This window comes from Ostrea edulis, chromosome 7 (genome assembly GCF_947568905.1).
Source record: "Ostrea edulis chromosome 7, xbOstEdul1.1, whole genome shotgun sequence".
Taxonomy (NCBI): domain Eukaryota; kingdom Metazoa; phylum Mollusca; class Bivalvia; order Ostreida; family Ostreidae; genus Ostrea; species Ostrea edulis.
The window spans coordinates 44,702,686-44,756,622 of NC_079170.1; the positions used below are offsets into that span (position 1 = coordinate 44,702,686).

At 34.2% G+C, this 53,937-nt stretch overlaps 2 protein-coding genes across 2 annotated transcripts; both read right to left on the reverse strand.

The window, feature by feature from the left end:
- Positions 1–6,176: 6,176 nt before the first annotated feature.
- On the reverse strand, positions 6,177–19,521 carry LOC125655582 (ficolin-1-like). The gene is made up of 4 exons (XM_056144535.1): positions 19,288–19,521; positions 18,768–18,864; positions 16,646–16,807; positions 6,177–6,620 (listed from the first exon to the last, which is right to left on the reverse strand). The coding sequence occupies exons 1-4, from the start codon at positions 19,330–19,332 to the stop codon at positions 6,337–6,339; spliced, it is 588 nt and encodes a 195-aa protein (XP_056000510.1). The 5' UTR covers positions 19,333–19,521; the 3' UTR covers positions 6,177–6,336.
- Positions 19,522–24,394: 4,873 nt separating this feature from the next.
- LOC125656493 (uncharacterized) lies at positions 24,395–29,492 on the reverse strand. Its single transcript, XM_048887096.2, has 4 exons — positions 29,136–29,492; positions 26,720–26,810; positions 26,340–26,510; positions 24,395–24,405 (listed from the first exon to the last, which is right to left on the reverse strand). The coding sequence occupies exons 1-4, from the start codon at positions 29,439–29,441 to the stop codon at positions 24,395–24,397; spliced, it is 579 nt and encodes a 192-aa protein (XP_048743053.2). The 5' UTR covers positions 29,442–29,492.
- Positions 29,493–53,937: the final 24,445 nt, after the last annotated feature.

The following is a 53,937-nucleotide window of genomic DNA, read 5'->3' on the forward strand; positions in this document are numbered from 1 at the left end:
GGAGCGAGCTCGTCGCGTCGCTTCGCAAAGCGAGCTTCGCTCGCTATAATTTACAAAATACCAATTTTAACTGATCCACTGGAAAGCCATGTAACAACAACTTTGTCAGTAGCCTGCCTTGATTTAAAAACTGATCATAAGCAGAAGTTCATGCGTATCGAATCGGTTGAGAGATATAAACACTACTTGCATTTGATAATGAAATATTGCTACATGAATCTTCGAAGTTGACGATGAAGAACCTGAGATCATCCCTTTTGTCATGTAGTTGAGTTGTTAATTCTTTGGATGACTGATCACTATGTGTGAATATTTTCTTTTTCCATTTCTGTTGAAAAAGCAACGTTTGCCGTTAATATCTATTTTCAATAAAACATCTAAGTAGGAAGCAGATGTAGAGGACTATGTGGTGTCTTTTACTTCCAGTTCAGAGGGGTATGGCGAATCGACATATGAATGAAAATGATTATTGTTAATAGATAGTCTATATGTGATATATCATCGATATATCTAAATGTCGAGCTGAAGGCCAGACTTTTTCTTCTCATATAGAAAGCTTTTGAATAAACTCTGTTTTATAAGAATATAAAAATAGGTCACCTAACAAAGGAGCACGATTCGTGTCCATTGAAATTCCAACATACTGTTGATATTCCAGGGAATACTACAAAGATATTGTCAATGAGGAACTCTAGCACATTTTTCAAAGTATTTGCGCGCGGAATCAGAGTACAAAGTAATTTTCTGGATGACTGATGTCTAGATACGAATATTTCATTATTTATGTACATTATAAAAAGTAGATGAGCCAACTATAGGTTTACATGACCAAGGGTTAAACTGGACATAGTGATATATTGTCTCCTTTATTTTAAGAATAATTTGCTTGATTGACACCAAACTTGTGCACTGATTCATCCCAAAGAGTAGATGATTGATGTTTAGGTGACGTCTGTCATTCCATTCTGTCCACAGGGAGATATTTTCCGTTGAATGCAAGGTGAAGATAAGGAACAATGATCAATCTCATAACTCCTACAAGCAATACAAAATAGATAGTTGGGCAAACACGGACCCCTGGGCACACCAGAGGTGGGATCAGGTGCCTAAGAGGAGTAAGCATCCTCTGTTGACCGGTCACACCCGCCGTGAGCCCTATATCCTGATCAGGTAAACGGAGTTATCCGCAGTCAAAATCAGTAACAATTGGTATGAAATACATCGGACTGAATTGCTTTTGCAATACTATCAATTAATAATGCAAGTGAATAACCTTTTTCAATTTTGTCCCACTGGAGGGGGATATTTATTTTCAAATATTGTTTGTTCATTATACACCTGAAATTTCGCCAGGTCTAAATACAGAATATATACAAGACTATTCCCTGGAATATCAAATATCAAATGCTCATTTCATAATGAGATAACAAGGGTAGTTTTATTATTACGGATAATATTTCATATTCATTTTTGCAGGCGATCGAAATATCAAGAGATATGTTTATCGCATTCTTTGCAGTGGCTATTACCGCTGTTAGTAAGTGCTTAGTAAGTGCTCAGTAAAACAATTCCAAGCTTATCCAATGACTGCATTATTGCAGATCCAACTTGGGAATACAGCACTGTTTTCAGCCTTCAATGCAATTTAAAGTCAACGTGTACCATAAGATACTTCCGTTTGATACACATACTGTTTTCTCGTTGTCAATTAGCATCTTCTTGTACGCAAATCACTGTTAAAACATATTTCTCTGTATGATGGTCGAATAATAGATTACAACAAAGATATTATATTCGAATTAATAATTTACCAAGTAAGCATTGCCCTGTTCATTTTGAAATACATTTGTCACTGGGGAAAAAGGAAGGGGTTGTTTAATTGCTTGATCCGCCTATCACCAAAGAAAACAAAAAATCACACGTCACATTTTATCACATGACGTTAGTCACAGTGACATATGGATCATGATTTGTCACTTCCTAAGGCCTATACATATTTTCTAGGGATGAAACGATACAGTACCTTCTCGATTCCATTCGATTTTCGATACTTTAGTCTCGATTCGATGATTTTCGATTCGATACAATAACATGTACCAAATTCTTTATAATGCTAAGATTTTCTTATGTTTCGTTGTATCTATTGCTCTCTGCAAATAAATTCTACATATAATGTTAAAACGTTTAACATAGAGCAACACTCTTATCCCTTGTCCTAAAGCCAAAATGTCGCCATACCCAGGATTTATACATTGGGGGTGCATTTTTTCAACTCGACTGCGTCCATTTTGATACAGCAAAGTTTACTTGTATGTTGATTGGGCAATTTTCAATTCCATTGGTTAATCAGAAACCGTGTTATCAAGAGCAATATGTGCTATGATTTTAGAACCGTATCGAACCGAAACAGACCCCGAATAAATCGAACATCGAATCGAGACCACTACATCGCGATTCGGCCGCATCGCTATGCATCGTTTCACCCCTAATATTTTCTTGTGTTGGATTTCCTATTAGCGACAACGTTGCATGCAAGGATAAGTTTTCATGTTGTAGAATTTTTTCCCAGAGTTAAAAGCCGCAAATTATTGCATTTTTTGATATTTGAAGACTTACTTTGGGTAGGCCTAAACAATGCAATTTCCCGTATTTTCTCAATCTGTCGGAGATAAGCGACTTCAAAGTCGATCTCTAACGGACAGCGTATTACACATTGCATGCATAGTCTACACACATTTTCTGTTATGACAAACTTCCCCTTCGATACAATATTTTAATAAATAGGCTAGGCTACGTAGAACTAAGATTAAAGATGGCAACCTTTACAGCTAGACGCTTCGTCGTTGTTGCTAATTGAATCATTGCGCGACTCAGTTGACTTGTATTTTTCAAAGTTTATGTACATTTTGATAAACGAAGGTTAGTATCTTTGTCTCCTGCATCAAATTATAAGGTATGAATTTATTTCTGGGGAAATTATACGAGTATAACCTGGTTCGGGTCAGTTTACGCCTTTTTACAATCCGCTTCCTTCGCGCATTATAAAGCGTAAACTGACCCAGACCAGGTTATACTCGTACAATTTGCCCAAGAACTAAAATCATTCCTTAAATAGATCGATAGAATTGTTAAGATTTTCTTTTCAGGATTCCCTATTTATAGATAGATCTACAAATACGAAACATTCAGAGGAATCCCCAAGATTCCAATAGAAAGTAGTTCCGGCGATTTTTGTTTTCGTTGAACGAGATATTCCAATAATTTTTCAACCAAAGAAAAAGCGTGTAACATGTAAAATTAAATGATTTAATTCCTAATAATAATGCTGAAAATTAATCATGTAATGGTTTACTCGATTTGTACAGAAAACTTATAAATGCAATATCATGTATGATAACATCATACATATACATGTACATATATAGAACAATACCTTAACTTTACTTGGTGAAAACAATCGAACACTCAGTCTTTTCTGTTGGGGGCCAGGTACTTTCACTATTTTAGGTATATTTCTTTTCAGTACAATAGTTCGTTCGTCCTTTGCTTTCTTTTTTGTAAATAACACTGGTTTCTTGCATTTTTGTGGTGCCGAGGAGTGTAAACTCGTACGCTTCTCCGACCAATCTGATTAAAACCAGATCCTGAGATCCGCTCACTTAGATCGCTACACTAGGATCTGACGTAACCCCATATAGGGTCACGTCCGCATGACCTTTCGTTAAGCCAATCAAATTGACCCTGTCGATTTATACCAACGATAATTTTTCTCCCATGAACCTTTGCGTCATTATTTACGTTAGAGATGCAATTAAAATGGCTGCGCGTTTGACAGACGACTGCACATCTGTCAAAACATGCGATTTAAACAACGTCTGCTTTCTCTGCGGGTTTTCTTTCTTTCAAACGCTAAAAAATCCCGATGGAGTTCATAATTCAAGGAAAATAGCAGCGATTGTTTGGTTTGAAAGATGCGACGTCACAATGCACCGTTTACGTCAACTGGCGTTATATTCCTCGCGTTATTTAAGTAAACCATCTTGAAAACTATTCAAATCGTACCCATCCCTATTCATACATAAATCGGAATTCACAATTAATTTAATTTGGGTGTATTTCATATCGTACGTTTGTTGTTTGTATGAACGGAATAGATTAGGCATTATTGCGAAAGTTTAAAATTCGTTATGCGAGAATATACAATTTTACAGTGTGGAATAAACTTCGTGAGAGAGATTACAGCAATTTGTTTACGAATTACCAGGAACCGCCTAAATAGCCATCATTGTCTGTATGGCGCAATATGACTGGCTGATAGTTCTCATGAATATTCCAAGCGAAAGGTCATGCGGACATAACCCCCTATGGGGTTATGTCAGATCCTATTGTAGCGATTGTGAGCGTATTCTAGGATCTGATTTTAATCAGATTGCTTCTCCGACTGGCCAGAACCTTGTTGTTGCAGAAGCCTAGGGGTTATTTCGATGCAACGAACTGTTCACGTTGTTGCACGGACTTATGTTCATAATATCAAGATAAATATTTATCTCGGAGGCTCTTAATCAGCGACATCTTTTCAACATTTAGTACGTGAATTTTGCGCACGATGTCATTTTCTATTAAATTGTTGAGTTTAGAAAACATAATCCATATACGTATTTGGACAGGTCATCACCATCTCGAGGAATATTTCCGTGAGCTGGGACAACACTCCAAAGGTTTCAATGAAAGGTGAAGATTACGAACAGTGATCAATCGCATAACTCCGATAAGCAATACAAATTAGATAGTTGGGCAAACACGGACCCCTGGACACACCAGAGGTGGGATCAGGTGCCTAGGAGGAGTAAGCATCCCCTGTCGATCGGTCACACCCGCCGTGAGCCCTATAACCTGTTCAGGTAAACGGAGTTATCCGCAGTCAAAATCAGTGTGCCAAGAACGGCTTAACAATTGGTATGAAACACGTCAGACAGCATTTGACCCAATGATAGGTTGACGAAGTAGATCATTATAACGACCATAGAATTTGCGAACTGCTGACTTCAATCGAGACTGTTGAAACCCCTGTACCATCAACTTGTTTGTCAGTGAAATTAATTCGTCGATTTTTCACAGGAAAACCCCATAACACAGTCCACACACAGCCATGATGTATGTAGTCTCAATCATCGACACTCTCTGAAAATCTTATCATAGAGAATTTTTGAAGACAACGACTAGTTGTTTACACATTCCATTGGCTTGCACGTGGTGTAACGTAACTTGCTATCTGATTAGATGCAGATGACGTGGTCTACATCCAATCATATGCAGGAACTAATTGACACGAAAGTCATGCTAACACAGCCAATGGTAGTAGAGAAGCGGAGCGGATCATAAACCCTTGTCTAGCGAAGATGGGAATTGATATACGTTTAACTTATCAAAATATTGATTTATAAATTATAGATGTATAATTCTATACTTGACTATCAAAGCAAACTAACTTTGAAGATGAGGAGTCTGAAAATGTTAGCATTTGTGACTGGTATCCTGAATATCGGGTTTACCCCTTATTTGTTTCCAAATAGATTCTATGTTATCCTAAACCTTAGTTATATGGCTATTTTAGCACAGCGTAACATTTTATAATCTGTTTAAGAAATAAAGACCTTGTGGCAGGGAATGCTTACTCCTCTTTCACACCTGGTCACGCTTTTGGTATGCCCAAAGATCCGTGTTTGTCGTTCTCTTAATTTTGTATCATTCATAGCATTTATGAGATACATCACTGTTCGTTATTCGCATTTGTTCATATAGATACATATCATACCCTATCAACCGGTACCGGTCGCGGTAAATAAGTCATAGAACGTTTGTTTCGTAAACGGTAGGTCCTCAGTTGCAGTTCAGCTCGGACAATGGCTGCGTCAAACCTAAAACGTCAATATACATGTACATATGTAGGTACTGATTGCTCCTTCTCAAAACGTTAAGCAGTCAGCAGTGAGAAGCATGGGTCTATGGGATATGTTGTCATGATATAAAAAATCTCACTCTTACGGCCCTGAACGGTAAGCATACATGTTGGTATAATTTTTATACTTCACCTACAGCTGGTGACGTTTCCTTATTGAGTGAAAAATATTCAACGAATGAAAAACCAAACAAACGAACAAACTACAGCAATCAAATGATTCAAATTTTCATTGCTACTTTTAATCATACAACGTGTATATTACATCTACAATGAAAACGTAAAATAATAATAAAAAATGTCAAATCGGTCTAAATAAATGTTTGTCCAATAAAGTGTTTCGGCACTGCCTCATGCTGTTGTACTATTTCAATAGATTAATTCTGATAGTCCGTGGAGACGATTTGAACACGGCGAAGTATCATCCGGGTAGCTGACAGAGAGGTTGACCATCTTTTGAAAGGATACCAGTTCACGCCTTGTCCGTGGTTGTTGTTACCATACTCTCCATTCAGGTTGGACATATGCCCTTCGTGATACCACCACGCTCCTCTCCATCGTCTAGCTTCGTTTGAAAAATAGTTGTTGTCGTTATCCTCATCAAAAGTGGTGAATTGCGCATTATTGTGGCAGAGTACACTTGAACATGAAATTCCATCACCTAGAAAGCATACAGCAAATTTATATCTTTACCCTAACTGAGGATATCTTCAACATGAGTGAAATAATTTGAAAGAATTTGATAGCGTATGATACCCCGATATACTTGGAATATATGATAAATTGATTTGAATGGCAAAACTAGGTCATAAAATGACATTGTCAACATGTTGATCCGATATTTGCGCAACGTATGCTCTGAATTCCCTACCCCTTTTGTTTTGATATACCGCATTACATACAGGGTTTGGAACGAAGATATACTCTGTGACGGCGAATTCTATTTCAGAAGAAAAATGCGAGAAACAGTGCAATGTTTTTCTCTATAAGTGCTTTCATATTTGCGATTTCTTTTCATAAAGCTAACAGAACATACCCTTCTGAAACCTGTATATAGTATTCCTTGATGATGATTACAATTATTACATCTAGTATTTATACTTCCATAGTACTTGCATTTGCTATATTAAGCATTATTATCTTTATTTTTAAGTTTTAGTATATAACAAGGTTAATCAACTTTTAAAAAAGGCGATGACTTTCTAATCAGTTATAACAAAACCGAAACTTAAGATGTAAGATTTATTATAGAATAGCATGAATGAACAACGTCAAAACTGACAAAAAAAAAAAAAGAAAAAAAAAAAGAAAAAAAAAAAAAGAAAAAAAAAAAAAGAGAAGAGATTAAAGGTTATTTTTACTGATTCGATTTTGATAAAAGTTATATTATTTTAAATGTATTGCATTTATCATATAGATTCAGCCGTGGTAATGTATATGGTAAATGTAACAATGGTAATTTTTGAACATCTAAATGTTGAATTCAATTTGACAAGGTCAACATTTGTGTCTTTCAGATTTCATGATAATTGACAAGTCTGCAGGGGGATACATGATTGCAATACGTTAAGTAACATTTGTAAAATGACTGAACTATACCATCTATTTAAAAGATAAACTACGTAGCAATAAACAAGAAACCTATGTGATACAACTCTCGCTTGAATAATAGTCCTAGTTTTCAATAATCCACAACATTACTTTGAAATTTCCTAAAGGAAATAACTAAGTATGACCTTCTCTCTCTCTCACTCTTTCTCTCTCTCTCGCTCTATCTCTAGAAATATAAATAGATATACATGTAGTTAGATAGCGCCAACGACCTTCCATTGAATAACATTGAACTATATAGTCTAAGGCTAGTGACCGCAATAGTTTTCAAGATATTGGAACATTTACATAAACGTACGAAATGGGGAGGATGAGTGCCCCTTTAGATGTTATATTGAATTTGCTTTGTCGCAAGGAACAATTTCCTCTTACTTACTCCTCCTATGCACGTGATCCCACCTCTGGTATATCCAGGTTTCCGTGTTTGCCCAACTCTCTATTGTATATTCCTTATAGGAATTATGAGATTGATAGTAAATTGCCATAAGGGTTGGTTGTACCCTGGGTTAAAAACACGATTGTATCATGCGTAGGAATGGTTGTATCCAAATGACGTTTGGCAATGAACTCTAATTTTGTTATTAAAGGGTAGTTTATCGAAAACGAAAGAAGGTTTTTTGATTAATTTTACGATATTTACTGATCAAGTAAGATTCTGTTATACCTTATGGACTTCACCTCACATATAACACAATATTAAAGATGCAAGCAGTAGTTCTGGAGCAAGTGTTTCGGAGTTTATTGGCAAAATATAATGATTTATAAGTATAGATTGAACACCAGCAACTTTTTGATTCTTTGCATTATTACAATGTATTTCATTGCCAAACCTTGGAAAGCTTGTTTTACATTGACACAATGTATCATTTTGGTTTATACATTATGAAGTTGTCAAAAATGAAATAATTGTGTGTTTTTCATGTGCACCACATGGGCACGCATCTTTGTAAACTTTTTTGCAATCATATTTTGATGATTTTGATTGCCAAACCTTGAAACCCATGTGTAATAAACATTGACACACTTAGCAATTTTCATTACATTATATATAGATGTGAAAGATGGCGATATCTAAATGCTGTTTGATGTATGTGCAGTATGGATTTTTTGTGTGTTAAACTTTCCTTAATTTTGATTACCAAACCTTGAAACCTTGTTTGACAAACATGACAAATTTGGCAGTTTTCTCAACATTACATTACGTAGTTGTGAAAGACGAAGATAATTAAATGCTGTTTTGTGTATATAGAGTGAATTTTACTTATGTGCTGAAGTTTAAAGCAATACAAGCTGTAACTGGCGGTAAATAAATTGAAAAATAAAAGAACAAATAGAATAAAATATTTGTGATTGAATATATACTTACAGATGCCTACTCCTCCTAGGCACCTGATCCCACTTCTGGTGTGTCCAGGGGTCCGTGTTTGTTCAACTATCTACATGTATTTGGTATTGTTTATAGGAGTTATGAGATTGATCACTGTTCGTTATATTCACCTTTCATATGATCTCATTGGATCTGAAGCAATAAACCTATCAAATCAGCAGAAAATATCGATTAACGAATTCTTGTCTTCCTGACAGCAATCCCTGTTTGTAATCTGCGATGTGTATTGACTTCGGAGTTCACCATTTCGATTAAATGCAGAAGTGAGGCACTGCGTAAGTGTCAGATTTGTAAATTATTTCACATTCCCATTTCTATAGCAAATCCATTGTAAACATTTCATTCGAGTGTCACTTTTACGTAATTATTACTTTCTTACACTTATAATACTTGAAGTCATTCATGACACGATGTAATATTTTTAAAACAAACGAAATGTATATTTACTTACGTCAGTTTCTATCTTTGTTTGACCTCGGTCTCATCAACCCGATTATGTTCGGCAATTATCGTTCTCATGTCCGAGTATATACTGATTGCGTTGGAGGCTAAGGCGGTTAATACAAAACGCTCATTGTAGGTATGCTCTCAAACAATATCCCCTTGTTTACTTTGCTGACTGTTTCATCAGATCTTGGTTTGTTATATTAGTTATACCGATTGGTGCATAGTTGGACAGCTGGCATTACCATCAGTTACAGCTTGCATTGCTTTAAATAATATTGATGAGTTTGGTGGCCAAACCTCGAAATCCTTGTGTAATAACCACTGACATATTGTATCGTTTTCTTTACAATATGTAGTTGTGAAAGATGATGTTTAGATGTTTATTTTATTTTATTTTCGCAAATTCTATGGTCATTATAACGATCTGGTTTGTCAATACAACCTATCATTGGGTCAAATGCTGTCTGACGTGTTTCATACCGATTGTTATGTCGTTCTTGGCACACTGATTTTGATTACGGATAACTCCATTTACATGATCAAGATAGAGGGCTCGAGGCGAGTGTGACCGATCGACAGGGGATGATTACTCGTCCTAGGCACCTGATCCCACCTCTGGTGTGTCAAGGGGTCCGTGTTTGTCCAACTATCTATTTTGTATTGCTTGTAGGAGCTATGAGATTGATCACTGTTCGTTATCTTCACCTTTCATGTATATACGGGAGTTGTCCAACATTTCGTGGACAAGCGACCTTTCTTTTTAGTTACCTAGCGCCACTGAGAAAATACACTTTTACAAAACGAAGAGCTAACCATTCTCAATAAAAAGATATAAAAGTTTCAATCTTAATTGACATTGAATAAATCAAAATTACGTTTTTCATCATAGAGAAGCATAAAGCGGCACAATGTAAAAATAAAATAAAATAGCGAATTAAAACAATTGAAACGGAATTACAATCGCTACGGAAAAAACATTGTTCATTTGATTTCTGAAAGTATATTTTTATAGAGGAGTTTTGTTTAGATACTGATGTATCTATCCGGATAATTTTACCATTATGGCGTAATATTTAAATGAATAATGAGTAAGTAAGTATCCCATACATGAAAACTTTACATTTTAATGCGTAAACACTTCCTAAAGAATTCTGTTCTACTTATTTCCCCTAGTTCATTATTTTATAATGTATATAAATTATGGGATAAAACTCCTGGATATCATATTGGATATATAAATACCGTATATCAGGTTTTTTCCGCGTGTATCCAATTTCCGCTTTGTTCGCGACGATTTCCGAATCGCAGAAAATAAACCCGCGTAAATTTGATACAAAGTTTGCTTTTATGATAAAGTTATACGGCCGATCTACCCTGCACATCTCAAAGTCTGTCGAAACTCACAGCTATGAAAACAACAGCCTTGATTCCCCGATTCTTGCTTTTATTAAATAAACAACAACTCAGGTTTTGTTAATTAACCTCATCCGACCCTGTGTTGATTATACGTTAACCAACTAATAGCTTGGGTATAATACCGAGCGAAGCTCGGACGGGCCGAAGGCCCGTCCGCGAAGCAAGGCTCTAAAGGTAACACGTATGTAAAAGAAAAAAGTCCAAATCAGCAGAAGAAAATGAGACAATCTCTATATACGTTCACTGAAATTTTCGTGATCCATATGGGCGCCGCCATTTATTTTTTCCATTACCTGCTTCAACAGTTATTCGTGTTTTATTTTGAATGCCAATAATAGAAGACTCTGACGTGCAATTCGTAATTTAAACACTCAGTTTGTTCAAAGTGAATAGTATAATTATCATTGTAACAGGTTTTAGCAAATAATTACATATAAAACCGTAATACGACTAAATAGATGAACGAGTTCATGAGTTTCTTTAAATAAGAATATACGATAAAATTACGGTTACATTTTTACCATTTTGAATTTATTGGTTAATTTTGTTTAGTTTTATAACGGCCTTTTTGATTGTATACGGAATGTATTATTGTTGTTTATAATTGTTTGCTTTGAAAAAGGTTGAGGCTAAATGTGACGTCACAATGCACAGTTTACGTCGCCTTGTGTTTTATTTCCCGCGTTCAATGAATAGGCGGATCCTGTAAAACTGTTGTCCCCATATAAACCCCTTTAATATTGAGATGTTACTGGGTTTTTAGCGCAAGGAAAATTTCATTAATATATATATTTTTAAATGAATCATAATCTACCATACTTAACGGAATTATGATTACCACTTGGGGCACTCCAATGACCATTACATGCTTCGCTCGGTACAACGGTCACACCGTATACATATTAATTGAGTCAGTGTGTCAATTAAACAAGATCACAGCCGAACTATTAGCAGTGCGTTTTAAAACGAAAGTGTTAGGGACGATAATTCCCAGAATAGTCATGTTCGACTGAAATTGAAAGTAGGAATCGCGTTATAATCGAATAAAGGTAAAATTTCGTGAAAGCACACGAAAATATTGTAAAAATCACAGTAGTTGGTCGCGTTAGATAGGTGGTCGTTTAATACAAGTACAATAGATAGGGTAACGCCTTGGAGTGGATTTTTACGGTCACATACAGCAGTGAGTCGCTTATTTACTTGAATGCAAAGTCGTTGTGTGATCAGTAACTCAGAAATCTTGTAAATCGTTTCCCTGTGTGAATTTTTTGCATAAAAGAATTAAGAGTTATACTTTCACAAGCTGGTTTCTTTTACAAGTTTAAATAATCGTGAATTATATTTTCACGATGACTTTGAAATAGTGAAAATTTGATTCGCGTAAATCTAATACGCTATCTTAGGTTCTGATTCACGGAAAAAACATGACGCGTAAAAAACCTGATATACGGTATAAAGTAAGAAAATAAATTCCAATACTCGAACTTTTATCTATAGCACTTTCGCCCTGTGGAGCCCATTTTTAATTTTTAAAAATCTACTGACGAGCCCGCTGAGCGAAAGAGCTATAGATAAAAATTTGAGTATTGAATTATTTTTTTTTTTACTTTATTCTACCCCGATACCAAGAAAAAAGAATTTATATATATATATATATATAAAGAGGGTCTCTACAACCCAGTAGCTAAGTACTTTGTTACTAGCTTGAAAATGCGGATGTATATTTAATTGCTGGGATAAAATTTAGAAATTCATTTCAAAATTAAGGATGATCTCCCTCATGCATAGCTCTATCGAATTGTATATATATATATATATATATATATATATATATATAATGAGATTTAAAGAACTGGGGATTAATTAAAAGTCACTGACATAAATTTACAGAGCTGCAATTTCATTTCTTTGTTCCATTCATCATGTACTAATTCATCATAATAATTGTTTTTGCAACCTTTGAAAATGTATATCTGGATATCAGTACAGCATATCATATTGTGCTTGATATATGAGGTTTGTCCAAAAAGTTCTTGGACAATTACAAATATTTGTTATTTTATTGGGTGAAAATATATAGTCCGTAAACCAAAATGTTTGTTGTAAAATTCTAATTCAAAATAAAGTGGTTTTAATCATTTTGATAATATTGAATAATATATTCGCCGTCTTAAAGACCTCCAGAAGGTGTGCACGGTCCAGAGTAAAAATGGTACAAACTTCGTTAAAGAGTTGTTTTTTATGTAAATGGCTAAACAGATTTTATAACATATGACGAAACGTAAAACAAATTAATTGTGACATAGATTAAATCGATTATGTCGTTTTGATACGTTGTTAGTATCGGTTATGTCACAAGGATTTTGAAAGAAAAAGCATGTAAAATGTCTTTAACCCCCCCCCCCCCCCAAATAATACGTCAGCACCGTTATTAAATTCTGTGTTCAGCTTGGAAAATCACTGATAGAGACCAAACAAATGATCAAGGAAGCAGAAAAAAATATATGACAGTGTTAATATCATTGGTATATAAGTGGCATAAATGTTTTCGAAAGGAATTTGTGATTCAAAGGACGCTGAGAGGTCTGGAATTCCTCTTCCATATAAAGATAGCACGAAATCCCGTGTTCATGACATCATCACGACATGTTGCGTCCATGTGTGGAGTTAGCAAATCTACGGTGTTTGATATCCTCACCGTAGGTTTAGATATTGCAAGGTAGGTGCCGATTCTCACGATGACCACAAAAAAGGTGTATGCCGACAAGTAGGACTACGTCGAAAGATAAAGGAAATCAAGAATCGTGACGTTACAAACACGTCAATTTCTTTAGCTTCGGACTGGACCGAGCGGCTTGCTTAGGCATAGTATATATGCTGATAACTTTGGTATACGAATATGCGTTGTGATAAATTTTACAAATTTTAAGTATTATGGTCTATAGTAAAATGTTATCATACATTCCTGCTCTTGTCATTATTTAGAAAAAAATATACATGTCTACGAACGTTCTGGACAACCCTTGTATGATGCATGATCTACTGAATTAAGAAACTCATGCAACAAAAAAGGTGGTAAATTTTTCTATTATTCACCTCGACTATGCAATGTAGTATGTTATCATAAAAGCCCGACTATCAGTACTGTCAGTGCTTTGATTTAATGAGGTGAAAATAATAAAATTACACAAATCTGATTTTTTAAAGATAAAACACACGTTCTCCCAATAAGATAAAAATAAAACAAAATATCTTGTCATTTATTTCTCTGAGAGTGGAAACAGATGGCTTTTTATAATTCATTCTAAACAAGAGGCCATGCTATATCTTAAATTGTTAGGGGGAGAGTGAGGGGGGGGGGGGTTATCTGTAAATCCGTCATTGGGATCTAAGTATGTGGCAATTAATGCTCATTTAGTTATTACATGAACATATTTAAACTTGTATCAAATACTAGGATTCTTAACAATAATGATATTGAAGATGCATCAATGCTGCATTGGGATTATTATTTACATTTTAAGGAAATCGGCACATTGCTTTAAAATAGATACTGTGCAATCCTCATTACACTACAAGATTTCCCCTCTAAACATTGTAAATAAAAGCTAAAATAAATGTGCTTATAGAGGGGAGGGAGGTCCAACTCTCCCAATCTACTCCTAGCTCGATAGAAATATATTTATCAATTTTCATGCATTTCCAGGCGTAAAATACGAAGTGGTAGTACTTGATCTAGTTTGAAACCCTGCAAAATAATGCATGCGGTGAACACACTTCCCTTGGATTTTCTTTAACTCCGCGCAGTCATCTGTTGCTGTGCTTTCCCTAATGATAACTTTCAATACTTCTGTATATTATAGGGTAAAATACTGTATATATAGTTGTATAGATAAATGTATTCCACAATTGTCAAGATTCAAGCTTTAGGGCAGGGCTCAGATGGGTATAAAGTGAAAATACATTAAATGAAGTAATCTTTAAAAATCGTCGTTTTACCCTGTAAATTGTGTGCACCATTTTAGGAGGTTATGATCAAACTAGGCTTGGTCCTTTTTAAATTCTTTTTCATGTTAATGGAGTTGGGTTTGATGTTCTCATTTGTTATGGTAAGTAACGATACACCTTTTTTCATATTTTTAAAGAGAGCTTTAATATTTACTAAAGATGACTCTGCAAACAGTGATTGATGGTAATAATAAAAAAATGATGAAAAGTATTGATTCATGCGTACCTTTCGTTAGAAAAGTCTGAATGCAGAATGCGATGACAATTGAATTACAATGATGTAATTGATTGAAAAACTACTTTGGCTATGCTTAATAAAAGTGACAAATACTTTGCATCAGTATAGTTACATAATCAAAGAAAAGCCATTTGTATGATCATTAGTATCAGAGAATCGTTCACGTTTTATTCAACAACCAGGAATGACTGCTGAGATACATGTAATATGACTGAAAATTGAAAGTTACACGAATATAGGTATAATAAGCAAATGCAGAAAGCTAGCTGGATATAACTAAAGGAGAACAAAATCCTTAATGAAAAAAGCCATATATCACTGAAACACAACTGAACAATAAGTGAAAGAGACAAGAATAGACTTTGAAATATCCAAACAGCGGCCACTTCTGTCAAATGAATTCTTAATGGAAGCATGAAAGGTGAAGGTAACGAATATGGAAGACTGTTCATTGAACTTTCGTTGAATGGCGACTGAAACGTGACTGAATGGTCACTGAAACTTGACTGAAAAGTCAATGAAACTTGTCTGAATGGTCACTGAAAGTTGTCTGAATGGTCACTGAAACTTGTCTGAATGGTCACTGAAACTTGTCTGAATGGTCACTGAAATGTCCCTGTCATTCATTGAACTGAATGGTAATGAAATAGTAAGTGCAAGGTGACTCAGGGGTACTTTATCAGTGACAACTATGTTATCATTCAGTTACCATCCAGTCGTTCTTCAGTTCACTGAAAAGGAAGATTTAATCCTGTTCATGAGAGGACGATTGTTTAAAATGCTACATCCACTTGTTATTTCCCCTTGAAGAGTGGGTGTATGGTCCTCCATTTGAAGGAACGTAAATTCTCTTCACCTAAGGCTGTTTTGTACCATGTGGTTATATGTAAAATTAGCCCAACATTTTCTGAGGAGAAATTAATGATGTGAAAAGTGACGTCACCATCAATAGACGACGGACATATTTTCATTAGAGAATTTTAGATAAGCTTAAACACTTCCTTAATGACAAAATATCTCTCTCAGTATCCTACATTTATGATCTTCTAAGATGCTGATTCAGCTATTTTACAAACAGTGATTTGCCTCTGATGCCATACTCTGTAGTTATTCGTGCTCATAAAATTATTTCAAAATGGTTGTACCGGTCGCGATAGTGGTAAAGCGTTAGTTTCATAACGGAGAGGTTGTGAGTTCGAGCCTTGCTCGTTCCATGACCGCGTCAAACCTAAGATGTAAATATAGGCAGTAATTGCTCCTTCGTCAAAATGCTAGGCTTCAATGTTTTTCTGGTATGACCTTAAAAACGAAAGGTCCCGTATAGCGGCAGGTATTGTAACGTTAAAGAATCCTCACCGCTACGGCCCTTCACACTATAATCATAGGTTTAAATTTGAGGTACTTCACCTACAGCTGTTGACGTCTCAATATGGGTGAATAATTCTGGACGGGACGTATAACAACCAACAAACCAATCAAATTGATTGTAATATGCATGTAAATCTCCAAAACTGTGTTTTTCCCGATTTTCATTAAAAAAATATTATGATTATTGTTTTCAAAGACGATGTGAGTTTACCAGCATTTCCTTTGTATCCAGATACGTATATCCGGTATCTGTCTTCTTCTCCTGCTATATAGAAACTGTCATACTCTGCATAAGCCGACTCCTGTAAATCCTCCAACTCCACACGAAGAACTGTGTAACCATTGTTAACCAGTTTCCGGATGTTGTCTAGCCCTAAGATTCGATTAATGACAGCAGTGATGTTAAAATAAATCCATCATTTCCAACAGATTACCTTGCGATAAACACGAAACAATTCAACGGGCATCCTCAAGTTTACATAAATAAGCATATATGTATACATGTACATATTATATCATTTTTCATTTAACCTCGATTTTTGAAGTATTGTTTTTGGCTTATTTCTATATTTGTATACTGAAATATAAATTTAACAGATTTTTCGTACACCTCACTAACAAGATTATTTCAACTGAATTCATTTCCACACTCGCCATGATTCCTAAATCTTGATCCGGTAAATGGTGTAATCCATCGGCAAAATTAGTATGTAAAGCACGGTCTAGTAATTGATATGAAACACGCCAGACGACATTCGACCCAATGGCAGGTTGTATTTGTAAATTAAATCGATGTAACGACCCAGTCTAATTAAAATTAAATGTTGGATTCGCTCACATACTTGCTACACAAGCATCTAACAACAACACATTGATGGTCACATCAGAGGTCAACTTTGCATGAAAAATTAACCATTCGCTACAAAGGCGAAAGTGTCATCGGCATCCAATAATGATCCTCATTATATACTGTATTTGGTTACTTATTAAAGATGGCGACCGATGAAGAAATGGAAGCAATTTAAACCGCTTTGAAGATATTTGATCTCGAGGCTTTGAAAAATGAACAAGAACCGATACTTAAATGTCTTCTTTGTTGAAGTATACATGAATATATCCTCCAATGTCACCATACATGTAGTTCAAAAATTTAAACAAAAACACGCGATAAAGAAGTTACGATCGTGGGTGCCGCCATTTTTTCTCTTTCTTACGTAAACAATGCATGGAATTGTAGGATAATACCCTATTGATATGAAGCGGGAAATTTGATTTGCTGTAGCAAATTTGACCTCTTACGTGACCCTCTATGGGATGTTGTTAGATGTTTGTGTAGCGAGTATGTGGGCGGATCTAACATCTAATTTTAATTAGATTGTGTAACGACCATACGGTTTGCGAAATGCTGACTTAAAGAGGCTCTTGGAATACGCCAAACAAGCTCTTGCATATCTAATCAGATAAGACAGGGGATGCTTACTCCTCCTAAACACCTGATCCCACCTCTGGTATATCCAGGGGTCCGTGTTTGCCCAACCCTCTATTTTGTATTGCTTATACATGCAGGTGTTATGAGATTGATCACTGTTCGTTATCTTCATCTTTCATTAGAGATATATACAGTGCATGCAAGTGATAATGGTGGTTGTATGTTCAAACATTATCGTACTCGCTGATATGCACATCAACATACACCTTCCTAGTATTCATATCATACCTGGAAAATGTACACGTACCATTCTTATCAGATTTTAAAAATGATATGTGCTATTTGAAAAGTTCAATGAAGCAAAGTTTTGCAATCTCAAGTATGCAACACTGTACCTTAATAAGGTTAAGAAAATGGCTATCAGTTAACACAAAAAGCGGTAGGAAAAAGGAGCAACTTCCTTTTTTCAGTGATAATTTTGGTTTAAGTCTTTGCTTGTTAATTGTTCCTCCGAATGTGCTTCACATTTGTTTTCTATTTCTACCCGCATAATAGGTAAAATGCGAAGATAACGAACAATGATCAATCTCATAACTCCTATAAGCAATACAAAGTGGATAGTTGGGCAGAGACGGACCCCTGGATATATCAGAGGTCGGATCAGGTGTCTAAAGGGAGTAGGCCTCCTCTGTTGACCGGTAACACCCGCTGTGAGCCCATAAATCTTAAATATGTTATATCTAAGACTGGGTTACCTTTTCATATTTTAGGCGATTCCTTGACGTTCATCACATGCGCACAATTATCATCGGTACATACACATTGAGTCGTAATACATGTAATTTTCGATTACATCTAGAAAACTGAAGCTAAAGAGTTAAACCTGAAATAAGCATTTACTCACCTATCCAAAACTCTGAGTTGGGGTCACCAAATCCTTTTTTATATTCTTCCCAACCTCTGTAGAAGTTTACAGATCCGTCAACTCTTCGCTGTATCATCTAACACAATTATCAAACTGATTTCAGGATAAACGTTTAAATAATGAATATACATATAATAATATATATGTATGTGTGTCTCATGGTGAAAAACATCGAATATGTAATTCTATAGATAGTTAAATTTTCAGGAGTATAGGGGACACTTTACCCAGGATACATGATAAGTAAAACTGACCCGACCATATTTCCTTAGATTTGCAGATTTGGAAAATTCATACTTTTATTTCCCTCCAAGGAGAGGTATTGGTGAAAATTGGTTCAGTAATTTCAAAGATGTTGGGATTTCAATACTTTACGTATGATGAATAAAGCAGGACGATATATGGGAATGGATTGCAGTTATTGCTCATTACATGATTTCCTGTGGGGAGAGGGTTTATAGTGAAGTACTATATGATAAGTTTTTTTTTACATAGTTACCGTCCAAATATGTCCATTCGACTTCATGCAGTTGGCTAAGAACATCTGGCCATCTAATTTTACAGTGTGAGTCACCACGTTGCCGATAAAGGGTGTAACGGCATCACATTCAGTATCTTAAATAAAGCTACACAAATTCATTCACTTCTTATAAATGATTAAAGCTCCTGCTTCATCTGCAAGTATCTAAATTCATTATACTAGATCGTGTGTAAAACAATGAATGGTAGTTAACTATACACAAATTCCAGAAATGATGGAAAAATAACACGTGATATGCTAATAAGACTGTCAAGTGGTTAGCACTCGACTTGTCTGGGAAAGAAAGTGCTAAAAATGACGGGTTGTATTTTAGAAATATTTTTAAAACTATTTCAATGCATATCTTTACAAGTTAAACGGTTTTGAGAAAATGACTTTTTATGTTAGTATATTGTAAAGGAATACTAGTTCTGTTCTATATTCACATTTTTGAAAATTACTTTACTTTTTTCAGAAAGTAATACAAAAGAGAAATCTAATTTAACCCATATTATAATAGCATTATGTTGATTTATTATAGATAAGTGTCTACTTCAGATATATTGAAATGCAGGGGATTGACCTGAATTGTCCATTATATGAAAGGTGAAGATAACGAACAATGATCAATCTCAATGCAAAATAGAAAGTTAGGCAAAAAGGGACCCCTGGATATACCAGAGGTGGGATAAGGTGCCTAGGTCACACTCGCCGTGAGCCCTATATCCAAAGTTCAATTTAACCAATGTTGATCTACATATAAATTAATGTTACAGGGGGGTGGGGGGGGGGGTGGGTTAACTTCAATATAACAGATAGTTCAATAAAGACAACTTCAGTGTAAGTGGAGTAGATTATATTTACATTTGATAAAGGGAAAAAAGGATATTTGCAAAATTTAAAAGTGATTGATAAGAAATGGATTTTCAAAGTCACTACACACAACACTATCAATAACATCACGGAGAGTAAGCATAGAAAGGGCTCTCTCCATGATATATTGACTTCATATATGGCAAGTAGGACACATCAACTAAATTTGTTAATAAGTGCAAAAGTCAACTCGTACCTTGTGAGATCTCCTCTTTAATTTGCATTGCGAAAAAAGAAAAAAGATAATTGTAAATAAAGATATTTTCGACAATTTGATAAAATAAGTGAACGTGTTTTCTTCGAGAAACTAGAAACAAATAAACAAGAGGCCCACAGGCCTATCAGTCACCTGAGTACTAGTGAAAAGCATCACTACTCTCAAGAACTATGAATTCTAGAAAAAATCCCTGTTCTGAATATCTAAACTAAATTCTAATGTATCAAAACAGTATAAAATAAGATGTTTTTAAAGCTTCAATGCCCTCAAAAGCGCATACAATGATTAAAAGTTTTACATAATTAACATTAAAAGATATGACTAAATTGGACCCATCCTCTAGTCGAAACTATGGGTTGTGAAACTCACTATTTTTGAACGTCCTTTTTGCTATTACCAAGTGTGCATTTAGATTTTATGCAGCATAAGCAAACTTCAATAAGTCCTTCAAATCATTATAATTTTTACCCCCCCCCTCCCCTAAACCGAATCCTTACCCCTAGGATCATGGAATTAACAATTGTGGTAAAGGATTACCTACTCCTTCTAAATATTTATTTAGTTTCAATTTAGTATATATAGCACTGCCTCGCCCTGCGTCAGAACCCTTACCCCCGGGATCATGAAATTTACAATTTTGTTAGAGGCCTTCCTTCTCTACATCGCTATACATTTAATGTTTTGTGTGTGTGTGCAGGACCCCTGGAATTGACAATTTATCCCCCCCTTTTGTTCCAAAGAAAGTTGGAAGTGTAGTTATCAAAAAATAAGTTAAAAACGTATATTGTTCACACATTTAATAACTGGCCATTTTGGCCCCACCCTGACACCATGTTAAAAAAGTTCAATTGTTAACACACGACGCACAACATACGTCGCACGACCACGGATGAGCACCAATTGCAATAGGTCACCTGGGTAAATTTTTCCCCAGATGGCAATCAATCTGGCATTTATAAACACTTGTAAAGGTACTCTTCCCAGTTCACCATATATACATACATGTATGAGTAACAGTACTATTTCCGGGTTCACAATGTGGGTTCGGAAAAACGATATGAACTCGTAGCACAGGTTAATAACTATATACAAATCATGTAGGTCAGTCACATGTATTCATGCGCCATGTAAACAAAATAACATTACATCCTTTGAAGTTGGTGACTGTTAAAACGGACGGTAAAGTGCATGCATGCAATTATAACCGAAGTTGGTCCAAGAGGAGTTTGTGTTTTTATGAGGTGAAAATAAGCGGCAATTTGACTTTGAAACAGAAATTTCAAGCGACAGGTTAAGTTTAATCCCCCACACTGCGACGGAGCAGATTACTCAAACAATAACAACGCGAAAAAAGAAACCCCGCAAAATTGCGCGTGCTGACATACAAAAATGTCCACTTTCTAGTTTCACTACAAACGTTATTCAAATCTATCATAATCATTCCCATTTCATTTGTTATTGTAATATAACAACATCACTTGGCATCAAGAGTTTAGGTTAAAATTTCAATATAGCTACATGTATCACGTTGACATATTTATCTTTAAATCTTATTTCTTGCGTTCAAGGACATTTTTCAGACGACGCTCGGCTGATCTCAAAATGAAAACAATGATATGAAATGGAAAGTAACTAAAATATGCATTTATTGATAGTTGTGTGATAAATAGAATCTTATACTCTTGCTTATGGCATATGCAATTTATGAAATTCGTTGCCGGGTTTAAATATTTCCCTCGACAAGGCTCGGGAAATATTAAAACCGGCAACGAATTTCATAAATTTCATGTGAAGGCTCGGAAAATATTTGAACTCAACAACGCATTTCATATGTCATAAGCACTCGTTCAAGATCCTCTGTGTTTACATAACTCCAAATGCAACAATTTATTTACATTATCATTATCATATCCCACACCTTCAAACCACAAAATAAAATTGAAACAATTGCAAAAGAATATCGGCACAATGTTCTAGATTTACGTAAACGTCTAAACATAGCTATTCTTGTTTGCTGTACAAGACTCACTTTATTCTTATGAAAAGTATCTTTCCTTGAAAATAAAATACCTAGATATAGAAGCTCTTCTACAACTGTCAGCATCTCATTATATGTGAAATGAATATTTTCAGAACATTTGCGTTTTAATAAAATCCCAACATTTGAGTTTCATACATTTATATTAAGCTTCCAAGTTTCACAGTGTAGATACATGCCATTCAAGGCTACTCGTAATTCAGATGCAGATTCAGCAACGAGCACAGTCTCATCAGCATATACCAAAAGATATAATTTGAAGAACACTTCAATATCATCGTTTTTAAATAATAAATTATACAAACACCAACAAGACTGAATTCGATATAAAATCAGCGAGGTCGTTGAAAAATAGTGAAAAAAGTAGATGGGACAAATTTGCTCCTTGTCTTACTCCAATATTGGACATATGCCATATCACTTCTTGCACAAAATTTGGCGTTTTATATACAGCGGGTGTCACGGCGGGTGTGACCGGTCAACAAGGGATGCTTACTCCTCCTAGGCACCTGATTCCACCTCTGGTGTGTCCACGTCTCCGTGCTTGCCCAACTATCTATTTTGTATTGCTTATAGGAGTTATGAGATTGATCACTGTTCGTTATCTTCACCTTGCATAGGTTTTGTAATATAGGGAGCATTTTTCCATCTACATTACGACGTAACAGCTTTTGCCATAATAAGACTATTCACTGAATCAACTGATTTTTGTAGGTTTTCTTTTTAAATATATATATTTTATTTTTTTTATCCCAACCCAAATTGTATGCTTCCAAATAAAAAATATATATATTTTAAAAAACCCTGATTTTTGTAGTTAATAAATGCAGAATATAGTTTTTGTACTTTGGTTACATGCAAGTCATCTAGATATTTTAGATTTAAAATATTGTCAACAGTTCCATAACACTTTTTCAATCCTGCCTTTCCTCACAAATAATACCAACATTTACAATGTAACAAGATGATCTATTGTTTATGATACAGGTAAGATGTTTCACGATGTTCGGGATCCTGGCAAAATATTGAGCTAGATACGTGCGATTGAAAATAAACGATACCCTTCCTTCAGAAAAATTGTTGACGCGCGGATGTTTAACTGTTATATGGTCAAAGAAATTAAAACGGTACAGGCACAAAACTGCCAGTTACTCTACTAATACACCACTGAATAATAAAGAATAATTTATTCTGCTCGATCTTCAGTTCCGCGGATCGTCGGTAGGGAAGCATTTTATAACGTGAACAGTGCTTTGTTTTATTTTCCATAAAAAAAAACTCAGAATTAATGTGACATGAACACGATTTTGGTACCCCAAATAATTTAGATATCTAAATAATGATATGGTAGTTAGTATTTGATTTGCGTAAAGCATATCAACAACATCAAATTTTAAAAAACTGACGCAAACATCCAACCCTGTCTTTTTTATGTCACGTGACTCAAAATTCAACTTGGGCCCCAAATTTACAGCGTCAGTAAAAATTGCGTTTTCAGAAGAAGAAAAAAAAAAAAAAAAATAAAAAATCCGTTCTTTTTTCTTTATATTTATTTCGTAATGCGATTTGTATGTCGAATGCTTTTGACATACCTTTTAGAAATACAGTATCGGCGTTATCTTTTCCTCACACGGTTTCCTAGCTACGTCAAGCGTGTTCAATAACGCTATTTTGGGAGCCAGATATTATGTAAATGCAATTATATTCCGCATAAAGATATTTCAATTCACTTATTTATGTGTATCATCTTGATTTCTAAATCAAAAATACTGTCAATGTCAATCGGCGTATCATTTAGAAAACTATGCTGGACTAAATAATAATTTTTCATCAAAACGTATTTCTGGCGTCCATTTCAGAGTTCTGAAAACGCACAATTATTTTCTATATGTACAAAATCCATTGATTGTATACTAGCGGAAAACAGAAACTGTGGTTTAGAAATTTTATTCATAGATTCAATGTTTTTCTGTTTCAATACATTGAATAATGTCAATGAATACAAAAAATTCTAATAAATTACTAATCACGTCTCGCTTAGAATCGAAACTCCAGAAAAGCGTGCTTTGGCGATTAAGGCGAACCGAACGCGAAATTCAACAAACTGAGTACTCTAACACGCGTTTAGTATATCAAACTATGCCTTTAAGAACAAAGACAGATCAAAGAACAATTTTATGCTTTTATAAACATTTAAGTATAGATAGATTCTTTTTTCCCCTCAAGTGTATATTGCAATAGGGTTAAATTGCTCGGCATTTAGAAGTGAGAAGTTAGAATCATACACCTTAAAAACAGAGATCCTGTGTTTATAACAGATTTTGGCACGTTAACCAATGCTCACTGCTACAGTCCATAGCACTACACATAGACCCAAATATGTGGTACTTAACCTATAGTTACGTCTCAGTGTGATGAATTCGCGATGGGACGTAAAACAAACTCGTTCTTTAATCAAAAAGAGCTATGCAAAGCGGGACATTCTCTCGTAATATAAGAAATATGTTAAAGGTGAAGATAACACTTCAATAGTCCTTGAAAGCTATCACATCTTCGAGTACCCTTATGAATGGTGAAGATAACGAACAGTGATCAAGCTCAAAACTCTCAAAAGGAATACATGTGCAAAGTAGAGCGTTGGGCAAATATGGACCCCCGGACATATCAGAGGTGGGATCAGATAGGGAAGGAATAAAAACAACCAACATATGATATTTCAAAACCTTTTAACACAAATCAATAGGGTTCTTCACAAACATACATACACACGTATGCCCGTACTTGCGCGTGCAAACATGCATACATACAGAAACACACAGAGTTCCCTTACTATATCCTCTCTCGCAATGAATTGCGAACGGATAATAACGTTGTCTGTATGTACACTTTAAAATTGTCCATGCACGGGGTGTCAGGGTTTCTCGGTCTTATGAAATGTGAAGATCTCATAACTTTCAGAAGCAATACAAAATAAAGAGTTGGGCAAAAACGGACTCCTGTGCACACCAGAAGTGAGATCGGGTACCTAGGAGGAGTAATCATCTCCTGTCGACCGGTCACACCCGTCGTGAGCCCTGTATCTTGATCAGGTAAACGGAGTTATCCGTAATCAAAATCAGTGTGCTAAGAGTGGCCGAACAATCGGCATGAAACATGCCATACAGCATTTTACCTAATAGTGGTTTGTATATTGTCAAGGTTCAAATTTTATGTCATGATTGTTTCAACGTGTTTTGATATCAAGCATATCAAAGGCAAAGACAATATCATAGCAGATGCCTTATCAAGAGTGTCATAGGTGCATTTTTTGTTGTTCCTTTGATTGATGTACATACGTATATGTGCATTAGATAATTGAAGTTTTCATTGCCATTTAAACCTTTATATGGGGGATGTATTGTGTACTACTTGCACTCGATTGACACCTGTGACCTAGATTGTTTTCGAGCTCGACATTTACCTCTTTAGTAAAAAGATGACGTGATTGTTGCATAACTGTTGCATATTTTCCAAGATTGTACTAGAAAATTCATTCTTATAATAAATACACTGAACTGTGTATGATAAAAAGTTCTGGTTAGACAAGCACTTTAGACATTTGGATTATCTTATAAATTGGAGCTAAGATTTTGGAATGAACTGTTTTTTGTGTAGATTCAGTTCGCCACAGACTTTGATCATTCTTCAACTATCGTAAGTTAGTATTTTGCTATTGTTACAATTTGCTTTCAATTATTAATTGTAAATAAATTTAATAAATTGTTTAATTGTATTTGTTAGTAAATTCTGCTGCTGTGTGACCAAGGGTTAATTCTGACCAATAACAATGACCAAGAAAAAAATCTTCATGATTACCAAATCTTTTTAAACAAAATAGTAAAGATTTTTCTATTAAAGATATACCACATATCAAGTCAGTTATCCACTGTCCGTTTGTCTGGCATCTGAACACCCGTGAACCATTCTGCTTGTAATTTTGGAAACATTCAAGTTCCATATGTCTTCCAATCCCAATCCCTTCCCATCTACCGACGCTGCTCAGATTCACTCCCAACTGGGATGGAATGCCACAATCTGATGACAAGGAAAATACTGTCAAATCTGTGTATTTCGTGTGGGTTAATATCTCGTGGCTATCAGTATTATTTCGTTGTCGTCTTTTAAATATTCGAATCTAATTCTGGGAGATAGACATTCATAGGTACACATGGTCATAATATAAAATAATGGGAAATAAAACACTACTTCTTAAAGCATGGCTAAAAGGAAACATATTTTATTACCTGATAAAACGCATTTAAACTTGCCCATTGGTAATGATTTGCATTTTTCATTGATGGAACAATTTGATGCCGAACACGAAGATACAATATCCTGCAATAGGAACGGAACAGATATAAATATTCAACAAACTTTGACTTCACGTGAAAATATCGATTCAAAATGTTAGTGATTACATATAAGATATATCGAGTAGATTTCATTGCAAATATCTTAAACCGTTATCAATATGTGACAACTATAGCACCCACTCTTGAAATATATGATCTAAAGATAAAACTAATAATGCAGTTCATATTTTCACTAACTTCTCTATATATCAATAATACCGCTGTTTACACTCAAGGGATTTTCAAAGTACCAGAGGGAATATCTACTGGATAAAGTATCCCATCCTTCTTCATCAAAGGTAGCTGTCAACACGTAATGAACAAAATGTTGAGGAAATTTGGGTTAGTTTGACGTATTTTGATAATCAAAATGAAATATATCAAAATAGTTAGAAAATTAACATAACTACACGTCACTGCTGTCGATGGTATATGCAAAAGCGATTGATAAGTAGGTTGTGTAGGGTTATGTCTACATCCACGTCTATAACTGTAGTGTAGATATCTGTATTTAACCGTAGTGTGAATATTTATCTATAACTGTAGTGTAGATATTTGCATATAACTGTAGTGTAGATATCTGTATTTAACCATAGTGTAGATATTTATCTATAACTGTAGTGTAGATATCTGTATTTAATCGTTGTGTGGATATTTATCTATAACTGTAGTGTAGATATCTGCATATAACCATAGTGTAGATATTTATCTATAACTGTAGTGTAGATATCTGTATTTAACCATAGTGTAGATATTTATCTATACCTGTAGTGTAGATATCTGTATTTAACCGTAGTGTGGATATTTATCTATAACTGTAGTGTAGATATCTGTATTTAACCGTAGTGTGGATATTTATCTATAACTGTAGTATATATATCTGTATTTAACCGTATTGTGGATATTTATCTATAACTGTAGTGTAGATATCTGCATTTAACCGTGGTGTGGATATTTATCTATAACTGTAGTGTAGATATCTGTATTTAACCGTGGTGTGGATATTTATCTATACCTGTAGTGTAGATATCTGTATTTAACCGTAGTGTGGATATTTATCTATAACTGTAGTGTAGATATCTGCATATAACTTAGTGTAGATATCTGTATTTAACCATAGTGTGGATATTTATCTATACCTGTAGTGTAGATATCTGTATTTAACCGTAGTGTGGATATTTATCTATGACTGTAGTGTAGATATCTGTATTTAACTGTAGTGTGGATATTTATCTATAACTGTAGTGTAGATATTTGTATTTAACCGTAGTGTGGATATTTATCTATACCTGTAGTGTAGATATCTGTATTTAACTGTAGTGTGGATATTTATCTATAACTGTAGTGTAGATATCTGTATTTAACCGTGGTGTGGATATTTATCTATACCTGTAGTGTAGATATCTGTATTTAACCGTAGTGTGGATATTTATCTATAACTGTAGTGTAGATATTTGTATTTAACCGTAGTGTGGATATTTATCTGTAACTGTAGTGTAGATACCTGTATTTAACTGTAGTGTGGATATCTGTCTATAACTGTAGTGTAGGTATCTTTCTATAACTGAAGTGTAGATATATGTCTATAACTGTAATATGGATATATGTTTATACATGTAACTGTAATGTTGATATATGTCTATAAATGTAGTGTAGATATCTGTCTATAGCTGTAGTGTAAATATCTGTCTATAACTGTAGTGTAGATATATGTATATAACTTTAGTGTAGATATTTGTCTATAACTGATGTGTAGAAATCTGTCTATAGCTCTAGTGTAGATATCTGTCCATAGCTGTAGTGTAGATATCTGTCTATAACTGTAGTGTAGATATCTGACTATAACTCTAGTGTATATATCTGACTATAACTGTGGTGTAGATATCTGACTATAACTGTACTGATATGACTTTGGGTATATTTTGCTCAAGTCTTTAAAAAATCGACACATTATCAAACGCTAAATGAGTATTTTGCAAGCAAATAAACCAGTTTAAACTCGTTATGATTTTATCTATCAAAACTAGTTAATTGATAATTCCACCGCAATGTTGAACCAATATAATATGGCAATCTTTCTTACTAAATCCTATGCAGCACACGGATTATGCCCGTAAAACTTAACTGTACAGTTACCATGTTTGATAACCTATGAATTAAAGTCAGTAGTTGAATTCTTTTGAGGCTGGAGTTTCTCCAGGTTGAAACCATCCTCAAGGTACAACGGTCAAGGAGAAATTACGATATTTGGCCAGCTAACAAACTAGTTGCCCTGGAACCTGGTCAACAATTTTAACATCATACTCACAATATCCCAATCCTCCTTTTCACTGTAGATCCACCCCGGACTTTCCAAAAATCTGTCACTGGCTGAAGATTTATTTTCATAGTTTGTTTCACAATAATTTGTTCCTTTGTAATAACTCACAGATTTACACCGTGTTGTTCTCAAACACTCCTCGGCACAGTCTAAAATACTGAAATTAACAAAAGAATCTATCATCTTTCTATCCAGTCTGTGTCCATATTGTAACTTTGAGTAGCTGTCCTGTAAACGGGCGTGGCAGTAGATAACAACAATCATCACAAGGACCAGGGTCTGTTTCCTTGCCATTTAGAAGTTCTTGTGCGCTAGATTGTACAATACATCGGAAAGCAGTTTTGTTGTACAATATCTGAAGGAGTTCAGCTAATACTGTGCCTCTTTCTGGATGCTGTGTATGTATGTCCGTGAGATGACGGAACAATCAATGTAACTGTAATTCAATAATATATATTTAATAAGTATCCGGGAAATGTCAGCAAACACCGTTACGTCAGTGATGTCTTTTATTTGTGTTTCCATGTTTCAAAGTGAACAATTGATTAGTATTTATTCATTATTAATTGAATCCCGCCAAAACAGGTGAGGTTTATATGAGCTCTATATCTTGATCAAATAACCGGATCAACCCGTAGTCAAAATCAATTTGTAAAGAACGAACTTATTTGGAATTAAGGATGCCAGACAACATTTACCCCGTGACAGATAAAATGTCAATAGTAAATGGACTGAAATTTAATTCAATGCATATCTCTAGGTACTCAACTTCGATTCCGTCATTTAGCTATACATTATTGAATTTTGACGACATCAGAACCAATATTTTTGAAACATTTCGATCGTGATCATGAACCCGTCGGTAACATTTACTGTACTTCATAAGTTTCGGATCCATACTTACACCAGATCCCTCAATTGAAGGGAATTACAACACATGATATATCTCTCATGTTTTAAATTCACTCTGCATATGTAGTTTTATTGTAAGTAAAGCCATAAAGGATAAGGGGGGGGGGGTGATAATCCACTGTAAGTCAGGTAATGTCAAAAATTAATGAACGTCACATACAAGATCATGAAAGACACATTCATCATATACATACAGATTTAATCATTGCAATTCTTTTTTTCTTCTTTTTTAGTTGTTGTTGCAACTTTCAACTGAAACTATTGGCAAAAATATCCCATAGAAGAACATTCAATTTTTCTGTACATTTATTAAAAAAAAAAAAAATGAAAGCACAAGTGTGATTTTTAGGACATCTGACATCTAGTAAATCCTGGGAGATGTAAAATAACCTCCAAGCAGTAGATATTTATTTCAACTTAAAGGATTAAATAACCTGAATAAAAAATTAAAACATTTTTCTTTAACCACTTATGAGTTCAGTCATAGATAATATATATTTGATAACAATTGGCTACATTCAATTGCAACAATATCACTGATGATATTCTGGAGGTCTTCGTCATTTTCTGGACACTCCCCATTTTTCACCATGTCAATACAAGGAAAGTAATTTTTTGGTTCCTTGGAAAGCAGGGGTATGGCTGTCTTACTTCAGAAAACATCTGCAAAATAACAAAACCATTCTTATTATTGCATGAGTTTGCCTCTTGTCAGGACCCCCCCTCCCCCGGTCATATAGAAAACCCAGGCATATTAGCATCACACGTGTTTTGAACGTTAAATAACCAGAAAAGTTTTTATGATATTTAGAAGCTTTATGGCCACGTTTAACCATAAATTACATTTTCAGCAGCTCATCCTTTGGTATTGAAATCCTCCTTGCAATTTATTCACTGTTTTTATTGCACAATAATATGCATATGCACCTCTTTTAATCATTAAATTTGAATTTAGAGATCGAGATAAAGATTTTCATTTCATTGTGAGAATTTTCTATCTCAAATGAGCATGCACTGATATACTCTTTGTGATCTAATAAAATTAAAAACTTGATAATTAATTGATTTATAGATGGTGTTTCTTTTTCTAATGTTCACATAAAAAACAATATTTCATGGGTCAAATTGTCTAAACAAGGGGTGGGTTGTCTAACCAAGGGGTTAAGTTGTTTAAACATGGCTTGCCTGAAGCATAAAACTGAAAGTAATTACACAAGGTGTGAAACACTAATGGCAACAAAGAACAATAAACAATGTAAAAAAATTTGATACGAAAAGAGGTCTTGTTACAAGGATTGTTAATATGAAATATGACAGCCCAGTTTTAAAATTTGGGTCAAATTCCAAATTTAAGGTAAAAAACTTTAGCAAAAAAAGTAATTTGACCTGTAACCCATTGATATAAATGTATGTATAAATTTTCAAATCAATAGTTGCAAACACATTCCCAAAAGTCATTAAAAACTGTTAATGCACAGATGCACACACAGGCTGAGGCCAGATAAAATAATGTGTGGTTCTGGTTACACTCCCTTGAAAAATAGGGTAGGTACATGTAGGTAGGTAGGTATTTTATTTCATTTTTTTAAATTGACTATTTTAATGATAGATTTTAGATGGAAACACAATTTTCTTTTACTTTCACTTCTTTGCATATACCATTTATATATTATTGATATGTATACATGTATATACCTATCAAAATTGGTAGGGATTACCCTAGTTTTGACAATTCTTACATATTTATTTCAAATAAAAAATAAATACAGGGGAGAAAAATCGGTGCAATTGCCAAAATTATGTTTTTGAGCATGAAAGTAGGAAATGATATTTTTTCAAGCCCTTCGAAGTTTTTAAATCTATTCAACTTTTTCAAAAATAAGGAGGGTGATCGCTTATTATATTCAAACAACCTGAAATTTGTACTATTGTTTATGTAAGCACTCTTTAGTTCTAAGTCACTTTCTGTCTAATGTTAGATGATCTGTAATAAATGTTTACAGTTAACATTTTAGTGGTATCTATATATTGGCTGAAGGAAAACGGGTCAAAAGCCTATATATATTGTGGTATATACTATGCAATCTTGAAAAAAGGTGTGCATTATATTCGGCAAAATACGGTAACTGATTTTGGATAGGGTCCAAAAAAGTTTAGGGTCGAGGGTAAAATCTAAGGACAGTCAGGTAACATTACTTGACAACGGATGATGATGTCTGTTAAGTCTAGATCATAGTTAATGCACATCAGGTGTGCAGTGCAGTGAACAATGATTCTGGAATTCACACAATTTCTGATGGACATTTAAAAATCTCAAGTGTGCTGAAGTATACTTCTTGCAATCCTGATGTAAATAAACTCCCTCTTTCCTTGAAATTTTCACCAGGCTATAAATTTATGTTTCATCACTTTTTACCCATTCCATGTTGTTGTCATCTGCCATATGAATCATTCTTCCCTACCTTCTTCCCATGAGAGTTCCACAAAGGGAGATAATTTTTTGATACAATTTCCGAATTTTATACTCCAAATAAATTACTTTCTATTTATTTGCAACCAAATTCCCGTTTAGTAGTGATATTTCTGCATAAATCTGTGTTTTAAACCACGAAACTATTTATTTTAAGCGTTTCTTAGGGTTTTATGACTCACTAAAAATAGCATTAATTTGAAAGTTACACAAACTTACTAGTTCAAACACTATACGACTTAAATCTGGAGAATGAATTTTAAAGTTATGTTCACCAATTCAAAGATACCGTTCGAATAGACTATGCGGAACTGAAATTATATGTGATTATTCTGCTTTTGATATTTTAATGACTAGCTGAAAATACACATTTTTGCATGAGATTGATGTGTATATTGTGCTAAAATAGAACGGTCCATTAGGTATTAGTTCGGGAGGTACTCATCGATTTTGCCACAAAATATGATATAACTAGTAAAATACTTTTGAAATATCATAAAAAGGTTTGAAAATTTGACAACACCTTCCATAATAATTTTTTGGTTTTGCATGGTTCAATCGTAGACAGCCTCTTAAGAAACCTTCATGCACTGCTACGGTCGTACGCGCTAAGCATGTGTCCTTCACTTACAAGCGGTGACGTCTCAATATGAATGAAACGTTCCCGACGTAACGTAAAACAAATAAACAACCAAACATCCACCTTGTTCAAAATAAAAGGACAGATGTCCATGTACGATTGTTAATGCAGAAATGACCACGCCCCCTACACAGAAATCAAGACACGATTCCAGCATTAGACCCAACAAGTCTTCTAAGAATTAACAATCACAAGGTTTCCAACCTCAAAAAACAAATATCCAGCATTCATTATTGAATGACAACGTTCGCTTCTAAAATACATGTATATCTAACCCGGTGGACCGCACACAAAATACACAAAGATTTTCATCGTTTTCGATAGGTTAAAGAACAGCATAAAGTGACTTTCTTATAAATTTACAAAACGTATTGGGCTTCTATAATTACATCTACAAATGTAGAAAGTATTTATAATTAAAAAGTATATGTTAAGGAATAAAATCGAATTTGTTTGGAAGGCGTATGTTTTGGCCTTGAAATAGTGAAAATGTGATAGTAACTAACAATTATCATTCTCATAACTCTAATAAGGGATACTGAATTGAGAGATGGGCAAACAAGATATAAGATTCAGCAATGCTCGTTATCTTCACATGTTCATATTGCAATTCTAATTCGCTTTGGTGAGAAGCACAGTAAGCAAGAACATACATGTTAGGGTTAGGGTTAGAAAGACAACTATTGATATTAGCCCCTGAATATCCGATTACGGGGGTATCCAAATATGTGACACTACACATTTTTGTTGGGAGATAGATACAGTAAATTATTATTTTCATTTGTCATTTGGTTCAACTAGCACATTTTATATTAAATTGATATATAACATATACATGTACATCTAAATGCATTTACACATTCACATATACACACATACATGTACATGTATATGCATATACACATATAATGTCTATACACATACACACATATACATACTTCACTTCTATTACTGCCTCTTTGCTGCCATGGACCCTTATTCACAAAACATTTTCGACTAAGTTGAAAAAAAAATTCTGTCATATAATCAAATATTGATTACAAGGTCATAAGTATGCATTCAAGTTCTATAAACAATGAACTTAACATATCAATTAAGAAAATCTACAGGAAATGAAAATAAGAAAATTACAGTGTTCGTAAATTTTGATCTTAGTCGTAAGATATTCTGCGAAAAAGGGTCCTGGTCTTTTCGTTCATATAAACCTTCGGTCAAGATATCTTAGTGATTAGGGCGTTCACGTTGCAAGGCGGGGGAGGGGTGATTCCGGATGTTGCGTCAAACTTAAGACGCTTAAGATAGGTAATAAAGGCTTTTTATGAGACCTTAAACCACCGAGGTTACGATAGGAGTGTTTATAATGTACTGGATAAAGAACCTTCGATATTTCCAAATTAAACGACGTACATATATTGAAAACAGTCACCATTCAGTGAAGTTTCAGTCACCATTCAGGGAAAGATAAATGGACAGCATTCTATATGCTGCAATTAGGAATTGAATTGATTTTAGTGAGTATTGTGTGGATATTTCGGAGTCAATTTTTTCTTCTTTCTCTAGTTGTTCAGTTGTGTTTCAGTGATATATTGTTTATTTTATTAAGCAGTGTCTTCTCCTGTAGTTACATATAGATGATCATCCAGCTAGCTTTCTATACAGTTTACCTATATTCAGTCATATACACGTATTACGTGTATCTCAGCATTCATTATGTGATTGTTCAATGAAACGTGAACTATTCAGTGATAGCAATGCACATGAAAATGTCTTTCATTGATTATTTTATAAATATTGCATGCAGTTGAGGGTAACATTGAAATACATGCAAACCAAGGTTGACAATGGGTTTTTTTTAGGGTGAAATGCTACCCTCAACTGCATGCAATATTTGTTTTATCATGCTGAATATTATATAAACAAAATAGCAGAAAGATCAATGTGAGTATTTGTGTTGAATACAAACGCTCAAACGACGTCATCTAACAATACACAGCGAACCGTACATGCATGAATTTGACGAATGTGATAATAATTATATCATCCGTTGTCAAGTAATGTTACCCGTTGCTAGATTCTATCACCCTGTAGCGCGTGCATTCTATTCTCAGAGGAAGCATTGTATTTTCAACTGATTTATTGATTTATCAGAATCGGGTAAGTTACCTTCATCCACTGTTTGCAGAGGCATCTCTAGCGATCTTCAAGGTCCTTTTAAAAAGTGAGAAAAAGTGTATCGTTACCTACCATAAATCAAAGTACTGAAAGTACTGAAAACCCAAATAAATAATACATTTTCTGTAAGGAAATAACAAATATGAATGGGAAACAATGTCTTGAAACTTTTCAACATGTAGAAATATAAAATTTATATGATGTTAAAAACAATGGTCACTATAATAATTTTGTTCCCACCTGGAACTAAAACCCTGTCCTTAGATCATGTAATATACAGTTTTGGTAAAGGACACCTGCTCTTTTTAAATACAATGTATCTATAATAAGAATCTAGTATCAATAGCATTACCACCGCTGCAGTGGTTTAGAGGTAGACTGTTCGCCCTGTATGCGGACTGTCGGGGTTCGAATCCCGGCCGCAACAGACCTAGGTCGTGAAAAAAGGTAGTGACAATTCCATCGCCCAACCTTCAGCATCAGGTGTGAATGTCACGGGTCCTCGGAGATGGCATTAAAAACGGATGTTCCGTGTCACAGTAGGTATGGCACACTATAGAACCCTCACTGCTCAATGGCTGTTACGTCGAAAAAAGGCCTAAAGTTAGCTGCCCTTCACCCGTCTTGATTACATCTCCATATGAATTAGAAATTATCGAGAGGAACGTTAAACAAAATACAATCAATCAATAAAATTTAAGGCTATGCTATTCAAATATTTTTCACATAAACACTTTATACCCAATTTGGCCCCCACCCATCTTCCAAAGTCAAGGGTTTCTGATCCGTTCCGCTCCGGTCCCCACCCTGGATCATGAAATGCTCTACATGACTATGCAATTTTTTTCTTACAGATGTGATGTTGTAGAGACGAATGCTTTTGGAAATGTCAAGTTTTGGTAGAAAATGTGAAAACAGTTGTAATGGTAGTTTTCGGTAAAACGTGTTCAATTGTTATTACGCAACTAACTTACTGTTGTGTTCCAGTTTAATAGTGTATGAAATATTTTTAAAATACAACTACAATGAAACAAATCAATAGTTTGATACATACATGTATGTCAAATAATAATAGAAAGGAACAAACAAACAACTGGACAGAAAAGAAAAAATACACATAACTACATACACTAACTAACAAGTGTCACAGCTTTTCATGTCAAAACACACCAATGATGCAGGTCTATGAAACACTTTACATCCATTTCATCACCTCACCAAAAATCATTTAAATACATACATAAACATACATCTGTATGACTTGTACTACAGAGTCCAGTGCATGATTATCTGTATATAGCAATCAAACCACGAAGATGGAATTATTTTTTGTAATCAATAATGAAGTTGATTTGAATTCAAAATCAGGTTGGAGAGAATGTGAATCCAAATAAGTCAGATAAATACATGTATAACTGAAAACAAAATTTAGGAAGTTATTTTAAAAAAGACATTCATCATACATGTGCAATATTGATAACTTTGAAACTGAATGTTGTGTTATCAACAAGAGTGGAAAGAGCTCAATTTTAACATGAAACTTGGTGCAAGAGGATATATTAAATCGAATATGATAAATTAGACTAACATATTTGCATATGGATTTACATTTAAGCATTGTAGTGATTGTGTGTTATATACATCAATCTAAAAGAAAACCCCAAAAGTTTGTATACAGATACATTAAACACTGTACTCGTCAACATGTGTGTATTACAATCCTTGTGTAAAAACCCATTTTCATATTGCAAAGGAAACTCACCTGTTTGTATGAATGCAAGGTGAAGATAACGAACAGTGATCAATCTCATAACTCTTACAAGCAATACAAAATAGATAGTTGGGCAAACACGGACCCCTGGACACACCAGAGGTGGGATCAGGTGCCTAGGGGGAGTTGACCGGTCATAACCGCCGTGAGCCCTATATCCTGATCAGGTAAACGGAGTTATCCACAGTCAAAATCAGTGTGCCAAGAACGACTTAACAATCGGTATGAAACACGTCAGACAGCATTTGACCCAATGCGAGATTGTATTGACGAACTAGATCGTTATAACGACCATAGAATTTGCGAAATGCTGACTTCAATCGAGACTGTTGAAATCCCTGTACCATCAACTTGTTTGTCAGTAGCTTACCTTGATTTAAAAACTGACTATACCCAGAACAAGCTCTTACATATCGAATCAGTTGAGATATATAAACACCATATGCAGGTGATAATGGAATATTGCTACGCAAATATGGGAAGTTGACGATGGGGAAGCTGAAATCATCCCGTTTGTCATACAGTTGAGTTGTCAGTTTGCCGTTAATGTCTACTTTCAATGAAATATCTAAGTATGAAGCAGAAGTGGACGACTCTGTGGTGTCCTTTATTTCGAGCTCACAGGGATATACCAAATCCACATATGAATGAAAGTTATCATTGTTAATAGACAAAACGTCATCGGTATATCTAAAAGTCGAATTGAAGGTCACATCGAGAGATTTTTTCTTCTCACGTAGAAGTTTTAAAATAAATTCTGCTTCATATGAATATAAAAACAGGTCAGCTAACAAAGGAGCACAATTCGTGCCCAAGAAAATTCTAACAGACTTTTGGAAGACCTGATCAATGAATGAGATATAATACACATTGCTATCGTTTGAATTTTATAAAACAGTTCTTTGATACATGAAAATGCAAATAACCTTAGCAACAAAGTATACGATTCGCAGCTTGTGTAGGAGTTCTAATGTGAAAAAAAAAATCGTAACAGAAGTGACTCACAATAAATATATAATATTTACAACATATAGATGTACATATAAGCTCAATGAGAATCCTAAGCTAGGCACTTAAAAGTTACAAAAGTAATTTTCAAACGGTAATGTTCAAACCGCTGTTAGAAATAATGAAGAGGCATCTCGCCGAAAAACTAAATGCAATTTTTATATGAAAAGATCATTCAACGAAAACAAAATGTGGGGACAGGGAACGACAGTAAAACCACACCCCTTCCACTCCTTCATCCTTTGTACGTTCAGAAATACATATAGCATATACCTGTCATTGTCAATTGTTTGTTTGACGTACAAACAAATTGAAAACACGATTACTTTTAATTGTTTGTAGCGTGTGTGGACCGCAAACCATTTTACATTCATGCTTGACACAATGGCAATGTTTATCTAACACTTGTTCTAACCGTATGTATTTCAGTAAACAGCCCTAGTAAAAATTCCAGCAGGTGTTTTGAAGACTTGAAACCAGGGCATTCAATGCCATTATCATCCATAAACGCAGACCTATAATTTTGTAACTTTTGTCTTTTCCCTACTCCAAGATCATTACTTGGACTCATTTTTGAAACTAGATAACGAAATCAAATTTGATTGTGTTGTCGATGATTCTGAGGAATATCTTGGTCGTTTAGAAATAGTAAGGTAAGCCTAAGTTACACCGTTGCATTCTCTAAATTCCTAAATTGCATGACCTACTTACATATATGATCGAGGGAGGTGTAATCAGTTACGCAATATTGTCCTTCTGAGACACCGATCTCTGTCCTTCGCTGTCAAAACATAATCGTGCAGAAGTTCTTTCTCGTTGACGATCGACACTGATCATTTATTTTTTTTACTGTGTTGCACACATTTTTGCTGTGTCGGACAAATTTTTCTACTGAGTCGGAACAGCAGTCAAAACACAAATTGAAAACCCCCATGACTCGTGTATAGCTTAATCACAAGGGAACTTATATATATAGATTGAGAAAAAAAATCGATAAAAGGCCTTAATGACGTGGCTTCTAATTATACATTACACCATGCAAAAGTATTGATTTTCTTGACCCCTAAGCGCTATGCGAAGGTAACAATGCATAGACACCCTAGCCAAAAAGGTTTTATGTACAGATTCTAATTCATTTCTAGATTTTGAACTACATAATGATCACTTTAGTTATTACAGACGCAGATTCAAACGGGAATTTTAACAGAAGAATGACCTGCTTCTGTGTCCCACTTTCCCCCAGAATGAGGACAAAAATGTCACCTTTTTATACATATTTCATCAACTGCCCAACGAACTGTATGTCCTACAAATGAATTGCCTCTGCGGATATGAATTTTATACCCGTACTAGATCGGTTGTAAACTTACGACTACTTTAAACACGACTTGTTTACTACAGCGATGCATGAATTTGCGTATAGGTGGCGATAAACCGGAAACGTGATGACGAAAGCAAATCCAAATGGTGACAAGAAAGCGTTAACCCTTAGAGCTTTAAAAATGAGAGCACCAAAACCCCATTTCCATTAACATAAGACAGATTTTTTAAAAAAGGACCAAGCCTAGTTTGATCATAACCTCTAAAAATGGTGCACAAATGGTACAGAGTAAAAAGACAATTTAGAAAGGTCATTTCATTTAATGCATTTTTACTTGATATCTATCAGAGCTCCGTCCTAAAACCTGAAGCTGTAGAGAGTTTTACAATTCTTGAAGATATTTTTATATAACCATGTATAAAGTATTTTACCTCACAATATATACAGAAGCATTGAATTTTATCGATAGGGAAAACATATCAACATATACATGCTGGGGTTAAAAATAGAAGGGAAATGTGTTCACCACATGCATTATATTGCAGTTATCCAAACTATATCATGGACTAACACTTCGTCTTCTACAACTAGAAATGCAAAAAACAATATTTGTTACAATGTTGGAGGGGAGTGGGGGTGGGGTGGGGGATTGAACCCTCTAGAAGCATGTCTTATTTTAGCCTTTATTTACAATGGGAAAAATCTTGTAGTGAAATGAGGATTACACAATATCTATTTAAAAACAATGTGGCGATTTCCTTAAAATCTAAGTAATAATCCCCATGTAGCATTGACGTTTCTTCGCTATCATCATTGTATAGACTCCTAATAATTAATACAAGTTTAGGTATATCCTCATTTTCGTGTAGTAAGTAAATGTGCCTTAAGATTTGCGACATACTTAGACCCTAGTAGCAGATTTAATGAGGGGGGGGGGGGGGGCGCCCTAAAATTGTCAAATTTAAGGTAAATCTTGGTCTCTTGTTTTGAAAAAAAAAATGATAAAAAGGCAATCATTTTTCCACTCTGAGAGAAATAAATGACATGCGATATTCTTTTGTTGTTACTTTCATTTGCCGAAAGTGGTATTTATAACAAAATTAAATTTGAGTCCTTTTATTAAGTTCACCTCATTGAAAAAGACATTAAATAGTAAAAATGACTACATATTAGACATTTTAAGCCCTGTACAATCTAGGAGCTTTCGGGGCTCCACACCTCCAGCCTCATGAAGTTGACCCCCTCCTTAACTTCAATTCCCGGATCCACCCCTGGACCCCTCCGCTTTAATCTTTCTTCCTCCTGTATCTAATAAGTAAAATACATTGAAATCCAACCGAAGGCCAAAACTATAATCTCTCTGGTATAGAACCTTTGGGTGCGAGGTGTTTGTTTATAATTTTAAGTAGAGAACATCAAATGCTACATACTTCATGCGTACACTGGGAACACTGACTCGACGCGGAGCTTTCCGGTCGCACGCGCTTAATGAATGAACAATGTCTGACTGAATAGACAAATACACATCAAAAGAAAACCGTGTTATGAAATAATCAAATAAACATCAAAAGAAAACAAAGATAAAAAGAAAACCTAGTCTGACTGAATGAACAAGTAAACATAAACACAAAGAACAAAAGATATAATATTACAATATATGTCAAACATACAGCTCTCCAGCCATTAGTAAAAACCAACCCGAGCACTGAAATTGATTACATTTCTATTTTTAAAACTAATCTTATGTTCATCATTGAATAAAAAGCTACTTGGCAAACTCAAATATTGTTACCTAGTAATTGCATTTAAACTGTTATTGAATATTAAGATTGTAGACAAATAACGCATGTACAAAAGTGTTTCATGAAAGGTGGAAATAACGAACAGTGATCAGTCTTCTAATTCCTAAAATCAATACAAAATAGAGATTTGGACAAATATGAACCCTTGGATATTCATGTAACAGAGGTGGGATCAGGTGCCTAGGAGAAGTATGGGATCAGGTGCCTAAGATGAATAAGTATCCCCTGTCGACTGGTCACAACCACCGTGAGTCAAAATACCTACGGTTTCTTAACAGATCACTGAATGTGTTCGGAGGTTTTCTATGGTAATTGTTATCTACCTGGAATTTACCGGACCAAGAGATCGGGGTGTTGCTTATACTTTTGCTATAGACAGAAAGTGTCCCAGAGCCGTCTGCGAAGTTTCTGTGGATATTATGTTTGTATAATAGTAATTCTTAAAGAGGTTTGTACCTGATTTGGAGTAATGGCAATTTTTTGGGAAGTATATTTTTGATTTCTACATTAAAGGAAAATTATGAAATTAAAAAGAACAACTAGGGTCGCAATGCTTGTTATTGAGCTACAGTGTTCTAAGCATAACCCTTTTGCACTTAAGATTTATTCAACCAATCTTGATTTGCCTGTTGGTGTCAATACGACATAAGCAACATACATCAATCATTACATAAAATAGATACATAATCATGTCTTCCAACACTACAGATAAAAAAGTTTAATACTAGTAATGGAAATAAATAATAATAATACCATATTTATATAGCACCCTTTCCATAGACTGTGTACGCTCAAAGGTTTTTTACAATGCATATAAACCTTACTACAGAATGTTATACATATAGTACATAGAAAATAAATAAAACATTAAAAAGCAATGATATAAAAGGCGTTATCACATGTAAACAGTTCGTAGCCTAGCTGCAATAATGTAGCCCTATCCAATTTTTTTTTATTCTGACGTTTTCGGGATAGGGCTACAATTCCATAGGATCTCCGTAATGGTGCAAAATAATTTTATGAATAACCGATAATAAACTCTGTGTATTAGTCCCAAATGTTGTTTACACCAAAAGGAGTACCAACTTTGTGCTCGGGCATGTCTAATAAAGGTGTTTTTCATTAAATATAATGTACAGCATGCAAAATTCTTCGTCTGCTCCGCCATGCTTGTTATCGCGAGATCTCGTAGGTGGATCTAATGAAAGCCTAAACATTGACAATCAACGCGAAAATGTAGTTACTCGAGCCACTTCGACAAAGAAAGGAAAATCATATTGTTGCAGAAAGAATTTACACTCTGCTGTTCGGTGTTTAACTTGATATTTAATTCAAACCTTTTCAATACCGACGAAATAGCTTTCGCCTCCATACTTGTCCATTGATGTAAATACTACCTTGTATGGCATATGCAAATGACTTGGCAATCGGAAGTTGAAACTTCAGTACATCAAACATGGCGCACAAATATGAATCGAGGAATTGGAATTTATCGAAATTGTTGAAAACGGTAGAATAGAGCCTCACAAATCTAAAGTTGCAGGTTGTAAATTTATATATTGACTAAGAAACATAGAATATCATTTTATTTACGTAAAGAAAGTCAGGAAATGTTTAGAATGAGCGCAAATGTTGCGGGAGTGAATCACTCCCGCATTTGCACCATTACGGAGATCCTAAGGAGTTGTAGCCCTCTCCCTAAAAAAAAAAAAAAAAAAAAAAAAAATCAAAAAAAAAAAAAAAATCAGAGAGGGCTACATTATTGCAGCTATTCGTAGCCGTACCTATTCTGATTGTACACATAAAACATGAAAACACAAGATAACATAAATATGCTAGATGTAAAATTTACACGGTACCAATTTAGATGCACCAGATACACATTTCGACAAATAATGTCTCTTCAGTGATGCTCAACCGAAATGTTTAAAATCCGAAATAACAATGAAGCTTTAGAGCTATTATAGGGAAAAACAGTGTGCCAAGAAAGTGTAGTCAACTTCCTCTAAGGATAAGAGCTATGGGTGAGAGAGACAATCCTTAATTTTGAAATGAATTTCTAAATTTTATCATGGCAATTAAATATACATCCGTATTTTCAAGCTAGTAACGAAGTACTTAGTTACTGGACTGCAGAGACCTTCGGGGACTAATAGTCCACCAGGAGAGCCCTCGACCCAAGGGTCATAATGTAAAACTTATACGGTACCAATTTAGATGCACCAGATGCGCATTTCGACAAATAATGTCTCTTCAGTGATGCTCAACCGAAATGTTTGAAATCCGAAATAACAATAAAGTTTTAGAGCTATTGTAGGGAAAAACAGTGTGCCATGAAAGTGTAATCAAATTCGTATAAGGATAAGAGCTATGCGTGAAGGAGATAATCGTTAATTTTGAAATGAATTTCTAAATTTTATCACGGCAATTAAATATACATCCGTATTTTCAAGCTAGTAACGAAGTACTTAGCTACTGGGTTGTAGAAACCCTCAGGGACTAATAGTCCACCAGCAGAGGCAGATAAGAATAAACATCAGTTTCAGGGCGTATTAAAATAATAATAATAATGAAATATACACACAGCATATAATGTCTCGGTTGTATGTAATACATTAAAACATAGAAAGTTTTTTAAATTTTGTTTTTATAAAACATCACAAAATGATACTCGAAAAACTAAAACACACAGTCAAAACAGACAAGATAATCTTAATGCACTGAAACAGCAAACACGAATGACTAAATTGATAGAAACTAGTCCTCAAAAACTTGATGTAAAAAATGTGTTTTCAGCGACTTCTTGAACGCACACAGTGTTCTACAGTCCCCTACATGTTCTGGAAGGGCATTCCACAGTTTTGGAGCTATTGTTCTGAAACACCGATCCCCGTACGTAACGGTTCGATTTATTGGAAAAACTAGAGTGACCGATTGTTTTATAGACCTAAGATTTCCGATAGGCTTATATACCTCTAGTAATCGTTTGATATAACTTGGGCATTCATCATGTATGGCTTTGTAAGGATAAGCAAGTATCTTATATTGTGTCCTATACTGCACAGGCAACCAGTGTAGTTCTCTTAGTATTGGGGTGATATGGTTGTAACGAGAGGTCCTGCATATGAGACGTGCGGCAGTGTTCTGAATATGTTGGAGCTGGCTCAGGACTATCTTTAGAACACCAACCAGAGAGCGTTACAGTAATCTAACCTTGATGTAACTCGGAAGTTCACAAGAGATTTAGTTGCTTCTGTTGTTAAATATTTTCAGATGTGGCCCATTTGCCGCAACTATGCATAACAAGATCTGTTGACAGAGTTCACTTGTTGCTTCATATCCATCGTAGTGTCAAACGTGACACTAAGATTTCTACCGCAGGTTGAAGGATCAATTTGCGAGGCACTTGAAATACAAAAAAATATGATACCAAAGTTGAGAGTTTAAAAGGACATATTAGGTGTAATGTCAATTTCTAAAAATTCACATACTTTTCAAGGTCTTGTCTTAGAATTTAAAATGAAACTTAAAAAATGGAAGTTGGAGACCAAATTTTTAAATTATTGGTGAAAATACTGAATTTATAAACAATTTTTTTTTCTCAAATTAATTTAAACTTTTTTTTAAGAATCGGTGTTCTGCCTGGAGAAATATATCTACAAGATTAATAAATTACAACATTTGAACTAGATCCAAGTCTCAGCTACTTGCATCACGAAGTATAAAGCTGAAACACACGTATAAGAGTATCAAAATAGAAGATATATTGGATGAAACAGAAACTTTAATATCACGCAGATTTATAATTTTTGATTAAACAATCCTCCCGCCATAAAATATAGTCCTTGCAAACCCTTTCAAAATTTGAATTTACACATTTTTTGGATAGGGTTTAGTAGTAGATGTGAATTATGTTTGCACCAATGGGATCAGTGTTGAACCAGTAAATACTTAATTGAAGCATCCTGCGCAGATGTGTTCAAAAGCTCAGGAGTAAAATATCTTAACAGCTGACATACAGTCTGCACCCCCTCTTTCTCTTAACTCTTATTCATTGGGTCAATATTCATTCTTTTTATGAATATAAAGCTCTCATAAATTAGAAATAGATTTTTTTCAATAAGTTTTAGAAATTAATGTGCAGATTATTGTTTGATTTCTGATTGTGTAATTTATTTTTTACATGTATATAGAGGAGAATAAAAAATGCAATTGAATTAAGATACAACATTTGGACAAAGACGGAAACCCGGATATACCAGAAAAGGGATCAGGTGCCTAGGAGGAGTAAGTAAGAGGAACAACTTCGTTAGGAAATTGACATGGAATTATGTATTTACTTTTCCTTGTGACAAGACAAGTCAATATTTTGAAAATTTAAGGGGGGGGGGGGGGGGGGGGGGTGACTCCTACCTAGCACTTTCAAATTTTTATGTAAAAGGTCTAATACCATGAAAAGTATTGCGATCACTAGCCCTTGACTACAGTTCCTAGTGAAAATTCAATTCAGTACAAAAGTGTGTTATTGTTGTTAACAATGTGTGTGTGTGTTCTGTTTGACAAGAATGCTTCATTACACTACACGTGATATGCAACATTATGAGAATAGGACATATTTCAAATTAGTTCTTTCCTTTAGGAAATTCCAAAATAGTTATGTAGATTATTGAAAACTAGGACTAGTGTTCAAGCGAGAGTTGTAGCTCGTAGGCTTCTCGTTCAATGACACGCAGTTTATTTTCTTATCAGATATTAGAGTTTAGTCATTCTATGAAATGTTACTGAACTTATTGCAACTCTGTATACCAATGTAAACTTGTCAATTAGTAATCTTATCGAGAGGAAAGTTCTTAAATTCTAAGTTTAAAAAAATCATTCGTAATTTATCATAAATTCCGAAAGTCTCAAATGTTGACGTTTCCAAATTGAATCATACATTTAGATGTTCAAATATTACCATTGTTACAATTACTATATACATTACTACGGCTGAATCTATATAATAAATGCAATACATTCAAAACGATATAACCTATATTAAAATCGATTTAGTAAAAGTTATTTTAATCTCTTTTTACGTTGGTTGTGACTTTGTTCATCAATGCTATAGTAAATATTACATTTTTAGTTTGTGTTTTGCTATAACTGATTCGAAAGTAACCGCCCTTTCTTTTAGAAATGTGTAAATAACTTTGTTATATACTAACACTTAAAACTAAAGATAATAATATTGAGAGTATGGCTAAGTATAAATACTACATGTAATTCTAATAATGTTACTTATCAATAAACGATACTAAATTTCTTAAATACCTGGTACAGGTTTCAAAAGGGTATTCTTTGTTAGAGATATGAAAAGTAAAAGAAAATTTAATATGAAAGCACTAATGGAAGAAAACATTTTATTGTTCCTTGACTTTGTTTTTGAAGCAGAACCCGCCGTCACAAAAATAGCATCATTTCAAGCCCTGTATGTAATGCGATGTAATCCTGCGGGGATCCAGTTCAGAATAGGTCCTCAATAACCCTTGCTTGTCGTAAAAGACGACTAAATGGGCAGTCCTTCGGATGAGACCGCAAAAATCGAGGTCGCCTGTCACAGCAAGTGTGGAACGATAAAGACTTCATGCCGAGCATAGACCTAAATTTTGCAACACTTCACCGGCAATGGTGACGTCTCGATATGAGTGAAAAAATTCTTGAGAGGGACACTAAACAATATTCAATCGATCAATTAATAATGCGATGTATTAAAAAAAGAGTAAAGTGTAAAAAAAAAAAAAATGAAGAAGATATATACGTTGCGCAAATCTAGGACCAAGATGATAACCTTTCCATTCTCTGACTGATATCAAAATCAATTTGTTGTATGTTTCAAGTAGATCATGATGTGACATGACATTGTTTTAAATAATTTCGGTCATCACTATCGTGACTTACTGAAGACATCCTCAGTTAGGAGAATGATACAAATTTGCAATATGTTTTCTAGGTGATGTAATTTCCTGTTGATATCTGTTGTGCTACATTAATGCGCAAATTTCAACTTATAGTGATAATAGAAACAGCACCTCAGTAAACAATGCTCAATAATGAAAAGGAGCGTGGTGGTATCACTCGCGACATACGTCCAACCTGAATGAGGAGTATGGTGTCATCAATCACGGACAACATATGAACTAGCATTTCTTCAAATGATGGAAAAACTCTCTGTCAGCTACCTGGATGTTGCTTCGCCGTGCCTAAATCGCCTCCACTGATCACCAGGGTTAATCGATTGAAATAATGCATGAACATGACGCTGTACACTTTATTGGATAAACATTTGTTTACCGACCTATTTGACATTTTGTAGGTTTCAAATATTTACCAGTCTTACAGACCAAAGGGTGATAAACCAAGACAATTCTTTAAGAATTGGCGGTATATCACTCTAAATATTTAATGTGTCATCAAAACCTGTTGTTAAATAATTAAATGTACCTATGATTATCGTAATTCTAAGGTTTTATATTTTGTTAGTTCCGGTAGCAATATAATTACTTGGATTAAAGCTCTAAAAGCCAATATCAAATATTCGGTTCTGCAATTGCGGAAAGTCTTCTGAACAATTTTACATTCAGAGAAACATTCAGACATTCAGTTAACGTCAATCTATTTAGAATTAGATGTTAGATCTGCTCACGTACACTCATACATAACAAAAGTTATATATGCGAGCACGCGAGCGGATCTAACATGTAATTTTAAATAGATTGCCCTAAGGTGACCCTATTGTCCGATACTTTTTATTGTTTGTGCAGAAATACTTGGTATTTTGATTGAGCAAAATAAGCATTTTAAGGGGCCGCTTATCAATGATAAGAACACAACACGTCTCAGTATGCGGTTGATTCATCTTTAACTCTTGATGTCTCAGATGAATCACGTTTTAATGTTTTGGAAACCTTGGGATGTTTCTCAAGACTGTCCTATTACAGGTCATCAGTTTAAAACGAATTATGGATTTGGTGCAAGAAAAGGTTTACTGCTGATGTCTATTTTCACCCATGATGGAAATGTAACTGGATATCCACAAGCTTTACTCTACGGATGTTCTAGTTGTTCTAGAATTAATTTTAGAATTAATCATATCGTTAAGATTTTTACTATTCATGTAAATATTAAGCAGTAAAGTAGACGGATTTTAGCACCTATAGGAAGAGTCACAGTCATTAAAACACTTCTATTTCCAAAAGTTAATCACTCATTTTTCTCACTACCAAATCCCAGTCAAGAAATCATATACTCATTAACACAGGGATTCTTATAATCTATATGGAAACCAAAATTTGAAAAAAAAAATGAAAAAGTAACGGTTAATGAAAAATACATTTTGGGAAGGCTTAGTACATGTTTGCTCAATATAGATAATTTCATGGCATCTTTAAAGTGCTCATCAATTCAAAAAGCAATAAAACGCAAACAATCTCCGTTAAGCATTTTTGAAGCTTCTTTTGGAAAAGGGGGTAGTGAATAAAATCTTAGATTTTGGAGGTGAATATATATCTTAGCTGCTAAAATACATTCAATCCATTTTGGACTGGTGTTTTACTTCATAGTTGATGATAATACAATAGTTCTTAGACGCAAATGAAATTTGTATATGTTCCAACATGGTACAATTCAAAAGTAAAAGTTGAGAAGACATATGTGTTTGTAATAAGTGGTATGAAGAAGCAGTCAATGATTTACTATTCCCCAATGGTATTTTTCTGACAGTGGATAGCTCTGAACAAAACTTCGATATTGATCATGTTTATTTTACAACAGTATCATACATTCTATTTCAGCAACTGCAAAAGAGCTTATACCACCTTTGCTGTATCCAAGGGTCCAAGTTTGCCCAATTCCCTACTTTGTATTTCTTATAGGAGTTATTTGATTAAAACATGCTCGTTATTGTCACTTTTCATATGTACTAAAAGAGCTGTGAAAATATGCTAATGGTCCATTCACACCTTTTTATTATCAAGATGTGCTATTGCATATGAAATGTACACAATATACATACAAATATTAACACTAAAGAAGACATTCCAACTTCCATTGTTAAGAGGCCGTCCACGGAGATATCAGGCAATAGCTATAATACGGCTGGCACATGCAATTCCCCAAAATTTTATTCATACCCAATAAAAGTTAAGGTCATACGCCAATTTTATCGTATGTAAAGTGAATTTCACAAAAAACATTGTTAGATGCCAAAACTTGGCCTATTTCATAAATTGGAGGACACTATATAATCTATAGAAAATGATCATTTTGTAAAGTTAAATAATACCCAATACAATAAAATTTGTCCAGAAAGTATAAACAATATTTGAAGGAAATTCCTTAATAATTAAGATGAAACAATAAAATTGCTGGGAAACAATGCTGTTGTTGAGCATTTGCTGACAGAAGTAGCCAAAAAGCCAGTAATTTGAGTTACCTCCCTTGGCGTAAAAAATGTAAAATTATCCAAAACTTGCCTAAATTGTAATTTTCGAAGAAAACAGTATTTATTTAGAACATTTTTCACTTATCTCGATTTTTTTTATCAAGTGTAAACGTGGAATTATTTTTTTTTTTAATTTGATGGTGAAAAATAAATATTCAGCCCGGACCTTATCAAAGTTTCGTGGGTAAACAGATATGGCAGACAAGTGATAGAAACGTGAAGTTTTTCTTGGAGTGGTCCTTATTTTAGGGACTTGTCAACCCTTAATAATTGTTCAAAAGACATAAGTGGATATTCAAGATATTTTAAAGTTGGAACTGCGTGTAATATTCAACCGAGATTGACCCCCTGCTGTACAGATCGGGGTACTTCGAATTCGACGTAAAAGTTTAACTGTTTAAACTATCGTGCACGGTGCAGATGCTTACTAGTATGCCGAGGTCATTGCGATTCTTTGGGGATTTACTGGAGGCAACCACCACTAAATGTAGTTATCTACTACACAAAGGAAAGTGTAAAGCAGACAGAGCAGTAAACTTCAATGTTTCAAGGGAAATATTTATTCTCGTTGGAAGTGGTAAGTATAGATGTCGAATTTTCTCTGTTATTTTTCTTTGAACACTGTCTTTGATTGCTAGACAATTTTGATGCAAGTTCTCATGATGTGTCAATGCAAACAATTCATTTGATGAAATGATTCTTTTTAAAATAATGATTAAAATAAATCCCCACAGTAAAAAAAACAACATTAAATCAATCGGGGGGTGGGGGGGGTGTTAATGTAGGGATTTTTAAAATCTGTACTACAACACAATGTTTATCCACAAATCATTGAATTAAGAAACAATAGACGCACACAAAAACAAGATGAAAGTGGTGAAAAGTTCAATAAGTGTTTATAAAAATGTTTATTGTCCTTCAAGCTATGTACATATCAGCATGCATGCATAAAAAATAATATATATTAAAATTATATCAGATTATTTTTGACTGATTTTTTTTACTAGCTACTTTTCACATGTGTTTGTTTTTTGGATTCCTAGATTTAATAACTATTAAAGGATGAATGAATCAGTGTGAGAGGGTAGTATATGTACATGTATGTATGTGACAAAAACCGAATAATAAATATTAAAAAAATAACGATATACATTTATTCATGTAATTATGCAACTATAAGAACCATTATGGGGTGGGGGTGGGGGTGGTGGTGTTAAAGGTTGATGTATATCATTAATTTCTCTAAATTTAAGGTGAATGGATTATAAAATTCAGATGGTTTAACATGACACAAAATCTGATGATTTATTTGCATGCACACAGGTACTAAAGTGTATTAGTGTGACATACATGTATATACCAATTACCAAAGCTTGATAATGAATACAACGCCCATTTCATTACAGATTTGGAAAATAATTATAGTCAAATCACCCCTACTGCAAGCCAATTATCAGACTGTATCAGTGAGTATATTTATTTATTTCAATGAAAAGATTTTAAATTCAGAACATGGTACATCTGACCTTGTCATAATTCATAAATTATGTAAGTTTAGAACTATTACAGATAAGAGCTTTTAAGTTAAAATTAGAATTCCACATTTGACATGTATATTTCTTGAGACAAATCCTGACCAAAGTCATCCAATGTTATGATGTCCCAATCCTTTTGTTTTAACTCACTTGGCAGACATACATGTAGAATATAAAAACTTTAACTTTGACAATAACATAAGAATGGTTAGAGATGGGGGTTGGATATTTCAGAAATGTGTGTTCCTTATATCATATGATAGAAACATTTTTACCTTACGACCTTGACCCTTCATATTGCAGTTTTATGTGATGTCACCATGCCACACACAACACATACATGCATTTTTAATTCATGACTGTTATCAAAGATTTTAACCCACTCGACAAGTTTTAAACTTTCTTCAGACAATTCTTGTTTAGATAATTTCAAATACTAGCTCGTATATATATATATATATATATATATATATATATATATATCAGAGGTGATGTTTTGAAATCAGAATGTGGTTTAATTTTTGAATCAATGAATATATAGTTTTATTTTTTTTTTTAGCTCACCTGAGCTGAAGACTCAAGAGAGCTTTTCTCATAAAAATTTGTCTGGATTCTGTTGTCATCATAGTGGTAATAATTTTTCCCATTTTCATCTTCTCCAGAACCAATGGCCCAATTGAATGAGATTCATTTTCGTTTAAATGAAAGGTCATGCCCCTTTTGAAGGGAGATAATCAAGAAAAGGCAAAAATAGGATGGGGTCATTTAATATAATGAAAATATGCAAGCAATCCCAGGTTGTGTAGATTGGAGTTAGTTCAATTCATGACCTGGGTGGAGGATGAGGCTATAATAGGGGGTCAAAGTTTTATAAGGGATAATATAAGGAAACATCTTTAACAATCCTCTTCTCAAGAAGGGTATGTCAATGATTAGTCATATTCATATGCAAGGATCTTCAGGTAGTGTAAATTTTATTTTGTTCAATTCAGAGGCTAAAGAATTAGGGTATGGAGGAGATCAAAGTATGATGTGGGAATATACAGGAAATTAAAACAAATTCTTTTCAAGGCTAACAGGACCACACTAAATCCTTTCAAACTGCAAATGTTCCTAATTTGTGTTGATTCATTTTTCCTTTCTATGCGCCCATGACTAAAGTCGGGGGGGGGGGGGGGGGGGGGGGGGAGGGAGGGGAGGGGGTCTGGAACTTGCTCATGTTAGTAATAAGGCTCTCATATTTCATATCTTTATTCCTTATAATAAGACATTTCTTTTGATATCAAGTTTTTTTTTACTTTTGTGTTTGGCCTACTTTTAACAAAATATAACCTACAGTAGGCAATTCTCCTGAACTATATATAAGATAGTCTAGCCTTTTATGTTGAGTATTTAGATATCTTAACGCAAGAACTTTCATTTGATACCATGCTGTTTGATATTGTGACCTTGGTTTTGAAGTTTAACCCAGATTTTATTATATTGATATTTTACATAAAGATATACAAAATGTGTATATTCTTTATTATCAGACTTTTAATTTAGTACCTGACCTTAGTCTTTAAAATAGCAAGATTTTCAAAAACTTTAAATTGGTATATAGTTTCTCAGCCACTTTGGATTGGGCTTTGATATAGATTTCACATATTATAGATTACTAATGAAAAGAGCTTTACTTTTGAACTTCTGACTTTGACCATGTTGACCTACTTTTGAAAAATATTCATTATTACCAGATCTGTTATATCTTGAGGGATAAGGTATTGGGTTAGTTTGTTTCACATGAAATGCCTAATGACCAGAATTTATTTCATATCATGACCTTTGACCTTGTGACTATATCAAACATATGATCTTGACTTTCTTAATGCATTGCTTACAGTGCTATTTAAATATGTTCATCATTTTATTTCCATTAATTTACACAACTGTTGTTATTTAGATCTCAGCTGAGTCCAAGATAGGAAGAGGCTTTGGAGAGAACACAGAATTACTACAGACAAAAGACTTGTGAAGTTATAAGGGGAATTGCAGAACTCATAGCTCCACTTCAATCTAGATATGTTGACAGTTATTTCACAGAAACACTTTGCGCCTGACAAAGATAATCAAATGATGACCACTACTTTAACTCTATGGTTGCAGCATATTTCAATTTTTGAAGTGACAAATTTTATTCCTGTTTGTGAATCAATATTCAAAAGAAACACTGCTATGGCATTAGACATAACTTAGAAGAGAGTGGTGGGGTGGCAAAATAAGATTCATACTGTGAAATGTATCAATTGTTAATATACATATATCAATATAAATTCAGTGCCAATTTTCATAATTTCTAGGGGAAAAGTTTGTTTGTAACAAATGTCAGAAATATGCACTAGCTCTTTCTTTGCAAACCATGCTACTAAGTACCAGGCATTAAGACATGATTTGTTTATTGTCATTTGTTAAACATAGACAGATCCAGTGATTTGAAAGGGGGGGGGGGTCCAGAAAAATGATCTCAAATCTGCATTAGGTCATATCCGATGAATTGATAAAGTAAATATGTTTATTATTGATTGCTAGTTACATGTAACCTTTTATGCATCAGTTGAAGATACTTTATGAACATTTTCCGTCACTGGGTAAAATTCAACAAACATTTTGTGTATCTGGAAGTGGTCAAAATATATTT

Coding starts and splice junctions, on each gene's coding strand:
- LOC125655582 (XM_056144535.1), bottom strand. CDS start 19,332: ATGTTCTTAGCCAACTGCATGAAGTCGAATGGACATATTTGGACG. Junction 18,865..19,287: donor CGAATGGACATATTTGGACG/GTAACTATGTAA, acceptor TAATTGTGTTAG/ATGATACAGCGAAGAGTTGA. Junction 16,808..18,767: donor CAACTCAGAGTTTTGGATAG/GTGAGTAAATGC, acceptor ATCGAATCTTAG/GGCTAGACAACATCCGGAAA.
- LOC125656493 (XM_048887096.2), bottom strand. CDS start 29,441: ATGGCAAGGAAACAGACCCTGGTCCTTGTGATGATTGTTGTTATCTAC. Junction 26,811..29,135: donor AAAAGGAGGATTGGGATATT/GTGAGTATGATG, acceptor TTCCTATTGCAG/GATATTGTATCTTCGTGTTC. Junction 26,511..26,719: donor GTTTAAATGCGTTTTATCAG/GTAATAAAATAT, acceptor CCTTGTCATCAG/ATTGTGGCATTCCATCCCAG.